At 36.3% G+C, this 71,431-nt stretch overlaps 7 protein-coding genes across 15 annotated transcripts; all 7 read right to left on the bottom strand.

Moving 5' to 3' along the window:
- Positions 1-2,347: 2,347 nt before the first annotated feature.
- Positions 2,348-5,004, bottom strand: LOC142525304 (growth-regulating factor 7-like). 5 transcript variants are annotated; one of them, XM_075629556.1, is made up of 5 exons: positions 4,883-5,004; positions 4,209-4,458; positions 3,948-4,124; positions 3,540-3,858; positions 2,348-3,264 (listed from the first exon to the last, which is right to left on the bottom strand). In XM_075629556.1, exons 1-5 carry the CDS (start codon positions 4,937-4,939, stop codon positions 2,634-2,636), a joined length of 1,434 nt encoding a protein of 477 aa, XP_075485671.1. In that variant the 5' UTR covers positions 4,940-5,004; the 3' UTR covers positions 2,348-2,633. The 5 variants fall into 5 exon arrangements, with proteins under 5 accessions (XP_075485671.1, XP_075485672.1, XP_075485673.1 ...); XM_075629557.1 differs by having other exon boundaries at positions 4,910-4,930; XM_075629558.1 differs by having other exon boundaries at positions 4,763-4,889.
- Positions 5,005-12,480: 7,476 nt separating this feature from the next.
- LOC142524473 (uncharacterized) lies at positions 12,481-16,853 on the bottom strand. Of its 5 annotated transcripts, XM_075628481.1 has the most exons (9): positions 16,662-16,848; positions 15,119-16,261; positions 14,906-14,996; positions 14,651-14,808; positions 14,346-14,397; positions 14,111-14,190; positions 13,928-14,021; positions 13,459-13,854; positions 12,481-13,371 (listed from the first exon to the last, which is right to left on the bottom strand). In XM_075628481.1, exons 2-9 carry the CDS (start codon positions 16,157-16,159, stop codon positions 13,316-13,318), a joined length of 1,968 nt encoding a protein of 655 aa, XP_075484596.1. In that variant the 5' UTR covers positions 16,160-16,261; positions 16,662-16,848; the 3' UTR covers positions 12,481-13,315. The 5 variants fall into 5 exon arrangements, with proteins under 5 accessions (XP_075484596.1, XP_075484595.1, XP_075484597.1 ...); XM_075628480.1 differs by having other exon boundaries at positions 12,481-13,854; positions 16,720-16,853; XM_075628482.1 differs by lacking the exon at positions 14,651-14,808 and adding an exon at positions 14,575-14,650 and having other exon boundaries at positions 12,481-13,854; positions 14,111-14,176; positions 16,662-16,847.
- Positions 16,854-32,643: 15,790 nt separating this feature from the next.
- LOC142524990 (uncharacterized) lies at positions 32,644-33,883 on the bottom strand. The gene has a single exon (XM_075629154.1). The coding sequence runs from the start codon at positions 33,724-33,726 to the stop codon at positions 32,800-32,802; it is 927 nt and encodes a 308-aa protein (XP_075485269.1). The 5' UTR covers positions 33,727-33,883; the 3' UTR covers positions 32,644-32,799.
- On the bottom strand, positions 33,799-35,485 carry LOC142524989 (protein TRANSPARENT TESTA GLABRA 1-like). Its single transcript, XM_075629153.1, has one exon. The coding sequence runs from the start codon at positions 35,261-35,263 to the stop codon at positions 34,265-34,267; it is 999 nt and encodes a 332-aa protein (XP_075485268.1). The 5' UTR covers positions 35,264-35,485; the 3' UTR covers positions 33,799-34,264.
- A 2,064-nt stretch (positions 35,486-37,549) lies between these two features.
- LOC142524493 (NAC domain-containing protein 91-like) lies at positions 37,550-40,943 on the bottom strand. The gene is made up of 6 exons (XM_075628510.1): positions 40,570-40,943; positions 40,134-40,414; positions 39,476-39,799; positions 39,036-39,365; positions 38,208-38,540; positions 37,550-38,119 (listed from the first exon to the last, which is right to left on the bottom strand). Exons 1-6 carry the CDS (start codon positions 40,733-40,735, stop codon positions 37,853-37,855), a joined length of 1,701 nt encoding a protein of 566 aa, XP_075484625.1. The 5' UTR covers positions 40,736-40,943; the 3' UTR covers positions 37,550-37,852.
- Positions 40,944-56,685: 15,742 nt separating this feature from the next.
- LOC142525134 (putative calcium-binding protein At1g02270) lies at positions 56,686-60,104 on the bottom strand. The gene is made up of 10 exons (XM_075629306.1): positions 59,765-60,104; positions 59,496-59,600; positions 59,294-59,399; positions 58,655-58,875; positions 58,499-58,575; positions 58,285-58,393; positions 58,070-58,195; positions 57,751-57,861; positions 57,535-57,642; positions 56,686-57,450 (listed from the first exon to the last, which is right to left on the bottom strand). The coding sequence occupies exons 1-10, from the start codon at positions 59,909-59,911 to the stop codon at positions 57,223-57,225; spliced, it is 1,338 nt and encodes a 445-aa protein (XP_075485421.1). The 5' UTR covers positions 59,912-60,104; the 3' UTR covers positions 56,686-57,222.
- Positions 60,105-64,175: 4,071 nt separating this feature from the next.
- Positions 64,176-66,631, bottom strand: LOC142525252 (uncharacterized). The gene is made up of 4 exons (XM_075629482.1): positions 66,343-66,631; positions 65,097-65,618; positions 64,656-64,793; positions 64,176-64,496 (listed from the first exon to the last, which is right to left on the bottom strand). The coding sequence occupies exons 1-4, from the start codon at positions 66,421-66,423 to the stop codon at positions 64,404-64,406; spliced, it is 834 nt and encodes a 277-aa protein (XP_075485597.1). The 5' UTR covers positions 66,424-66,631; the 3' UTR covers positions 64,176-64,403.
- Positions 66,632-71,431: the final 4,800 nt, after the last annotated feature.

Here is a 71,431-nt window from a genome sequence, read left to right on the forward strand (position 1 = left end):
GAACATAAACTATTTTGTGATAGAAGAAACACATTGGAGTCCAATTTCACTTTGTACGGGTAGTAATAGAAGAAGGAAGTGTGGATATGCAGAAGATCCATACTAAAGATAACATATCTGATTTTTTGACCAAGCCAATGAACATTGAAAAATTTGAGTGGTGTAAATCCTCAAATGGCCTAGCGAAAACGTAAACAGCGGATAATGGCGAGATTGAAAAGATGTGTGGAAATGTGTTTGATTCTCAATCAAATATCCAAGTTGGAGAAATGTCGGCAGAACAAGTTGGCAAACACAATTAATGAAAGTTGATGATTGGTTGGGGAAAACCGTTGGAAACACATTTAATTAATGCAAAACGCGTGAAAGAACTCTATAAATAGAGCTCCCTCCCCTCATTCCGAAATCATCTCTTCTTCGAATTTTCTCACATCCTATAACATTTGAGTGTTTATTTCTATAATATTTGTGAGGTGTTTTGTTCTCATATATTAAACGAGAGTTTTATTTTTGGAAACACATTGAGTGAGTCGTACACCATAAAATATTCTAACGAAAATCTTTTCATATTGCTCATGGTTTTACCTTAATAATTTTTAGAAGTTTTTCCACATAAATCTCGGGTGTCCAATTTATTCTTTATTTTCATATTTATTATTTCAAATTACCGTACGTGGGACCAACACTAACTGATGTACGTAGATCTAGCGTGGACTCAGAGAGGTAAGATACATAGAAAAAGGGTTTATCTCATGTTGAATGTCGCCACCGTGTACTCAGGCAAGGAGAGCATTCTTTGCATTGAAGGGGGACACAACATACGGAAACGAGCAAAGATGACTCTATGGTGCATCGAATCTATAGTACGAGTACAAGCTGTAGTATGCGAAGAACGCAGGAGGTTATCATTTGAAGGAACAAGTCCAGGATCCATGTTCTACCTGGCCAAGAGTATCCACGCATTTGTAAGTACTAAAACCGTAGCCGCAAAAGCGAATATGAATCGAACTTACATATGATGGCGAAACGATCATTCCCATGAACGTGCTTTCCTATTTTAGTTCTCTTACCGGGCTTTGGAAATCTTGAATGTCTACAAGTGATTCGCATAGTCATCCATGGACACAGGAGGAAATCCAGGCTCTGATTCGGCGAGGTAAAATGTGTCAACTCAAACAGGTAAACAACCTTTCTTTGCTTGCTCATGCATTTCTTTTGTTCATCCAAATATTCTTCCACATCCTTCTTTGTTGGCTCTAATCTCAGCATCTGCACTGCTTCACAGATACTACAGTTGGATGATGAACAATTCTCCGAAGGAGAATCTGCATCTTCAAGCAAGAAAATAGTCTATCAAAGAGATTAAACCAAGATTACAGTTGAAATCGACACTTCTTACAACTCCTCACCACATCAACATAAGAAACAAAGTCTCGGATCATCTCATATCCCACAAGCCCGACACCGAGCACACCCAACTTTCTTACCTCATAGTCCATCCTCGTCAAAATTCTTATAACTTCAGCTACCCAGCCCTCGTTGTCAAAGAGAGGATGAGAGCTATCGATCTTATGAGAAGCCCGCTTTGAGTTCAAATCACGTCCACGGAATGTTAGCGCAAGTACCGAAAACTCGGTCCTTGTTCCTCGGACCAAACTTCATGGCTGCCAATGCGTCTGCCATGGGACGCATTGGTTTGAGTGAGATCACATAGCGTGCCAAAGCTGAGGTCCTTGAGGAGCGAAATTATTCGGTAAAGAAACGACTGCCTTTTTTAGGAGGAGACAAAGTAGATCATCTTGAACGGCACCAACAACGACAACGTTCCATCATTGGTACCCAATTATCGTTAGATCAAGTTAAAGCTGTGCATGGTTTTATGTTACTACCTCCAATTCCTCTTCCACTCTCAATCTTATAGGTTTCCTTTCTTTGGATCGGTAAGTTTTTATTTCACACATGGTCGTCGAATTTGCATCATTTAGAAAACATGCACCGACTAAAAAAAGAAAAAACCAAAGTATCTCTTGTACACGAGTTTTAATCAATATTCCAATCACAAGCACGCCAAGCATTTCTATTCTTGATTGAGAAAACTTGAGCAAAATGAATATGTTGAGGACCTCAATATCATCAGGAGCTGCTTAGCAACTATCATCTTACGGGACGAATCAAGGGACTGAGCTGCGATGCTCTTACACGAGGCGAGCTAATGAGCTCTCATGCATAAGCTAGGGCCAAGCTGAGCAAAGCTGAGAAGGTGCAGTCGTAAGTTGCTAGCTGAAGAGCTCAACATCACTCACAGCTCTCTAAATGAATTTGTGAATAAATTCTTTGAAAATACAAGTGTTGTTTGAATGTCATGTTATATAATACTAGGTCACCAGTAGATTAAAAATATTGTGTCCGCCCACTCGTCAATTACAAAAAACTTCGCCATTAGAGGTAATACGAAGTTTCACGAAGCACATCAAGCAAGTGGATCAAACCCTTCATCAATGCAATGAACAACAAAGAAAAGAATCCCAAAATAACACCAATTAATGAGTAAATAACTTCAAAAAGAACCACAAAAATATAGAAACCGATTTCAAGAACTGGGAGAAACGGTATTTTCTTAGCTTCTCACGACTCTAACTGAACCATTGGAATGCATATTCCAAGGAAGGCGCATTACCTGCTGGGCTATTGCAAACACTATTCTCCGATTGTGAGAACAATGTCCGATGAAGAACCCCCGATGGGGATGAAACTGTAGTAGCTGTGGTGTGAACAGAATCATAGGGAGAAGCTGGATTCGAGCCCTCGACCCCAGTCACTACTGGCTGCAAAGCTTCTCCAAGTGGCCCTCCACGAGAAAATGGTAACCACCGTGTGTCGGCGACATAACAATCATCAGAATATTTAAGACCATGTTCGATTTCAAACTTGCTAGTTTCTCCATCCAACAGATTTCCAGAAGCCACGGCCATGGATAAATTAAGTGAAGGGGACAAATTCCCCTGATGGAGGGGCACAGGGCAGGATGTGGCATTGCAATTTTTACTGGTTTCGTAATCCATTGACCAAGCATTAACGACTCCAGTCCGTGCCTGGAAATTTGAGTAAGAGAATGGATTTGAAGTCTCGACACAATCTTGATGAAAAATGGGACTGGGGCTGCAAGTGGAGAACTCATTTGTCAATAAATCCAGATTTGCTTTCGTCATCAAGTGTCGCCAATTATTCTCAGTCGATTTGTATTCCATCATCGAGCCAGCATCCCTTTAATGCACAAGTGAAATCAATGAGTACACAGACAAACACACATGCAAACACGGGCGAGCCTCAATTTCCCGTGTGATCTGAATAATCATTTGATAAAATGCAAGTTCTGTCATCTCATACGAACGAATATTCAAACAAGGCAGGCAAGGGGGTTCAACTAGGTTAATAATTAGTTTTAAAATGTAAGTTTCGTGATTCAAAAATATTAACGTCATCCATTGACTTCAAGATTCTCCAAAAGCTATGTACCAATTTTCAAATACTAAACAAACCTGTCAGATTCTAAAGGATTGAACAACTGATTGGGTTCATTTTTAGTCGAAATCTGGTGGGTTGCAGCGCTATAGGCTTGAAGTGTGCGAAGAGGGCCTTGTTCAAGCCGCGATTTCTCGCGAATTTCGCCATTGTTTCGAACTTCCACAGGCTTTCTTGAACGCAAACGACCCTTGTGCAGGTGACGCTCACAGTACTTCTGCAGCGGCGCCACGTCTTTTGAACACCTCCATTTCTTGCCATCTGTTCGCTTACACCTCCCTGGCTCCGGATCTCTATTCTTTAAACATCTGGCATTATATAGTTCTCCGCCACTCACTGCCGTCAAAAATCACGAAAAGATTTAAATTGAAGAAAACCCACATCAAATCAGACATACAAACAGGAGAAACACACAAAAAAAATACAGTTAATGGTAGGGTCTGAAGCTGGAGCAGGAAAATTTAGTGAAAGCGGATACAGAAGATCACGAGGCAGAGGCAGAGGCAGAGAGGCCGTCAAGTATTTAAATATCATAGCTTGTCTTTCAAGCTCTTTCCGTTGAGCAGATGTAAAAGCTAGTCCCATACTCGAAGCCATTACTCCTGCATCAAAAGTTCGTTCATAATTTTATAAAGATTCGATTAAAAAATTTCCAGGACAAAATAAGATAAATAAAGTTATTTTACCCGAAGAACCGGATGCTGCTGTGGAATTCAAAGAAGGAAAAAGGTCAAATATCTGCAAATTAGTCAATTTATAACCTGCTGCAGAGCTACCAACACATGAAGCTGAGGCACCATTACTGTATATATTGTCCAACACCTCTTTCGAACCGTCGCCGCCATCGTCATTACCCCCACCAACTGGGCGGCGGTTCAGATTTTCCAGATTACGACGAACCATCATGCAAATCTTGGAAGGGAACGATTCTATATTCTGCAAATTCTTCAAACAAAAAGCATCACTATCGGGTGATGATCTCTTGTGCGTTTTGTACGAACACCACATTCTCCAAACAAGAAAGAACATTATTTTTCTAATATATCATTAAAAAAACCCGTATTAATTAAAAAACAAACACAAAATCAATCAAACAACGAAGAACAACAAATAAGCCTTACTCACCTTCTGAATTTTACCCACAAGCGCAGGAAAAAACAGATTATTCACATATCACAGAATCACTAACCCGATTCAAACAAATAAACAACACACCAACAAGAAGAAATAAAGAATCCACCTTGAATGATAAAGTCGTCAATATTCTACTGGGATTTCAAGGTACAAATGCAAACCACTGAAATCTAATGTGCGTGTGTCAAAAAGCACTAGAAAATAGGTTTAATTTGTGGGGTTTGACCTTGGAATTTAATAGTAATTGTTTTACCGCCATTCTCGCCCTTCGGTGTACCTCCATGCTTCCAACATTCGCACCGCATCGGGACAAGACAAGACAAGACACGACACCACATGCAATGCACAATATATAATAAATATAAATTTTTATATATTATTATTATTATTATTAATAAATAAAAAACCATTATCTTTCTCTTGTAATTGCCTTATCCATAGTTTTTATGGGCAGATAGAGGCAGGAGACCATAATATATTCGGGAAATAATTTTTTACAAGTTTCGGAATAAATTTGGCTTGTTCATTTTATTTTATTTTTCCGAAAAATTTTCCGCAGACAAAAAATAAAAAAAAGGTATATTTGATTATTTGCAAAAACTTGTACTGAGACTGTCTCACAGATAGTATTTAGTGAGACGGATCTCTTATTTGAGTCATCTATGAAAATTTATTACTTTTTATGCTAAGAGTGTTACTTTTTATTGTGAATATCGGTATGGTTGACTCAGTCTCACAAATAAAGATTCATGAGATCGTCTCACAAGAGAGAGACTTACTCTTGATTAATTTTTTTTAGTACTTTGAAATTTTACTTTTCTAATTACTTATGTGCTTATGTTTTATAACAAGACAACTTTTATTGTGATATCATACCATTTTAATATTTTGTTTGATTGTTTAAAATTTTCAGTAAATATTTTAAATTTTGATAATAGAATTAATTTTAAATATACATCTTAAAAAAATTTATAAGATGAATTTCAAAATTAAAACTTCATACATATTCATAAAATCATATTCACCAAAACAAGTGTATGTATGTATATTATATATATATAAAAGTATATAATTTTTTTTTACTAAAACTATTTTATTAAATAATGCGGTTGCTTTCAACTTGAGAATAAATAGTTTGGCCCTTCCAACACTGTTTTCAGTGCTGTCTTTTCAATCTCGATATGCATTATTGGTTTCTTCCATTTTTCTTTATATTATCATATTCTACAATTCTACGAAATTAATCAAATTAATTTATTGCCAACCAATAGAATTCAAATGCACTTCCCAAATATATATAAAAATTATATTTAAGAAAAAACTCTAGCACGTCTCGTTCACATGGTGCAAATATTTAATGAAATTTTAATCATTCAATCATTAATATATAATATCAACTTTCGTTAACATTTATTGGGATAAGAATTTAATTACTCTAGATTTTGAGAACACTGACTCGTCCGGGAATACGATGAGATATCAAGGACATCTCTGACTCCAACATCTTCACGCTATTTTGATGTTGGGATTTCCTCCAACGGAGCTGCCTATTTTGCAAAATAGCACAGTCTCATTTTTCTCTGCGCCAAATTTGGTGTAGAAGAGTTTTCTTTTTTTTTTGGAAAAAAATAAAAAAAATTGAAAAAAAAAGTGGGTCGAGCTCTTCACTCTTCTTAGAATAAAAAATGAGTGGGTCGAGCTCTTGTGAAGAGATGACCCACTCACTTTAAAATTTAAAAATAAAATAAAATAAAGACAATAGCTGGACATTCATCCCGACCCACATTAGTCGTAATTATTAATAAAATATAATATTAATTATATCAAATATAAAATAATAATTATAATTATATCACTAAGTTTATAAAATATACATTTGAAACTAATCCGAAAAAAAATTAAATAAATCAAATAAAAAAATACTTCGAGAATATTTTTTTAGAGTAAGATTTGAAGTAGATAGATTGGAGATGAATATTGTATTTGAGACATAAATTACACTATTTTAAAATAGAGTTTTGATTTGATTTGAGGATGACTTAAATAATTTAGGTATACTTTATTTATTATGATATGATTAATAAAGACATTGAATGTGATGTTGACAAGTCATGGATCGAAATTCGACACATAATACGTATGTTGAGTGAATAAATCGTAATAAGCCATTCAATTATTATACATTGAATTGATAAAAATATTATTTATATAGATAACATGAATAAAATCGGGAAAGAATAATAAAAAAAACATTTCCTAATACTCAGCATTTTTTTAGGTCAAACTCACACCCTACACTCTACCGCAGATTATAGATACGCAAAATGCTGATGTGATGGATCAGGCGAGGAATTTTCTTCTCGTGTCCTCCTTTCCTTGAAATATAATAAATAAATTGATCATGTTATAAATGAATATTAATTATATTATAAATTAATATTCATAAATATAAAAAAATACTAATAAGTATAATAAATAATTACCAAAAATTATTATGTCAAATAAGAATAATTGTCAAATAAGTCATTCAATAAATATTAAAAATATTGTCAATTAATATTGATGAATATTTTATAAATCATTAATCCAAAAATCGATACATATACTTAAAATGCAAACTTCAAGCTCATTTACGAACTATGTTCATAATGCATATCTCAATTAGTCCATGATGAATAATGAACCATGTTTATTTATTTAAATGACATGAATAATATCCTAATGAATTTTTCATGGAAATATTGCATATTCGAATATCCAGTATTTTAATGCATATTGTGAGTATCTCATTTACGAAATCAAGTATTTGCAAACTCAAATTAGATATTTCTCAAGCAAAACTAAGTACTTTAAAATTTTCATGCTTATTTGAGAATTTATTTTTTACCAAAAAATATTAAATAAGATGAATATGTAATCCAAATGCATCTTTCATGGAAAGACCAATATTTGATGAACTTACGTTGCATATTCGAATATGAAGTAGTCTATTTACATATTATAAGTTTCTCGTGTACCAAATCAAGTATTTGCAATATGAAATTAAGGTATTTCTCAAGTAAAATTAAGTACTTTTAAATATCCATGCTTATTTGAGAATTTATTTTTTTTACAAAAAAATATTAAATGAGATGAATATGTCATCCAAATGCATATTCCATAGAAAGACCAACACTTTGTGAACTTACGTTTCTTATTCGAATATCCAGTATTCTATTACATATTATGAGTATCTCATGTACCAAATCAAGTATTTGCAATATGAAATTATGTACTTCTCAAGTAAAACTAAGTACTTTAAAATTTTCATGCTTATTTGAGAATATTTTTTTTTTACAAAAAAATATTAAATGAGATAAATATGTCATCCTAACGAATCTTCCGTGGAAAGCAAACACTTGGTGAATTTTTAGTTGGATATTCGAATATCCAGTATCTATTACATATTATGAGTATCTTATGTACCAAATCGAGTATTTACAAACTCAAATTAGGTACTTTTCATCCAAATGCATATTCCATGAAAATACCAACACTTGGAAAATTTACACTGCCTATTCGAATATCCAGTATTTTATTACATATTGTGAATATCTCATTTACGAAATCAAGTATTTGCCAACTCAAATTAGGTATTTCTCAAGTAAAACTAAGTACTTTAAAATGTTCATGCTTATTTTAGAATTTTTTTATTACAAAAAATATATTAAATGAGATGAATATGTCATCCAAATCTTCCATGAAAAGTTAACACTTGGTGAACTTACATTGCATATTTGAATATCCAGTATTCTATGACATATTATGAGTATCTCCTATATCAAATCAAGTATTTACAAACTCAAATTAGGTACTTCTCATCCAAATATATATTCCATGGAAATACCAACATTTGAAGAACTTACGTTGTCTATTCAAATATATAATATTTTAATACATATTTTGAGTATCTTATTTACGAAATCAAGTATTTGTCAACTCAAATTAGGTACTTCTCAAGTAAAACTAAGTACTTTAAAATTTTCATGCTTATTTGAGACTTTGTTTTTTTTACAAAAAAATTATATTAAATGACATGAATATGTTATCCAAATGCATTTTCTATTGAAATACCAATACTTGGTGAATTTACGTTGTCTATTCGAATATCCAGTATTTTAGTACATATTGTGAGTATCTCATTTACGAAATCAAGTATTTGCAAACTCAAAATAGGTATTTCTCAAGTAAAACTAAGTATTTTAAAATTAAATGCTTAGTTGTGAATTTAATTTTTTTTACAAAAAAATATTAAATGAGATGAATATATCATCCAAATACATCTTTCATGAAAAGACAAACAATGACTGAATTTATGGTGATCTTCGTATTTTCTTACACATTCGGAATATTTAAAGAGTCAAATCAAGTATCTGGAACTTCAAAATAGATACTTTATATGTCAAAATAAGTACTTAATCTTATTTCATGATGAGTGAACAACTATATTTTTAAAAAAATAAAATGACATGAATAAGTTATCATAATGCATTTTTAATGAAAAACCAACAATGACTGAATTTATTGTTATTGTTCGAAAATATAGTATTTTTTTTACACATTTGGAGTATTCAAATATCAAAATCAAATATCTGAAACCCCATAATAGGTACTAATATTTTGGTATATGGAAAACACACAATTAATTTGGTGGATAAAATTATATATTTATATAAATAATAAAAAGACAAAAATGTAAATTTATCTTTGTATGGAGCTAAATCTAAGTTTGTAGAGTTGTCAGGTATTGATTTGTAAACAAAAACATCTAGGTGCTGAATTTTAAACCAAAGATGTACATTGGTATTTTTTTGAAATTTGCCCTTAATATAATTCCCCAAGTTTTACTTGGCATCGATCGTTATTTGCTAAACATGTTCAGGTTAATAAGTTCATCATCCATTGCCGACCACTCCAATATTAACAATACTATCACATGCTACATGTCTGAAAATCTTTAGAGCTAGCGCACGAGTTTTTTGAAGAATTTAATCACCAATCCAAGAGTTCATATGTTATCCAAGGCGATACCGATCTCGACTAAAAAAAATGTTTATGTAAAGCTAGAACAAGTATGTCTCACACACCAACGATAGTCGAACTTGGTGAAAAGAGAAAATAATCGTGCATTTTCTGTACAATGGCCATATTCGATCAGCAGCTTGTTCTAGCAATGTACGTCGGAGTAATTGTGGACTACTTATGGTTTGTTTGTCTGGTCCATAAACGAAGAAGCAAACAGCACTCACCGCTCTTCATTGCGAAAACATTTCGAAAGTCCAGGTGTGACTGATGAGGAAAATATAGATACTGGACTATATATTTTTGGTTTTTTGCCGGGACTGGATTTTAAACAAATAGGGTTGAATTCGTATCTTAATGAAACATGACTTTATTACTCATGAAATCAGAAATTTGCACATATTTTGTAGCCTTAGCATGTGGCCTGGGCTAGTCTTATTATCATTTCTACGAAATTTTAGCTGTGTATGCACATAATATTTTTGGACGAGTTTGGAATAAATCTCCGTTGAGCGATTATATGTTATGACATATCTCGTTTGAATACAACGATTCATTGTAATTTTTTAAATAAAAAAACATCTTTATTTTAAAAAAATGTATTATAGAAAACTTGTTTTTAGTAAATATATATTTTATATAATCATTTTATCAAAAATTCTAAAACTAATTTTAAATGATTATATCACTCATAATATTATAAATTTAAAACTATTATAATTAATTAATCATTTCAAAAAAAGTTTTAGATCTTATTATTATAATATCTAGATCTTTTACGTAAAAATGATTTATACCCAAAAACTTCAGTATATATGCACACTATGGCATTCAGTACTTATTCCTAGCGTTGGTTACGTAACTCGCATTTTATTTATTTTAAATCGATGAAACTTTTAATTTTAGAGAAGCGATGTATGATGAATGTAAGGACTTCTCGTTCAGCTATACGTCTATATGTTGTCGATTACGTCTCTTGTGAGATGGTCTCACGGATCTTTAATCGTGAAACGATGTAACTCTGTCCATATTTACAATAAAAAATAATATTTTTAATAAGTGACCCAAATAAAAATAATAAAGTGTCGTATAATACATGCTTGATTATGTTCGAATAAAGTATCATATAATTGTGCTTATTGGGCTGAAGTCCCTGAGATCCACTTAGGCTGTTCAATTGCTGGTTCATTTCGGCTTTCCAATTTTTTAATCTGAAATCAAACCACTTAATTTCAGTTTGTTTCCGTTTTTTTTCATTACGGTCTGAGAAATAGAGTAGGTATCTCATGAGACGATCTCAAAGATTTTATTTGGAGACAAGTCAACCTTATCGATATTCACAATAAAAAGTAATACTTTTAGTATAAAAACTAATACTTTTAGTATAAAAACTAATACTCTTTCATAAATGACTCAAATAAGATATCTGTCTCACAAATGTGACCCGTGAGACCGTCTCACACAAGTTTTTGCATAAAAAATAAATTTATTTAATCCACAATCAAACATATCAAGCTTGTGATTTATCTCACAAAACATCCATTTTCGATCGAGTTCACCTCATCTCGTGAACGTTTCGAGTAGACATCTTCAAACATACCACCAAAAATGAGAAAAAACCAAAAACATCATAACTCATAGAACTAACTAAAAAGATAAATTATCACATGATAAACACTCGAAATAAGAAAAAGAAAACATGAGTTTGAATAGCTTATGATGAAAATAACAAATAACCTTGAGACGAGGGGATTGGAGGCGTGAAAAGATTTAAAAAAATAAAGGAAAAAAACACAAATAAAAATTATTTTTTTGACTATTTTATTAATTATCTATACTATATCTATACTTCTATACTATATTATTAAGCAAGAGACCTTTAGAGTAACTAACTTTTGGTGTCATAGTCTGTTTTAATAATTATATATATTAATAAAGTGTTAAAAATTTATGCAAGTCACATGTAGTTTAGCGGATAAAGCTAAATCATAAAAAAATATCAAAATTACAGTGTAGCTACTCACTATTTCATACAAATATATTTTGATCTTCATTTAAATATAAACAAAATAAATCATAAAAAATATCGTACAAGCACGCAACGCATGCGTCGGTGCACTAGTTATATATAAAACGTTTGGTTCGTTTACAATTTTCTAATTTTGAAAAACGAACCATGAAATTGAAATTGTCAAAAACGAAAACCAAAACTGATCAAAAAATCATTTAAACTAAACATACAACGCAAATTTACAATCAAGCCAATTTTTTTGAATTTAACCAGAACGCCTCTATATCTCTAATAGATGTGCATAGTTGAATCCATTTGGTAAGAATCTAAAATTTATGTTGTTGGCTTTCTATTTAGAAACGAAAACAAAATTATTTCTCATCATTTATCCAAAGATTAAAACTGCTTCTGTTTTCTTTAATAAAAATTATACTTATATAAGTTCTTTAAAAAAAACTACTGCTGTATCCAAATTTGTCTTTGAAGCCGGCTTTTTGTAAATTCGGCGCTCAAGATTCACCATCATAGAAAATTCAAATTACTTGTCCGGCAATCAGTTCGTTATTTTTCCAGTTTGCAGCATTCTGTTTCTTTTAAACTCGGCCTTTCACTTTCCAAATCAGAACCACCCAAAAAAATGTCCGGAGGAGGACAGACTACACAACACAGGCTTATTTTGAGGGAGGGGGCTGAAAACTATACACCAAGAATCGATTAAACCATTTACATGCATAACATATACATGTCACTAGTGACCAAAAACGTTCTGATTAAGCTAATCAAATCTGAACTCGCGGCCGAGCCAATGATCAGCCACTAACAAGTCACGCAGACCGGAGAATGGTCACCTGGGAGCAACTTAGGCCAGGATAAAAAAAATGTTGCGGACAAATATCTCAATGATTCAGACCAATCAAATAAACCATAAAAGATTGCATTCCCCACTCGTTCGTTCAAAACCAAACCCGCCACCAGCTTTGCCCTGCCGAGTCCCCACGTCTCATATTTTGAATAAATAGCCAAGGTCCCACCACCATTTCCACACATATACATATCCTTTCTGCGCCAGAACCAAATGCAAATATCACAATAAACAAATGAAAGATCGCCTCAGCTATTTCTGATTGGCTTTTTGTGTTTTTGACTCTTCCTACCTGTCGTCGCCCATTCAAACTTCCATTGACGTGTGCAGAAGAATATGAATACCCCACTCCCACTGTATGGCAATAAATAGGATTGGTATACTCAATGCTTTCAATAATGCCAAAACTAACTCTATGTGACAGTTAGAGGCAACCATCGTGGTCGACCAGCAAGGCAGTTCATTCTCTCCCAAAAGATCTTTCGGTTGAAACAAGATACCAAATTATCTGTGGCGATTTTTGTGCAGATCCCGATTGTCGCCCCATGAGACGACCAACTTCCTCTAGCATGCAATGCATTAATAGTGGAGATATGGTTTAAGTCTTCCCCTTAAGGCTGTTATCACCCTACACGAGTGAGGCGAAGGGATGTCGTTCTCTCGATCACTGAGAGCTTTAGTTTCATCTAGTGCCATCAGTTCTAAATCAACATGAGACCTTGTGTTTAACAGGGAACTGGTAACCCGTAATTACGAAAAGATCTGATTTTTCCATCCCAACCTGCAGTAACAAGGACTAGACCCCATGCATGAGAACTGGATGAAGTACTCTGGCAACAAGCCTTGAGAAGTTTGTACTGAGACTTACACATTGAAGACGTCATATCGCGGGGATAAGACACTGGTAGCTTTTCCTCGGGCCAAGTCGTGGATCCCTTTGGGTTGGAATCTAGGAAAAATTCTTGGTCTCCAGAAGAGAAATAAGCAGATAAAGAAAAGGGTAATGAATTTCTAGAAATCTCATATTTTCTTGATTTTAACTCATTTTCTGAGTTCCCTATTTTCAAGCCAGGCCAGGGTATGACAATTGAGGCATCCGAGGAGAAACACTCAAATGATCCTATGGATTTTGGTTGTGACAAAGAATTTGAAACGGGATCAGTGTAGTTCCACATATAAACATTTGAATCCTTAGAAGCCGAGACAATGTGTTTCCCATCTGATGTAAATGAAGCAGAAATCTGGTTCCCACCATTTCGAATACCTTGTTACAGAGAAACTGAGTTCATTTTTGAGACATGGAGTAAAGAAGAACCTATAGAGGAATCAAAATGCACCTTTGTACTTCCTGATCACATCCATACCATCAAGTACTCTAACCTGTGAATTTGCACAAGTTACCAGCACTTTGCTCGGGTCGTGTGGTAAAAACTGTATCCACAGAACAACAAAATTAGAAAGAATGACTCGAAAATTTCTCAAAAATGGGTAAATATTCTACTGAATGCATCAACGATAACCTGGAAGCCGGTTACCCTTTTGCAGGGTGACTTTTTCTTTCTGGCTAAGCACATCTGACTTTCAAACTGCAAGCGATTATCTGATATATTTAACACAAATTCAAAAAAAAATGGTGATTCTGTGACACCATATCACCCTTCTTCCCGTGGGAATACAAATAAAAAACAAGAAAAGAGAGGATTGAAACTGGAATTGCAAAAAAGGGAAACATTTCATGAATTCATTTTAAAGCACCTGATATGTTGAAAAACTGACAGGTTCCTGTAACGAAGCCAATAACACCACCCTGCATAAGAATTAAAGAAATGCTTAGTTGATGTACTCTACGATTACAAACTGCAAAGTAGCACTAATATATACCAAGAGCAGAATGACAAACAGGGTCAGTTGCCTACCTCCCTTCTAAAATTTTCCATGTGTTTCATTTCACGTTATTATATAAAAGAGAAAAATATATTTGCACCCTCTATTCTGCTGGTTTGGATCTGGTGCTGTGTACAGTAGAGGATCCAAACTCCCTATTCTACCAAGGAACAGACCTGTCCATCAGGGCGATAAGAAATGGCGGTTATTATCTCCTTCGTTTCAGTCCAATCAACAACTTGACAGCCATTTATTATCCAAATCCGAACTTTTCCATCGATTGAACCACTAATGAAGTAATCATCGTTCAAAGGGTTAAACTGAATGCAAGTCACTGCATAGTATTCAATTTGATTTTTGCAAAAGATATCAGTTCAAATCTAAATTCAAGTTTTTGTGATTCCCCAAACGAAGTATTTATCAGCACGTACCGTAATTATTATGCGAGAAGACTTTGAGGCAATGATCGACTCCTACTCGCCATAACCGAACAGTTTTGTCAATTGATGCAGAGAGGAGACACTGCAAGCAAAAAAAAAGACATTAATTGAATGCAACTAGTATAAAATATATCAATTTTTTTTTTAAAAAAAAACTACTATCAAATATATCACAATAAATTTGCACAATTTAAGTATATATACATCATTCTTTGACCAAGAAAGATCCAAGATCTCCCCTTCGTGTCCTTGGAACAAATGCAAGGGCTTCTCAAGAATTCGAAAAACCTTAGGAGGAAAGACGATACAAGCTGAATCCTGTGTTCTCCTCAAACACTTGGATTCATGAATATTATATTTTTGCAAAGGTCCCAATTCAGATTCATTGTTAACCACGAAGTATACACATGACGGGTCTGCATCTGGAATATCAATTAAATCTGATTTATCATCTTCCACGACTAGCCAGACTCGCACAAACTTGTCTTCTCCTGCACTGGCCAGGAACTTTCCATTGTGACTAAATTTCATAGCTAGTATCGGACCCTCATGGGCTGGTATGTCTTGTCCTGTGAAAAGAGCTGAGAGTTTCTTCGTCCTCCTTCGAGAATATCGAACCTTCACCCTCCGAATCTTAGTTTCTTCGACTCGGCTATCATCATTCGATCGCATATTATCATCGTTCACAGCACTACACGTCATACAAGAAATGGACCACAATCTATTCAATAACCTATCTTTCAACTTATCCGTCCCATTAACAACCAGCTCTTTCTCCACCAACTGCTGAAGGGACAGAGACGATTGCGACTCGTTTTTCCCATTTTCCACAAATCCAGTTACATTACATGCGCTATCACTACCATTGTCACTTCTAGCATCAAATAAATCCACCTTCATAGACGAGTCCAAATCATTGTGAGAACACATTGAAGCAGAAGAATGGCAAGAAGAAAGCCGGTTTTCGGTGCTCGGTTGTGTCTGCTGGACAGCTCCACTATTCTCCATGATTCTAACAGTATCTTCTTTAAAGAAATCGTCTCCTTCTAATCCATCTGAGCTCAATCCCATCCATCTAATGAATTTCCTACGGCGTTCCGTCACACTCTGAGGACTATTAACCCACACATCATATTCCCAATTCTTAAAACTATGGCAATCATCAAGAAAACCAGATGCCAACGAAACGTTCTCCATGGCGTCAAAAAATTGCGATTCTTCCGCATGACGGCTCAAGTAGTCCATATTTCCTTGAGTTCAAAACCCATTAATCAACTAAAATCCAACTAAAGAATCAAGCTTTCGTTCCTAGGAACTCAGCGTGCTTCCACCTTTCCAAGACCAAACCTTGAATAGCAAAGAAAGCACAATAAATGCCGAGAAAACAACTGAGTTCGGGAAAAAAAAAAAATCAACTATCAGCACTATTATCAGTGTTTAAGGAAATAAAAATTCCAATCCTGAATGAATATATATAAAAACAAATTTTTCTGATAAAAGAAATGTATCCAAAATGGATCGCAATCCTCGCCCATTGAACTGGTCTACCACATGAGTACCCAGTTACCTTCCCACTATAAAAAAAAAATGGTTTTTTTTCTTACCCATAAACCCACATTTTCCTGATTAAAAATCCAAACAAAAACCCATATAAATCCATCAAGTCAAAAAAATTCAAGCTGAGAATTGATCCCATTTTAATAAAACTGACATAAAAGAAATATTCTAGGCAAAAAGCCAAATTGACCTTCATGTACGTATAAAAAAGAGGATTAAACAAATCTCCTATTGTAAGATTTTCTCACATGGGCGTGATCAGTTTTGTGCCATTATAGCACAGAGATCGAGGGATTGGCTTGGGGGCTCTATAAAGAAGAAGCTAAGAGAAGAGTGAAAACTTAAAAAATTGGAACACAAAGGAAATGGTCATAAATGGAAAGCAGATACCGATATAGCCATATTCTTGAAAATATCATGCTCTGTTATTCAGTCACGAGTCCATTATACATGTAGTGAAATCGGGTGACACAAAATCGTCATTTTACTCCAATCATTTCACCGTAATTATAACCAAATCAATCCATTTTATGACAATGTTATGTGGGATAAAACGCTTGATTTTGTGTCTCACGTATCATTCTTGGATACAAAAGTCGGATTTTTTTTCTCCCATTCTTATAAAGAATTCGGCATTTCATTACTAGATTTGTAATAAATTAAACACATTATAATTTTTAAACATACTGAAATCTTCCATGGGATTAACAGCGATGATAATAATAATTTTTATTATTGTTGTTGACATTATTATTATTAATGATGGTGAATGAAAGTGTACTTTAAGAAAGCGGCGTACAAAAACAATGATTTTGTTAGTTACTTGCATAAATTTGCTCGGTCACATGGGGTGTTCATTAGAATTAGTAGGATCGTTCACTTGTTCCAATTAATCAAAAGTTTTTCATATATTTATTCATTCCTATTATAATCTTAAACGACTTTATCAAAATTATTTTGCATAGTTGACTATTTGCGAACTTGATTTTTTATGTTGTCAAATTTTAATAATAATTTGTTGTTGTTTTTTTTCAACTGTAATCTTATTTCCGACATGACATTGATGTGAAACAAATGCGATGTTAATATGCGTGCACATACCATCATTTCTGATGAAAAATAATTAAAATTGTCAAAAATTGAAATGTACATGACTAAAATTGCAATTTCATAACACATCGCAAAAAACAAATATACCATATCAAAATTACAATTTTTCGTTTTTAAATTAAATGGTTATAGGAGTAATCTATTCTATTTTATTAAAATTGAGGACATGATAGTAACCACCTAGGGAAGACACCAATTTTTTCTTCCAACTTTACCCTTATATGATACTAATATTACACTTTTGTTTTTTGTTTTTTATTTCAACACAATTTTATTTTTTTTATTTCAACAATTCAAATATCAATTTAGTCCCTAAATAATTTGTCAAATTTCACTTTAATTGATCAATAATGATAAAAAAGATTGTACACACGCATCGCGTGTGCAGAGTAACTAGTATAGATAATTAAACAGCTGCTGATTAAAATTATTTATGTACAAATAATTATGATTAGTTTTGATACTCAAATTAATAAAACAAAATTAAAATTGCTTATGAATAGATAGATACGGGACCAATCATGATAATATATAAAATAAATAAATGACCAAAGTTACGATTTCCGTGCATGTTTAGAACAAAAAATACAATTTCGACAATACATATAAAAAGTCAAAAACAAATGAATGTCCAACGGTTTGAATTTTTTTATATAAAAAACAAAAACAACAAATTAGCTTAAGATAATAAATATTTACAAAAACTCACGTGGGTTATTTACGTGAGATGATTCAATTTTGTGAAACAAATTTTAAATTTGATCTGATTCATGAAAATATTATGTATATTAAGGCTTAGTTTGGTACACATGATATAATAAGTATGAGATAAATGTAATTTCTCTTGTATATGTTTTTAAAAAAATCTCAAATTGGAAATCCATAATTAGGGATGTAAATGAATCAAACTGTTTGCGAGCTATTCGAAGCTCGGCTCGATAAAATCTCGTTTGAGTTTTTTGTTAATCATATCAAGCCAAACTCAAACTCGATTTCAATCTCGGAAATTTAATCAAACCAAGCTCAAGTCTAAGGATATTCGGCTCGTGAGCTCGCAAACATGTTTGATAATTTGCTCGTGATCTCGAGCTCGAGCTCTGCTTGTAAAGGTGGCTCGTAAGCTCGAGCTCGATTCGTTTAGGTGGTTTGTAAGCCCGAATTTGGCTCATTTGTTGAGTTGACAAATAAAAATATTAGTACGAATTTGGCTCATTTGTTGAGTTGACAAATAAAAATATTAGTACTAATGTCAATTGGAGGAACTGAACACAAAACATAGTTGAAAAAAAGATGAATTTACACCACATAGCCACAATTATATTTGTTTTATCTTACTTGCATATCATTATGCTAAAATGTTTTTTAAAACATAATAAATTAACAGAAATACATCAACTTATTCTTTTTTCCCCAAAAAATGTACATCACCAACTCATATATATGTTGAGTAACTTTACAAATTAATATCCTAAAATATTATATTAAATTGAATATAATAAATTTATATTGATTAAAAAATAAAATTTATTTGGAACACAACGAATGAAGTATTAAATGAGTGAAATTATTGCAATGTTATTTATATGGTGATATCAATGTATGACGAATATTTGTTATCTGGATGCTGGATATATTATTTTGGGATGTTCAATAATATAATGAGTTTATGTTTTTTTAGTTGTTATTTTTGTCGTTTTTGTTATTTATGAATGAATTTATATTTTTATGTCCGATTTAAAATAAGTTCATGGATAGATTTAATTTTTAACAAGCTCAAACTCGAGCTCAATTTCATAATTTACGAGCTCGAAAACGAGCCGAGCTCAAGCCAGACTTGTTAAACATGATAAACGAGCTATTAATGTGTGGGGCCCTTAGCTCCTAATCGTTATTACAATGCACTTTGAATAGGGTTAACTAATTACAGCGGAAAATGAGTTTAAAATTTCCTTTACAATGAGCCCGAAATATTTCTTCTATAATTTAAATACTAAGATAGTATTTCATCTCATATCATAAACATGCCCACACGCACTCAAAACCAATTATATACAAACAACTCATATCCTCGGGATATGCCCCGATATATAAATACATATACATATATACTGGGAACAAAACATAAACCTCAACTCAAACTGTGACTCCCTCCAGAAGTACCCTCTCCGGTCTCCTGATAACCTGGAGTACCTGTCATTGTCCACACACAAAGATAACAACAGCCCCCCTTGGGGTGAGCAAAGCTCCGTATGGAACAACCAATCATATATACCACAGATATCTAAACAATGATATATGGTATGCAATGCATGCATGTCGTGGAGGTATCAGGTCAAATGCCCATCCGCTGAGCACATGTCAGAATCAAACGAATCGCTATCAAATCAATGCTCGAGCTGGCACACCGGCCTCAATAAGGGATACTCGTATGATAGCGTCGACAAAGCGCCATCAAATCCCAAATCTTATATCCAATAATCGGGGCCACAAATGTCTATGTCTTTAAGGGTCATGTAATACCAAACATAGCATTGTGTTCACAAACCCCAGAATCCAATCAAATCGTATCAGGGTATACAAGGATCATAGCTCAACGTGCATGTCATGTATCGATGTATGCATCAAACGATGTGTGTTAACAAAACATTTATTTTATACATCGATATTCCAATCTCAATGTCATGTATGCCACATAAACTCAACAAATAAGACATATAGACACATATTCTCAATCCAATCAGTCAATTCAATCCAACATATATCATATAACACAGATACATATCGTATGTTACCCGATCGCAACATACCTCAATTCTTCGTTTCCAGTTGATGTAGTCTGAAGATATTGATATAACACTTTATCTACATCAATAACATACTCATTCCAATCAATAACATAATCCAAAATCATTAATATGAGTTTCAAATATCATTTGAAACTTCAAAAATTCATATCAAATACAAATCAGATCATAATTCAATTCCGACTTCGATTATGAGTTTCTTGTCGGTTATTCTACTACATATATGAAATTAAACTTCAAATACATGCTATTCCGGCACTTTGATATTTAGAGCTGCTGGAACCAGAAGAAAATTACCTCAGTCAGAAGCCCTCGACGCGAAGATTACAAATATATAATTTGTTTCGCGTTTAGACAGCGTTTCAAAGTCGATTTGGACGGAAGAGGATCGAGTTTCTTTCTTTTCTCTCGAACTTTCGGTAAATAAAATGAAGAAAGAAAGAAGGAAAAAGTTACTCTTATCCTCATCTCTCTCGCGCTCGGGCGGTATAATTCTCGCGCCCGAGCGCGAGGCATTCTGCCCCGAGTAAAAATTGCACCGCGCTCGGGCGGTCATTTTCTACCGCCCGGGCGCCACACTTTCTGTACAATTATTTGATTTTTGTACTTATTGGCGTCCGGCTTCCTCACTCGAGCTCTTACAACGTCAATTCATATTTAATACTTATTTTCTCAATTTCATCGTCATAATATACATCAAACCGTCTCAGAAAATACGATATTTGATACCGTCTCACACAAGCTTTTGCCAAATTATTATCACGAGACATTGTGGATTTGAAATGACGTTCATTTTGGTTGTATTTCAAATCCATCATAATCCTCATCGCATCTAAATAAATTAAGAAAGAGATGAATTTGAGATCCACCTAATATAAATTCATCTTAAGTAATTTCTCTACTCAAAAGTCCTTGACTATTGCTTTAGGTTTGGAATGCTTGGCGCTCGGGTTCCCCATTCCGAAGTGGTATTATCATAATATTTTAATAGTATGTTCATTAGAAGATCAATACGGTACAAACCTAATTTCCGAGGCTGTATTTGAATGAATGAATTTGATGTTAAATATTTCAAATTAATAACAATAATTTTATTAATTTGTTTTGGCAAATCCACTTGATCATGAATTTCAAATAAAAATAGTTATTTTTCGAGTAATTGTGTTTGATTTCAAATTCATTCCAATAAGCAATCATTTTAAATCATCTGCTCAAATATTCTCTCCAATCCAAATCTTTCAATCCAAACGCAATCTTAGAGAAATGACATGAGTGATTTAATTTGGGATGATTGAGAATAATGATATACATACCTAAATATCAGTCACTTATTGTATGAGATTTTATGGAAAAACAAGATAATTTCGAAATTTTAAATAATCCTATTTAATTAAGTTTGAATAGATTTCTTATGAGACGGTCTCATGAATCTTTATTTGTCAGACGGGTCTGTTGACAGTGAGAACAAATATAGGAACTCGTGTTTTACAAAATGCGTTTTTACTTCTTTAGTGTAGTATAAATACCTGTACACATTGGACTCAAGATTTTCTCTCTGAGTTTCTGATATAAAATTTCTTCTTTCTGGAAGTTCGGCTATGGATGCTTCTTCTTTCCGCGAAATCCTAGCTCACTTTAACATGGTATCAGAGCCATCGATTGAGCTTCTGCCACTCCAATTTTGAACTTGTTGTATCGCGATTCAGTGCAGGAAAGTGGATCTGTACGTGAGCAACTTCAATTGAACTACTGGAGTTTTTTTTTTTTTTTAGCAGGTATGGCGGTTAATATTGGATTCAATGATCCACTCTACATTCATCCATCTGATACTCCTGGTATGTGTCTTGTTACTGATCATCTATCTGGAATTGACAATTACGGAGTATGGAGTCGAGCAATGCTCATTGCATTGCGTGCGAAGAACAAAACTGGTTTCATTGATGGAACGTGCAAAAGACCTCCCCTGGATCAGCCTACTTTTCATCAATGGGAGCGTTGCAATGCATTGGTGCTCTCATGGATTATGAATTCAGTCTCGAAGGAAATTTTTGGGGGAATTGTCTATGCACTTGATGCGTCTGTTGTTTGGACTGATCTCAAAGATCAATTTGATAAAGTCAATGGTTCGAGAATTTTTGCTCTTCACCGAGACATTGGAAGATTAACACAAGCTAACAACACGGTGTCGAGTTATTATTGTAAGTTGAAGCAATTATGGGACGAGTATTCATCGCTGGTTGTATTGCCTTCATGTGCATGTGATACGGCAAGGCAATATATTGCACATGATCAGCAGCAGAAACTTCTACAATTCTTAATGGGGCTCAATGACAGTTATGCCCAAATTCGAAGCCAAATATTGATGATGAGTCCTCTGCCCTCAGTTGGTCAAGCCTTTTCCATTATATCTCAAGAAGAGACACATAGATCACTTTCTGTTGTGGAAATACCATCAAGAGCATTCTTCTCTACACAAGGCAAGTTTGGTAATCAAAAAAAGGATGTATTAACTTGCGATTATTTTCATTCGAATGGCCACAAAAAGGAATTTTGTTACAAACTTATTGGTTATCCTCTGGGTCACAAGCTATACAAAGTCAACAACAACAAGAAGGGAGGACAAAATGGCAGATTTTACAAGGACAAGGATTATTCAAAGAAACCATATGCTAACTTGACAGATACCACACAAGTTGAGATTTCCACTCTGCCATGCACAGAGGATTTTAATGCAGCCACTCCTTCAGTCTTCACACCTGCTCAATATGCCGAGATCTTGAAAATGCTGGGAACGCATAAGACTCTTTCTGTGGCAGAACCAGTGGTGAATATGGCAGGTATACCTGATAACACAGATCTCTCATCGCATTGGATAATTGACAGTGGTGCAAATGAACATATGGTTGGGAATTTAAAAATGTTGCTAGGCTCTAGATCTGTAGCAAATTCCCCTAGGTCCGTGAGGCTGCCAAATGGTGCCAAGGCTAATGTCAATAGAATAGGGTCTGTGTTGTTCACTAATTCCATTACTCTTGACCATGTATTACACATGCCAGACTTCAGCTTTAACCTACTTTCAATCTCTAAATTCACCAAAGATCACAATTGTTTTGTCACATTTTATCCCCATGTTTGCCTATTTTAGGACCTCAAGACTGGGAGATTAATGGGGATTGGTAAAGAATTCAATGGACTTTATCATCTTGACACAAGATCCTTCTCAAGCTCTAGCTCTAATCTAGTACCTTCTATTCCACTTCATAATTATGTCTGTAATAGCATTGTTGATAATGTCAGCTCATTGGTTACTGCATCTGTTGATCATTCTGTTTGGCACAAACGTTTAGGACACATGTCCGTATCTAGAATGCAAATGCTGCCTTTTCTGCCGAATTCTGTATGTCTTCCTCACTGTTCTGTTTGTCCAATGTCTAAACAAACAAGAATTCATTTTCCTTCCAAAAGCTTATCTAAATCATCTTGTTGTTCTTCCTTAATTCATGTTGATATTTGGGGACCTTTTCATACCCCCACATATAATGGTGAGAGATATTTTCTCACCATCGTGGATGACTTTTCCAAAGCGACATGGGTTTACCTAATGCATTTTAAGATTGATGTGTTACAGATTCTGAAAAATTTCTTCCAAATGGTGCGTACTCAATTTTCTGTAATTGTGAAGATTATTAGAACTGATAATGCGAGTGATTTCTTTAAAAGCACTTGCACTTTGCTGTTTAACTCTTTAGGAATCATACATCAAAGTTCTTGTCCTTATACTCCACAACAAAATGGAGTGGTTGAACGCAAACATAGACACATACTAGACATAGCTAGAGCTCTCCGTTTTCAATCCTCATTGCCATTAAAATTCTGGGGAGATTGTGTCTTAACTTCATGTTATCTCATTAATCGTACCCCTAGTCCCTTAATCAAAAGCAAAACACCATATGAAATGTTGTTCCATAAATCTCCAACTTTTGATCATCTTCGTGTATTCGGGTGCTTGTGCTATGCCACCTCCCTAACCCTTAAGGACAAGTTCTCTGCTCGAGCAATTCCTTGTGTATTTTTGGGTTATTCCAGCACACAAAAAGGATATAGGGTCATGAGTTTGGGTGATAAAAGGTTTTCGGTGTCAAGAGATGTGGTTTTCTATGAAAATCTCTTTCCCTTTGCCACATCTGATCCGCTTTTACCCATTTTCCCTTCTCGTAATGCTGACAATTCTCCTTCATTTCAGTCAGATTTTGTTGAAGATATGGCTCATGATCCTTTGGAATTTGTCCATCCTCCAACCGAACCTCCTGTTGTTCATGAGGTCCCATTGGTTTCTCAGCCTCAGAAAAGATCTTCACTTGTTTCTGTGCCTCCTGTTTGGACCAAAGACTATTCTTGTCCTACATTGTCTCATAGCCACTTAGCTACTTCCAAATATCCCATCACCCGGTATCTAAATTATGCCAAGTTTTCTAGACCTTATCTGTCTTTCTTGGCCCGAATTTCTGTTGACAAAGAGCCTACATCTTATCAGGAGGCTGTCTTGGACCCTAGATGGAAGGCCGCTATGGATCTAGAATTGGTAGCATTGGAATCTAATCATACGTGGGATTTGGTACAACTGCCTACTGGCAAACGAACCATTGGTTGTCGATGGGTTTATAAGATTAAACGTCACCCCGATGGTACGGTCGATCGTTTTAAGGCTCGTCTTGTAGCAAAAGGCTATACACAACAAGAAGGGGTGGATTATCATGACACCTTTTCTCCTACCGCTAAGATTGTTACCATCAGATGTTTGATAAGTGTTGCGGCTGCGAAACATTGGCCTCTTTACCAAATGGATGTGACCAATGCTTTCGTCCAGGGTGACTTGGATGAAGAAGTGTTTATGCAGGTACTACCTGGACATTCTCTTCAAGGGGAGCAGCGTGTTTGTCGACTTCTTAAGTCTCTCTATGGCCTCAAACAGGCTTCACGCCAATGGAATGCTAAATTTGCTAATGTCATGCGATTGGCAGGCTTTGTCCAATCACCCCATGACCATTCTCTTTTTACTAAATGTGACGATCTGCATATCACTCTATTGTTAGTCTATGTGGATGACATTGTGATCACTGGCAGTAATGAGCAGGCTATTTCAGATCTCAAAGTGTTTTTACATTCTCATATTCATATTAAGGACCTTGGGTACTTGCGTTTTTTTCTTGGCATTGAAGTGGCACGGTCCAGGGAGGGGATTTATCTGAATCAACGGAAGTATGTGTTAGATTTATTAGCAGACTCTGGGTTGACAGGTGCTAAGCCATGTGATACACCTGTTGTGCAACATCAGAAGTTCACCAGTCATGCAATGGATGAGTTTATTCGGCAGAGTTCTGCTCATGATCTTGATGATAGCTTACTGACCGATTCTTCTGCTTATAAAAGATTGGTTGGGAGACTCATTTACCTTACTATCACAAGACCTGACATTTGTTATGCCGTGCAAGTTCTTAGTCAATTCATGCATGCGCCAAAGAAATCACATATGGATGCTGCTTTATGTGTGCTTCGCTACCTGAAATCTGCACCAGGTTTAGGCATCATGTTGTCAGCGACTAATAATTTCACGTTGCATGCTTACTGTGATTCTGATTGGGCAGCGTGTCCGATGACACGTCGATCAGTTACGGGTTATTGCATCAAGTTAGGAAACTCTTTGATCTCCTGGAAATCTAAAAAGCAAAGCACAGTGTCACGTTCGTCGGCAGAAGCGGAATATCGAGCAATGGCGAGCACTACATGTGAAATAACTTGGATCCTCGGGTTATTAACAGATATGGGAGTGACATTATGCACAACACCAACCTTGTATTGTGATAACCAGGCGGCTTTACACATTGCGGCTAATCCGTTATACCATGAGCGCACCAAACATATAGAAATCGATTGCCATTTGATTAGGGAGAAGATCAAGAATGGTGTAATCAAAACGGAACACGTTTCTACTACCGAGCAACTTGCTGATATCCTTACAAAGGGTTTGAACCGAGAGCAACATTCTTATTTGTTGTCCAAGATTGGTGTCTTGAACCTACACCAATCTTGAAGGGGAGTGTTGACAGTGAGAACAAATATAGGAACTCGTGTTTTACAAAATGCGTTTTTACTTCTTTAGTGTAGTATAAATACCTGTACACATTGGACTCAAGATTTTTTCTCTGAGTTTCTGATATAAAATTTCTTCTTTCTGGAAGTTCGGCTATGGATGCTTCTTCTTTCCGCGAAATCCTAGCTCACTTTAACAGGGTCAACCCTATCGATATTCACAATAAAAAATAATACTCTTAGCATAAAATGTAATATTTTTTTATGGATGACCCAAATAAAATATCAGTATCACAAAATAGCATCTGTGAGACCGTCTCACACAAGTTTTGCCATTAAGTTTATAGCTAAAACACCACAATCTGACAAATATATTTATAACAGTATATACATTATACTTTTTATAGCATATTAAACATCCCAAATACATTTTAAACATATTTGGTGAAATCAAAGAAAAAAACATACATAATGTTTTACATTTAAAATACTTTAATTTCGATATAATTTTGTGATTAGTTGCTTAAATATGCCTACCGCAAATAACATATTTGATTTAATAATTAGGAGTTTTAGTTTGTTAATTAACTAATAATCCATGAAGGCTTCAGCTTTTTAATTTGAAATTATGGAGGATTTTTAGCAAAATTTGAAAACTAAAAGAAATTTTTTTGTAGTTTAATTTTCCAAAATTCACCTGATATGATTTACAGTGTGTTTGGTTCTTTCAAAAACGAGATTATATAAATTGATTGTCTTGATGTCTTCAATATTGAAATTTAGAATCACAAGGTTTCTTGAATTTTCCAAAAAAAAAAAAAAAAAAAACGAGAGAGAGGCCTGGTGATGGAGCAAAGAAGTATATTAACAAACACATCGAAAGTGCAGTGAAGCTTGCGTGAATCATGCTGACTTCCCCAAATCAATTTCATTTGGATAAAAAAATAATTGTATGTTTTTAAAATCCAAATTCCACCAAATCTTATCAAATTTGATGGGATTTGGATATGCTCATTGAAATCTCATGAAATCCCATGAAATTCTAAACAGATCCGAATTCTTTTTTTGAATCACCTTGCCAAACAGTAAAAATAGGATTTTGAAATCCAAATCCCATGAAATCTTCTCAAATCCTGGTTGCCAAACACACTGTTAATCGAATTAAATATATATAGCAAAAATAAAACATATTTACGTAATTAATAAAAAAAAAGGAATATACGACATTTTGAAGTGACACAAACCGTTGGAACCCAAGTACCATTTTTAAAATTAAATAATATTGGATTTAGCACTTGAACTTGGTCAAAATCTCGGAGGCATATTAACTCAAGCTTTCATCTCTAAAAAAATTACAATAATTTCTTACGACAAAAAAATCGATAAATAATTTAGATATTATTAAATCATGTCAATTTACGTTTTCACTATTTTGTTGGGAACTAAAAATATATATTAAAAAACTATTATTTTGTCATAAAGAATAAAAACAAAGTATTTTTAATAATAAAAAAATAGTCCTACCAACCAAGGTGGTGGAAGTGGGCCTTCAATGGTGGAAAGAGCGTTAATAACGATTGGTACCCACTAACCACTTCGTATGGGCTGGCTCACTTCTACATTTTGCTTTTCTTTTTGTACGTATATTGATATTCAATGCTTCAAGGACAACTAACTTTTTGTATGTATAATATAATGTGTATATATATTGAGTAGGTCTCTGTCTCGCGAATCTTTATCTGTAAGACTGGCCAACCCTACCCATATTCACAATAAAAAATAATACTCTTAGCATTAAAAGTAATATTTTTTTATGGATGAACCAAATAAGATATATGTTTCACAAATTACGATCCATGAGATCATCTCAGATAAGTTTTTGCCATATATATTTTGTTACTATCATTACATTTTTTCAAAAATATTTGCCATGATTATTCGAAATTTAGGTTTTTAACTTATGTCTTATTGCTGGAACATGTTTTTGAGTTCTGATTTGGTCGGATGTTGCACATTTACCTAATCTTCGATCACATTCTCAATGAAAAGCTAGCGTTGAGTAATTTTACTTCATTTGATCCAACCTCATGCACAAAGTTTTGTGCGATTCACATCTTTCTTCAAGTAAAGGTACTATTTCTTTACATTCTCGTGGTAAGCACAAATGCACAATCACATTGTTTACATTCCTCAAGCATACCTACTTAATTAAATAGTGAAATATATATTATCGAATTTCAGTCTTATATTTTTCTTTTCCCCTCTCAATTTTGGTTCATTTTCCGACATAACGTGGACTAGACGTTGACATGACATTCATATGTGCAGTGCCTCCACATCAGCACCCCGATTAAGGACAAAAATTGTGTTTAAAAAAACTAAAATACAAAACAAGAAATTATTTTTGACAAAACGGAAGACACAAATTACAAATTCAGAAACATATATATCATGGAAATTGTAATTTTCCCTAAATTTTACCTAGCTTCTACTTAGCTTAAATTGAATACAACCCACATTTTTCCATGAAAAACAATGAAACTCATTATTTTGTAACAATAATAAACCATAACAAAGTAAAAGAAAATGAGCAAACAATTGTAGTAAATGTTGGTTATTTGATGGCAATAAAAGTTAGGCCCAAAAATACAGGGACCAGTTCATTGGGATTCGAGTTATGATCAAAATATAACTTTCTTACATGTAAAATTGGACTCTTCTCAATCCACAACCAAAATATATATATTTTTAAATATCTTATTAAGTTAAAATTTGAAATTATTCACTTGAAAAATTTACAAACTTTTTTTTTAAAAGAATTATAGTTATATTTTTTAAAAATTAAAATTAGTATAGATATATCTTGCACGATATTAAGAATGGAACAAACTTGTATGTATCGACTAGAAAGGTATATTTGAATGAAATAAATGATTCAGATTAAAACTTCATGATCGATGATTGCCCTAATAAAGCGTGTGTATGCGTAAAAGAACTTTCAGGTAGGTTTATCAAAATTATGTCATATTTTGTACCAATTGGAACAAATAATTTTGTGATTTTATATATCGTGTCGAAATAAACTTTGTATTCTCATTGAAAGATTGCATAGAATTTATATTTCATAAAAATTTTATTGACATTTTTGTAATTGAAATTATATAAAACCAATCATATCGCGAGGAAAATGTTATATATATATATATATATATATATATATATATATATATATATATATATAATTTTGATATTCTGTTCAGTAATAGTCACTGAGGTCACACTCATCTATTGGACGTGATAAATCATATTAAAATCGTACATCTATTATGTGAGTGTCACATCAACTGTTGACACAGAATTAGATACACTTAGTGAATAATATAGCAAAATGAGTAGGTCTTTTGTGAGACGGTCTCACGAATCTTTATCTGTTAGACGTGTCAACCATACCGATATTCACAATAAAAAGTAATACTCTTAGCATAAAAAGTAATACATTTTCATGGATAACTCAAATAAGAGATCCGTCTCACAAAATACGACCCGTGAGACCGTCTCACACAAATTTTTCCTTATCAAAATTGTACATCTCACACAAATTTTTCCTTATCAAAATTGTACATCTACTTAGAAAAAATGCTTTGGAATAAAAGAACAAGGAGAGAGGTGATGAATGGGCTTAAAAAAGAGTGTGTATGTGAAAGAGAGAGAATTACAGGTAGGGATATGATTAGAGTAACATGTGCTAATTTGGACCACCCCATACTAATACTTGTGGGTTTACACTTTGCTTTAACGTGGTCCAACAAACGTATCATTTAGAAAATTCGAACATGACACAAGGGCGGGTTTCATCAGTACTTTGGTGTCGTCGTCATCGTCGTCGATAGGACGATGATTGATCGTTCAACTCACACTCAATCTATTCACCACATAAAAATATAATCAACGACAAAAAATAGATTATCGATATCTATCAGTCTTATTACATATATCTTTTCGTCCAAGTGCGTTTGATATCTTTGAATAACCATTGAGCAATCTTAAATTTGTGGTACAAGTCTCCAATTGGGCATTCTGTTATATTGTAACATGTACAAACGTAATTTTTACTCACTCCTTTTCTGGTGTTCTACTGTGGAAAAAAAATGTTTGTTATCCTTTTAGGCATAGTTTGGTACACATGATAGGATAAACATACGATATTTAATATAAGGATAAATTAACGATAAATAAGATGTCGGATATTATATTTAATGTTTGGTATGATTTTAATAAGAGTGATTAAATTTATATATTAGATTGTAATGACAAAATTAAACTTATCATAATAAATTTTATAATTTCAAAATTATTGCTTGATTTCATATTTCTTATCCGTTCATGCGCCGACAGTGCTTGCATGATTTATTTATTTTTACCTAATTTTATATATTACATAAATATGATAATTGAGTCTTTGATTTTGATAATTTTATTGAGATTATAAAAATAATTTATATAATTATTTCGAGTTCATTTATATAATTATCATAATATATAATATATAAAAGTAAATAAAAATATTTGATAGGGTTTAGGATTTTTATATATTGATAGCAATTAAGTCATTTGTGGTGTTTTTAATCATTAAATTAAAATTATAACATCTCATAAAAGAGATATTTTATCCTTGTATAAAATTATTTATCATCATGATATTATCATGGGCTTTCTAAAAAGATACCAAACGTGAGATAAAGAATATTATTTATCAATATCTCTTTATACTGCCAAACTATACCTTGTGGTACTGTGTATGTATAGATAGAATCTTAAAAAATAAGTGGTTTCAGATCAGGTGAAATTTGGGTTGGGCTTTGTTATAAAAACTAATCGACCAAGTCCAAAATATTATTGGACTTTTACTGTATCTTGTTCATTTTTTGAAGTTTATATACCACCAAACCAAAATTTAAGCTCGGGTTCGACTGGATCATATCCGTTATTCGAACAAGGTAGATCCATTATACTCGTCGGACAATTATATTTATAATATTTTTTGACATAATTACTCCACAAGCACCAAGGAACACCATATCACTAAAAATATTAACATATTATACATAACATATCAGTACTTGGAATCTATCATCCTTCTCAACTCATCCATTCGGTTACCCAAAAACAAACCTGAATGAATTCCAAACATACGCATCCTATGAGAGCTAGAAAATAACTCTTGATACTTCAATTTCTCCATTTCATTAAGGATCGTATATTCTAAAATAGCAAACAGCTTCCCGATCACCGGGAAAAGCAAAATGGTATCAAGCTACAGAATCTGGCCTTACGTTTCAAGATAACAAGAAAACTCAGATGGAAAGCGGAAGTCTCAGGGAAGTATAGTTCGCCTGCGGTTTGAAGAGCTAAAGTATAAAACTAAAATGGTTGGTTTTCAAATGATACACTTAGAAATTTGGTGTTACCATGTTAAATATACACATCTTTCACTAAGTTTTCTAAATGAATCAATAATCTATGATCAGGCGCATAAATGTATCTGACTGCCAAGAATTAAAGTTGAGGAGGCAAGAACCATCTAAAATATAAATAATCAAGTTCATCATGTAACTTTCAAGAGAATCACAGAATTTCAAACAAGTGTGCAGCTATATTCGTATTCCCTCATCAAAGTAATCAAGCAATGACCAAAAGAAAGTTCAAACAAGTTAACATAAACCAAAACCATTCTCTAAACTTGCACAGAAAATCTGGGAATAATCGATGGCTTCTCATAAAAAGCATGTAAGAAATAAAGAGTACCGCCACCCGTAGCTTAAAGAAAGGAATGAAGTGTGAAATGAGGAGAAAGCCTTGCAACTTTATAGATGAAAGACCCTATATACTTCCAATCGTTGTATAGTTCAAGACACAAAATATCCATGTGCATATTACATGAAGCTCATGTATTTTGTGGGTAATCCAATATTCAAACTTACACAAGGTATGCTTCATCTCGCATGGCTTCTCCAAACAAACTGATCAGAAAATTCGTTACCGATGTAATTTGAATCCCATCCACCACACATGATTCATCCTTGTGAAACAGAGATCACAAAAATTGAAACTTGAGTCGAACCTTTCTCTTATTCCACGTGACTAAAAAACATGAAATGATTGTTTATGGTTTTCAACTTACACAGATGTATATTCACAAAGCTCAAGAGAGTAACTCTAATAAAAAGAAACTGTTCCATTAACGCAGAATAACAATTACAATACTATGCGTATCAAAACTCAAATCCGCAAACGAGATTTTGAAAACCCAGCCAGGCCAAAAGCTCAGAGCGAATCAAAATCAACCCACTTCCAGTAGTGTTTTTTACAAGAAACAGCATCACTACTTGTCCCATTAGAATCTCCATACTCGTTCACTTCCTCGGTAGAAAACTCGCCTGCTGGCAAGCCAGCTACCTCGGCATCTACTGTATGCAATAGGTAACAAGCTGGAAGCCCAGGATACGAGGCCGAAACTCTCTCCTCCACCTTCTTCACGTATGATCCAGGCAAAATTTTTATGATACCACTAAAATTGTTAGAATCTTGATCATCAACAAGATTTCCCATATTAGAATTTCCAGAATCCGTGGACTTTATGATGGAGCCCAGCTCCTCTTTCACTGCACGAAAAACAGCGGCCTCAACAGATTCTCCAGGCTTCATTTTCTCAGATAAGGGGCGGGATCGGTACCTGACGGCGCCGTTCGAAAGCTCTTGATGAGATTCAACGAGCATTTTATCGTCACTTCGGATGATGCGGACAATCACAACCTCAACCGTCCGAACCGGCGGGGTGGAATCAGCTAAAGAAGTCTCCCCTTCAGCAATTTCGAGCCAGAGGTTATGAACATTCTTAGTCCCCGGCTTGACACCCCAGGAAGCGAATGAATCGGAGGGTAGCCGCGGCCTGAGCCACTCGGATAGAGACTGCGGCGTGGCGAACGGCGGCGTGGGGTGGCGACTAGGGTTGGGAGGGTTACGCAAAGGGATGGACATGTTGTGTAATTTCAGATACTTGCGGGGGTTAAACGGGAAAGCGAGCTTGTTATTAGGGACGGAAAAAATCGAGGTTGGTTTGGGGGAAGTGGAGAAAAGGATAAAGAGAGAGAATGCAGCGAAGATGACGTCAGGCAGTGACGTCTGATTCTTCAGGTGGTGATGCACCGGATAAATTGGTTCATGAGGCGGCGGAGACGGCGGAGGGAGCATCCTCAATTACGGGTGACGAAGGTCGCAGGGAGTCGCATGTCGTATGGATGTCACCAATTTTTGTTTTTGGAATTGGAATAATAAGAGGTGAGAATTGGAGGTTTGTTTCTGATCAGATATGGGAGGTCTTGGATATTTCGAGACTACTAAGTCATTTTAAAGCATATTTCGAGTTGGGATATTAAGTGATCGAACAAATTGAAGAAAAATGATATTTGAAGAGAATAACTTTCGTCATTATAAAAATGATTTTTGAGTATTTTCATATCATATACATTAGAATATGTGGTGACTAAATAATTTACAATAATGTTTTTGGCCCGTTTCACGATAAAATGACGAGTATGTCTCTTGTGAGACGGTCTCACGAATATTTAATCTGTGAGATGAGTCAACTCTACCGATATTCACAATAAAAAATAATATTCTTAGCATAAAATGTAATACTTTTTCATGAATAAACCAAATAAAAACATGTCTCACAAAACACGACTCGTGAGACCGTCGCATACAAGTTTTTTTTTACATAATCCACACCTCAAACCTTGAGCATCTGCATCTTATTTTCTAGGGCAACAGCAATCCAGTCAGGCTGCGCCGCCGACCAGTGAAGCTGATTGATCTCCGAGCCTGCCGAGTACATATACATGGGATCAATCCCGTTCGTCCCAGAAAGAATCGGCAACTCCCAAAGAAAAGCCTGCCCATCATCCCCACCAGAACTTATGTGCCTACAACTCAGCGGGGCCCAAGCAATTGCATTTACACACCCCTGGTGCCTTTCTAATTCAGCGGCAGCCACTGTAGGATACCTCGTATCCAGTATCAAAATCTTATTGCTATTCATCAAGAACGTCGCCATGTACCTCAAATCTTGCTTATTCCAAGCCAGCCTCGATAGCGGCGTTTCCGGCTTCGGGCTTTCATAAAGAATTGTGGAGCGCTCCTTATGCCTTAGATCGAAAAGCCTGACCGATCCGTCTCCTGAAACTGATCCAAAAACTCCTGCCTCGCGCCAGGCAATATCGTACACTTCTTTATCGTGGGAAATCAGTTGGGTTTCCACAACGCCCTTTTCCACATCCCATATGGTGCAGGTAGTGTCGATGCTTGATGTTCCGATTCGATGGGGCTCCACCTCATTCCAATCGAATGAAGTTAGAGGAGCACAGTAGTCGCTAGTTTTGCTGTTGTCGAGCGTAGATATGGGTTCGATTGAAGCATCCCGGATTTCCCAGAGGCGTAGGTAGTCTCCGGAGGAAGCAAGGAGGTTGCCAGTAGCTGGTGAGGGGTGAAACATGAGTTTAGTTGCGGGGTAGGGGTGAGGGACCGATAGTGCAGGTATAGGCTTGATGGAATAGCATTCATCGTCGAAGCAGAGAATGTCGACGCGGTTGTCGAATTCTTCAACGAAACTCCCGACGGCGATATGGCGGCGGTCGGCGGCGGAAAACGCCATGGCGTAGATGGGAAAGGGTGAGTCATACGTGACGCAAGTTTCGGATCTGAGGTGGGATTCTTGGGTGGAACTACCCATCGGAATGGCTTCAAAAAATGATGAAATTAATTATGGGATCGCTGGGGACGAAGAATCTATTAATTATAACTATTTCACGAAGATTATTCTTCCCATGGAATTTCAAGTCTTCATCACACCATGCTCTGCAGCGGAATTCACACTCATCGAAATTATTCAATGCCGCGTTTCACACTTCAAGAATTTGGCCAGACGAATTTCTCGCATGCACACCATGCGAATTGATTGGAGTCAAACCATAATTGCCACTAACTGAATTTTTTAATTCATTTAAATTTGACTTAAACGAGTTTGATTAACTTGACCTTTAATCGGATAAACCCCTGCCAATCTTTATATTAACTAGTATTGCATGTTTGTGATATAATTCATTTGCTTTATATTTAAACGTGGATCAAAATATAATTATAGAAATCCAGAACTTTAATTAGTGAGTCAGAGGCGACTTGATGTATGTTTTGGAGAGAGATTATATATTTTCAGAAAAAAAGGGTTCAAAATTTTCATTCGGATGAACCCTCACAGGTCAGCACACGTGCATTTCGTTAAAGAGTAAAAGCAGGAACCTGGATAAGATGGAGCATCTTCAACATGGGGCAAATCAAAATTGGTGCCCTTGAAAGGGAAAGGTGATATCTTCTAATGATTTTCTAGCCTAGTTTAAGCTCATATAAAATTTTATATCTTAGGCTTAATGGCATTATTTACCAACATGAGAGTTCTATCATATCATCCTGTGACAAGTTTTTCTTGGCAAAAGCCTGAGTGAGCTGGTCAAGGTTAAAGGATGGAGCGGGTATATCGAGAGTCTTTTCAGCTCTTGAAATACACCCATCTCGTCTCCCAGCTGGGACGTCCCACCCAAGCCCTTCTGGTTGTAGTAAAATAAGTCGATGCCACCGGATATAAATATTAAGTCATGTCATTCAATAGGAATTGAACCTAGCTAATACCTATATTTACTTCTGGCAAATAGATGAATTTTTTTGTCGGGTTTTAGAGGTTAAAGGTTCTAACATTGACAACAGAGTCCCTTGCTGCATATGCCAAAATATCAGCCCATGAAACCACCCCTCTTCATTCTAGTTCTAATCTGGCTTTAGCACTGTCAATCGCCTCAAAACCTCGAAGGGTACCCCCATTTGGAGGGCCATCCTCCTCTGCCTTTTTCCCCGGTGTCGTTTTTAAGGGGATGGATACATCACAGCCCTGATAATATAATCATAATTTATAAACAAATTAAGGAATAAAGTTTTAAGACACTGATGTTTTGCATAATTTGCATTACTATTACCCTAACAAAGCAGTCATGAAACTGCATTCTAAGTTCTAACTAGACCAGGAGCAATCCCTTCATCTCTGAAAAATGGCCCTTTAACTTCCTCCCATATAATTGATTCCGCATTTGGATACGTATTGTTATAGAAATCCACTCGAAGCTTAGCTTCAACTGGAAGCCACGCAGGGTATAACGATACCAAGATCAAAACTTTTGGTAACATTATATATAATTCTTTTTCTGGTTTTGTCTCCCAAAAAATCTCAAGCATGTATTTATAAGAAAAACATAATCTCGATGAAGCTTGAAACTGTCTATTTATATGGTTAAATGTTATGGCCTAGCACAAGTTGCAGTACTGAGGAAACCGATTTCTCCTCAAGACCTGCAGAAAAACTTGCAGAACATTATACCGTGCTAGGAATCTAAGAGATGAAATATTTTTAATGATACTATGGTCATATTTTTCAAAGAAATCCCAACTGAAAAGAAAGTTCGTTAAATTACAATAAAGAATAGTGCAGGTGAATTTAATTTTTTCCAAGTTATGGCCTAAATTTCAACCTCCAATGCCTGATGATCATTAGAGTTGTTTCAAAACTCGCTGACTCTTGATTTTATACCTACGTGCGTGGTCATGGCCGGAATGCTTGTGAGCGTAGATACAGGTATGAATCAAACGCAAATTCATTCAGGATATGCATATGCTTCAACTAATCCAGCTATTTTTAATATACAATAACATGACAATAATTAATTCCCGCATTATTCCCAAAGCACGCGCTTAGCTAGTCTTTCGTGTATATACGATGCTTTATTGAAATAAGGCAAAAATGAAATTCAGTTTGAAAGAAGTAAAAGTACATCATTTTTATTGTTGGTTTCACAGAGAATGAGAAGGTAATAGAATGACTCATCCCAACTTGATTACAAGTTTATGAATGGTAGTTCAAAAACAATGATAATAATGAAATTAAATAATTTTTAATGACCGTAAAGCAAATGAAAAACCATAATGTCAGTCTAAATAATAACCATCAAAGAAAAATATATACAAACCAACTGCCGCAGAAGTCTCTGCAAGTATGCAAATATCACACACTATGTTACAGTAATCACAAAGAAAAGATCCTGATATGCAATATACACCGATATGTTATTATTTTTATTTTTTTGAAATGGTGTATACGCCAATATATTCTAATATCACACATAAAGATATTATCTTTAAAAATATAAATAATGTTGTGCGGAAAGCTATCATGATGTCAACGCTCGATATCCTCTACGTGAAAAGTAGCTCAAGATCTCTAGTAAGTTGCCATCTGAAATTGGAAATATCCGAATATTCCAAGCAGTAGCGCAATAAGACTGAAGGCCACAAGCACCTTTTGCATGTAAAGAGAATATATAACTGAAGGTGTGGTCGTGTATTTAGAAGTGGAAGATGCAGTGTCTACAAAGATGTTTTTAGGTAAATTGATGGCACTCGTATGATGGGATAGCGAGCTGTTATTTGACTCGTCGCATGTGGACTCCTCCTCAACTAGTGTTTGTGCATTCGTAGCTGTGTCACCCTGGAAGTTCAAACCTCGGAAATTTAGAATCTTTGAGAGGCTCCTATCTTATATTATGCAAAAATCTTTTCAGGCAAAAATAACTCACCTTGGGCAATTGTGGACTCCCTTCATGAATGTCATCCTCATTTAAAATCTTGGGAAGATTACACTGAACTGATCCAACTCCACATTTAATCTGCAAACGAATTCTCTTAGGGGCGGTTCCATGTGCTTCATAGTGCTGGGTACTAAGTTGATATAATGGTTGGCGAGTCCTCATCTTGATTCCTGTTCCAATGGTTTCATTGCCCACTGCAGGGCTAACATACGAACGGGACACATCAACAGCTGCAACTTCAGAAGTAACTTCACTCTGGAAAGGAGATTCTTGTTTGTCATCATCCTCAAATAATTCACCTTCTGGAACACTTGGATATTTCTAGATTAAGATGAATAAGATCGGGTCAGTTCAATTGTAAATAAACAAGTAAATATATGCCGTACAAAGATATACTGCTCGAGCATAGAGTTGGGTAGCGACAACATTGTATTGTTAGGCTACCCAAGTGACATGGATAAAAAATTGGTATTTCGACTATTGTACAGGTTAAAAGATTTTCAGGTGTCTTGATGCTACTAAATAGAACTATTGGTTCAACCGGGAGGGGAGACTCTGATGCATTAGATAGGGTCGTTCAACTGTAAATAAACAAGTAAATATATGCCGCTCGAGCAGAGAGTTGGGCGGCGAGAATATTGTATTGTTTGGCTATCCAAGTGACACGGAGAAAAATTGGTATTTGGACTATTGTACAGCTTAAAGGATTTTCAGGTGTCTTGTTACTACTAACTAGAGCTATTGTTTCAGCAGGGAGACTCGATCCTACGCCAGGTTCACTAATAGATCTCTGAAAGTGATGTAAACTCCATGTACCTGGCAAAGGGACATCTCAGCCTCCGATTCACTACTTGAGATGCAATCTTTATCTAATTTCAGCATGTTTACGTACTTAGTACTTTCAAGAGATGATACTTCATACAGACCACCAGATATCGAATTCAAGAAATCCTCCATCATTTCATCAGCAGTTGTCCCATATTGAAAAGGGGTATTACTTTGGACGTTGATGTCGTTATTGTAACCACTATAACAGTATGGATTCCCAAGCTCTGCTTGCACCTGTGAATGTAATGGAGAGAAAAGCGCCCCTTGCAGTGGGGAGGAATATAAATTTTCAATCAACTTTTCCAGTTCTGGGTCATGCTGCAATGAAAAGGAAAACAAAAACAAAATGCTGACAAATAAATATAAACATAGAGAAAGAAATTAAAATTTCGGAAAATGGCACAATGAGTTCAATTCTTTCATCTCACAGGAGGAGACACTGTTCCTGAAATATCATGTTCCAATTTGTCAGCAATGAGACCACATTCCTGCTGATAATTAGGCACAGGATTTTCCACCATATCTTTGTAGGAATTCAAAGTCGGAAAGCTTTCAACACTTGACTGTTGTATTTTTGAAGTTCCATTGTGCACCGGAGTAGGCGTTTCAAATAGGTCATCTTCAACAGAAGGGGGGTTAACGACAGTGGGAGATGATACAATCCCTTCAACTTCGTCAGAATTTGAACTCTCGGTGATTCCATCTTGTTTCAAATCAGTCTTCTTGAATAGACGGGAGAGAACAAAAGCAGTCTGGTTAAAAAAAAAACCATCACAACATTGTCAAAAAGGAACACAATGAACTTCCAAAATTTGTACAACTCTCTGCGGATGAAAATAATTCAGTAAATAACCAATTTGCTACTTCTATACGGTCTCTAGATCATGTAAATTAAAGCCACTATATTAAAATTAACTCGTCATCAATAAGAACAAGCATTCACATAAATACATAAATGAGGTAACTTTTGCCCAATCAATTCAAGTCTTACGGTTTCCAAAAAACAATAAATCAAACAATCCAACAAAAACCAACAAAACAAAATTACACAAAGATTGCGAAAATATTAGTTACAGAGATCCCAACCTGACCGGGATGGGTGCCATCCAGCGATTTATCAGTTGCACGATACTCATGGATGACCCAGTTAGTTCTCTTGCCATCCGGTGCACGGCCAGTGTAAAAAACTAAGGTTTTTTTCATCCCAATTTTCACACCCTTCCTCGAAGTAATATTTCGATCTTTACCAGTAGCTTTCCAGTAACCTCTCTGTGTTGCACGGTTCAATCTCTGGCCATTTTGATACTTCCGATCCTTGGGGCAGAAGAAGAACCATTCGTTGTCAGTCGATTCTACCGCTGACAAATCTGCGAAAAAGGGAAAAAAAAATACAACATTCAACACCCTTCACTTCAAAATCAATACATATTTCCCTAAAAATCGACTCTTTTTGGTGGGAAATATCAAAGGGAAACTCGATTTCAGATCATCGACAATAAATCAACTGAACGCAATCAATTACCAGGTAAATCCCAGGGCTCCCATTTACAAACATCGATTTCACGTATGACACTGACTTCTTTATCTTGTCTGTTGATCTTGTGTCTCAAATAGTGATCGATCAGCTCCTCATCTGTGGGGCGAAATCTATAACCCACCGGTAACGCGTTCACGGGGATCACAGCCATGGGAACAGTTTTCTTTAATTTATGAAAACAGAAAGGTAGGAAGAAAATTATGAATATAACAGAGAGCAACGGATAATGCAAAAGGGGGGTGCTAAAGTGCTGTATAAACCCTAGAGTGAAGATTCATGGAAATTCAGGTGGGGCTTGAGTTATGTTGGAAACTTCTTAGAATCTCTCTTTGCCACTTGCCGGGAAAACCACGGATGGTGGTGGTGGTACTATCCATTTAACTATGGGTAAATTAATTTATTTTAAATTTCACGAAAAAACTAAAATTCGTATTATTTGTGCATCCCAAAGAAAAATATATTTTGCATTTCCTAATCTTATATAACTTTTTCGGAAAAAAATCGACACGCAATATTAAAAATATAGTATTAATATATGATATTTGAGTGCCAACTATTTCATATCTGAAACATATATTAATAACATAACTAAAACAACTGGTATTCAAATATCATATATTAATACATATTTTAGTATTACGTACTCATATTCATTCATGAAAAGACATCTGAGTTCAAGAAGTTCAAATACATTTTTTCTAACACTGTTACATAAAGCAAATTTTTTTTTTATTTTTACGGATTTCTGAGCAATTTAACGTTAAAACAATATATAATTAATATATATCTTATGAGACAGTTTTGTTTCGTGAGTCTATATATGTGAGACGACTCATTCCGATCCGATCTATAATTTTAATGAAAAATAATATTTTTGGGTAATTTTATTTATCTACATTATTTTTGTATTTAAGTTTTTTGTTTTGTGGAAAAGAAATTGTAACAGTTGTCATATAATTGCAAAATTTATAGTTTTGGTTTTCCTGGTACTGACGCCGGATAACCTCTCAACTTCTTCTTTCCCTTGAGCTATGGGACCATCGAGAGTGTACGAGCTTTAATAATTGCAACAACTCATTTTAATATTTGCAGTTGTTCTTTACCAAAAAAATTATGTATATTTGTTTTAAATATAAATATTATATTATTTTCATTTGCCTCAAATATATATTCTAATATCTATATTTAATATTATTTTATTTACTATTTACCAATTTATCTCTTTTCAATAATAATTTTAATTAATTTCATTATTTTTTATATCATATTAAATATTAAAACATTCACTAAAAAGAGAAATATTTTCAATAAAACTTATATTTTAATAATTTTCTTAAGACAAAAACTTGTGTGAGACGGTCTCGCGTGTCGTATTTTGTGAGACAGATATCTTATTTGGGTCATTCATTATTGAAAAATAAGAGTACTAGTTTTTATTGTGAATAACGATAGAGTTAATATGTATCAGAGATAAAGATTCGTGATACCATCTCACAAGAAACCTACTTTTTTCTTAATACGCGTGAAATTTCAAAAAGTCTAAACATATGAGACAAATGAGATAGTTATTAATAATAGTACCAATTTTTATTCGGTAAATGAAAATATTTCATGTTTGAAAGTGTTTCGAATTATCTGTATTAACTGATATATCATACTCGGCTATGGCACATAATGAATGAGCCATACTGACACTGGATTTATTCCTCCCAACTTCCAAATATGTTTATGATGATGCTCTGGATTGCCCCGGGTCAGGGATAGGCCCTGGGACTTCCCGGGCCATGGAGCATATCCATAGTTGGTGCCCGGGCCAGGATGGGATGCTCTCAGGCCAATAGCATGACAAAATGGATTAATGTCCCGATCCATTGGACCACCTGGGACATGATTTCTCCAAGATGTGGAATACCCGAGCTCTTCTGTAATTAACCTGAGAGGCATTCTGCTCGGTCACCTCGATATGAGTGAAATATTTAATGCCGCCGATAAACAGTGTGTATAGCCGACCTATCTCCGACACTAATGCAAGTGGTCAATGAATCAAGTAGTCTGGATGTGACAAGTGTGCGATTTGACACGTCAGAACAATAGGGTATAATCAGCCACCCTATTATAATTAATGCTCACACACAAAAAACGAGGTCATCATTGCATCCTCTACTATAAATACCAGGTTCTTTACGTGCATTTACTCTGAATTCAGAAATTGAATACAAATTAAATACTCTCATTTATTGTTCCACACCAATTTCACAGCCATCACTTGGCTACATTGGTTTTATTGCTTGAGTACCCTGCTGACTTAAGCATCGGAGTGGTCACGCCGGACACCCCTCCGGCGCCCATTCACGTGGTCACTTTCTGTTTGCAAATCTCACAAATCAGACCGAGGAGTTGCGAGATTCAAGCCAGGCGTCCAACTCATATTTCCTTTGATATTTTGATAGTTTACCCGGCAGAGTTCCCGACCCGACTTGTCCATTTCGCCCGGGTTGCATCATTGGCGCCGTCTGTGGGAAATTCTGAGTTCTAAGGCGTTGATATGGCCCCTACTAGAAGAGCAAACCAAGACACTTCTCGAGTCCAGGAGGAGAACAATACTCGTCTTTCTGGTGCAGGTGGCCCTCTCCCTAATGGTCCTCAACCCACCATTCATTTAACTCCCAAGGTGTCAAAAAAGATTATAACTGATGCTGTTAAGATGGCTACGGCAAAGAAGGCCACCACTCGTCATTCCAGTCATCCTGAGCAGCAACGTGAGTAGCCGCAAGAATAAGAGAGAAGGGAGGAAGAGAGGGAATCAAGCGCGGGTTCTAAGTCCCCCACCGTTGCGGAAGAATTAGGGGAATTGAGGAAGAAAGTCAAGATATTGGAGGGACAAGTTGGTTCTAAGGGCAGTGCTCCAGTTGTAAAAGGTTGCCCGTTCTCAGATATCATTGTCCGGGAACCACTACCCGGGCATTTCAAGTCAGCCAAAATCAAGGACTATGATGGGAGTTCCGATCCCGAGGAGCACCTCGCTCGTTTCGAAAACATGGCCATGTTGCATTGCTATGGATACCAAATTAAATGTAAAGTGTTCCTCACCACCTTAGTGGACTCCGCACAAAGACGGTTTGAAGGGTTGACGCCACAAAGCATCAATTGCTTTGAAGATTTCCAAAAGGTATTCTTGCATCAATTTAGCAGCAGCAAGAAGTACAAGAAGACTGCTTTCAGTTTATTTGAGGTAAAGCAAAGGCAAGATGAAAACCTAAGGGCGTATCTCAAAAGATTCAACCGAGTGGCCCTGGATGTGCCGACCTGTGCACCCGAGATGAAGACTACAGCGTTCATGCAAGGGCTGTGGGAAGGGGATTTTTTCCGATCCTTAACTAAGAAATTGCCCGGGAACTTCGAAGATCTCTTATCCCGAGCAGAAAAATACATTAATATGGAAGAAGCGCAAAATCAGAAAAGAGAGGCCTTGAAGAGATCAAGAGGAGACCGGACTGTCAAACCCGAAGAAAGAGCTCCCAAGAAAAATGGCCCGGGACATTTCTCTCATGTACCTCTGAGAATTGCCCGGGACCGAGAGGTTCAAGAATGCAGCTCGGATGTAGCCCCGCTTCCCAGTCCTGTGACGAGAGCGTCAAGGCCAGAGCAGAAAGGGTACTGCACCCTCCATAAAGATTGTTCCCATAACACCAATGAATGCCGGATCCTGAGGAAGAAATCCAGTATGCACCCTATACCAGCATTCCATCCTCCTCGAGATAAGTCTAGACAGCCACCTTGGTTGTCTAGACGTCCCGGACCGAATGTTCCTCCAAAGTCAACAAACATCCCAAGCGAAAGTAGAAGGGGAGAAGTAAGTTCTCGGGAAGAAAGGGGCCGACCAGTAGAGAGGAAGGACCCTTCCCCAAGCCGAGGAGTAATAAAAATGATCTCGGGAGGGTCCACAGATGGTGATTCCAATCGAGCCCGGAAAGCAAGGAGTAGGAGGGAGTGTTTGGTGGTCGATGGAGGGAGGAAAGACGAGCCAGTCATAAGCTTTGGACCAGAGGACCTCAGAGGAGTTAGTCTACCTCACAATGACGCTCTTGTCACTCAGGCCCGAGTGGCTAACTATGATGTGTTGAGAGTATTTGTTGACAATGGCAGCTCGATCAATGTCATCTTTAAGGAGGCGCTGGTCCAAATGGATTTACAAGAATATCAATTAGAGGCGGTTGAGACTGCCTTGTTTGGTTTCGCTGGACATGCTGTGTACCCTGAGGGGGAAATCACTCTACCCCTGACCCTGGGCACAGGAGACCTGAGGAAGACAGTGATGAATGTTTTTACAGTGGTGGATGCCCCATCCTCGTACAATATCATATTGGGAAGGCCGGCCATGAATGAGATGAGAGCCGTGGCCTCCACTTATCACCAGAAAATCAAGTTCCCAGTGCGAGGACAGGTTGGAGAAGTTAAGAGAGATCAGCCCTCTTCTCGGAGGTGTTATGAGAAGACAGTCCGGGTAGATCAAAAGAAGGCAAAGAGGGAAGGGAAGGAGAAAGAATGTCAAGAGGGGGCCAAGGAGAGAGAAGTGCACTTTGTCGCTGAGGAAGAACAAGAAGTGGTGGAAATCGAGCCAGGAAAGCACGTCCGGGTGTCTCGAGACATCCACCCGGGTAAGTCTCTTACAATGTTTGAAAACTAACATCAGTGTTTTTGCCTGGTCTCAACAGGAATTGGCCGGGATCTCGCCCCAAGTGGCCGAACATAAATTAAATATCCTCCCGGGATCCCGGCCCGTGAAGCAAAAGAAGAGGCATTTTGGCCCTGAAAAAGATAAAGTAATTGAAGAGCAAGTAGGAGAGTTGTTAAGGGCCGGGCATATCAGGGAAGTCCAATTCCCTAACTGGCTATCAAATGTGGTTCTCGTCCCAAAATCTACTAGGAAATGGAGAATGTGTGTGGATTTCAGGGACTTGAATAAAGCATGCCCAAAAGATTGTTATCCACTCCCCCGAATTGATCAGCTGGTAGATTCCACTTTTGGATGCGAGTTATTAAGCTTTTTGGATGCATATCAGGGATATCACCAAATCCCCTTAGCTCTGGAAGACCAGGATAAAGCCAGTTTTATTACCTCCGGGGGCACCTTTTGCTATGTCGTTATGCCTTTTGGATTAAAAAATGCGGGGGCTACGAACCAACGCTTGATGAATCTTGTCTTCCAAAAGCAAATAGGTCGGAATATTGAGGTGTATGTGAACGACATTCTAATCAAAACCCGGGAAGTCTCCCACTTCATTGATGATTTAGCTGAAACTTTCACCACTTTAAAACAATATGGAATAAAGCTCAGCCCGGGCAAGTGTGTGTTCGGAGTCAGGAGTGGTAAATTTTTGGGTTTCTTGGTAACTGACAGGGGAATCGAAGTTAACCCTGTGAAAATCAGAGCAATAATGGACATGCCTTCTCCTCAGTCTGTCCGAGATGTGCAGAAATTAACCGGGAGGATTGCTGCCCTGTCGCGCTTCATTTCCCGATCTGCCCATCGGAGTTATCCATTCTTCCAAGTCCTAAGGAAAGCGCAGAAATTTGGCTGGGACAACAAATGTGAACAAGATTTTTAGGACTTGAAGAAGCATCTGGCCGATTTGCCTATTTTAGCCAAGCCCGAGCCCGGGGAAAAATTATGGGTCTATCTCTCCGCCACTGAATTTGCTGTTAGTTCTGTGCTCATCAAAGAAGAAGGAGCCGATCAGAAACCAATATATTATGTCAGTCATGCCCTTCGAGGGGCAGAATTAAAATACAGTGAATTGGAGAAGGTAGCATTAGCCCTGGTCATGACTGCTCGAAAGTTGAGGCCATATTTTCTCTCATATCCCATTGTGGTCCTCACCAATTCTCCCCTTCGAAGGATCATGACTCATGCCGAAGTCTCCGGAAGAATGGTCAAATAGACTGTGGAACTCGGGGAGTATGACATTGAATACAAACCCCGAGCTGCTATAAAAGCCCAGGCATTAACGGACTTCTTAACAGAAATGATTCAACCAGTCGAAGAAGAGGTATGGAGGGTGTTTGTTGATGGCGCATCAAACCTATCAGGGTGTGGAGTGGGGGTTGTCCTAATTGTCCCATCAGAAGAGAAAATCAAGTTGGCTCTGAGGATTGATTCTAGGGTCACAAATAACGAAGCAGAGTACGAAGCTGTTTTGGCAGGGTTACAGGCTGCCCGGGAAGTTGGGGACTTCCCGAGTCATTGTTTATTCCGACTCTCAGTTGGTCACACAGCAGGTCAAGGGAAGATATGAGGCCAAGAACGAAAAAATGCTTAAATATTTAGGGCTCATCACGGCCCAGGAAGCGTATCTGACCGACTGGGGTATCGAACAAATTCCCCGGGAGGGAGGAGAATGCAGAGGCCGATACCTTAGCCAAATTGGCTGCTTCCATGACCGATATAGCTACCCGAGAGATTCTCTGCTTTACCCGGTTGGTGCTTTCTATTGATGAAGAAATACCCCTGGTCCAGAAAAGTTCATGGATGACTCCTATCGTGGAATACATAGTACATGAAAAGCTCCCAGAGGACCGAGCCCAGGCTGCGAAAATCAAAAAACAAGCGCCCATGTTCGTCTTTTTGAATAATATTTTGTACAGGCGATTCTATCAGGGCCCATTACTCAAGTGCTTGACAGAAGATGAGATAGAGTATGTCCTCCGGGAAATACATGAAGGATGTTGTGGTGAACACCTCGGTGGAACAGCTCTGTCTCGGAAAACTATATTGGCCGGGTTCTGGTGGCCTCAGATGAATCAAGATGCTGCCCGACTTGTCCAAAAATTTCAGGGTTGCCAACACCATTCTAATTTTCACCATCGCCCAGCTGCAAGTAATGCAACCAATCTCCGCATCATGCCCTTTTGACCAGTGGGGTTTGGATATTGTGGGTCTTTTTCCCATAGCCCGAGCACAGAAAAAGTTCCTTATGGTGGCTGTTGATTATTTCTCCAAGTGGGTAGAGGCCGAGCCATTAGCCAAGATCACCGAGGATGAAGTCATGAAATTTCTTTGGAAGAACATTGTTTGCAGATATGGCATCCCGAGGAAACTAATTTCAGATAATGGAAGGCAATTCCAGGGAAAGAAGATCACCTCCTGGTGTCAAAAAATGAAGATTATTCAATCCTTCACCTCAGTAGCTTATCCTCAGGCTAATGGCCAGACTGAAGTGAATAACAGGATCATTGTGCAAGCATTGAAAGCCGGGCTCCATGGGAAAGGAAAAGATTGGGTGGAAGAATTACCGAGTGTCTTATGGGCATACCGAACTACGACTCGATCATCTACTCGGGAAACACCCTACAACCTTGTCTATGGTTCAGAAGCAGTCCTGCCGGTGGAAATTGGGCAATCTTCTACTCGGGTAGAATCTTAACCGAGCAACAATGATCAGTCTCGGGCCATTGAACTTGATTTGGTTGAAGAAAGGAGAGACATAGCTGCCATTCGAATGGAAGCTTATCGCAGCCGGGTAATGAAATCTTATAATAAGCATGTTCGGGCACGAGACTTTCAGATAGGGGACTTGGTCATTAAAAAGGTCAAACCAGTGGGTGATGTAGGGAAATTAGAAGCCCGGTGGTAAGGACCCTTCAAAATAATTCGAAGAATCAGCTCAGGTGCAGCTTACTGTCTTGAAGATTCTCAGGGACACTCTCTCAAGAGGCCATGGAATGGTTTTCATTTAAAGAAATATTATGTTTAAAAGCACGTGTATCTATTATTTCTTCATCAAATAAAGAAATGGTTCAGGGAAATGTTTACAAAGTCCAGGGACCCGTACCCTGGCCCAGGGACCCGCACCCTGGTTATCTGCTAAGTCCAGGGACCCGTACCCTGGCCCAGGGACCCGTACCCTGGTTATCTACTAAGTCCAGGGACCCGTACCCTGGCCCAAGGACCCGAACCCTGGCTATCTACCAAGTCCGGGGACCCGTACCTTGGTCGTCTATCAATCCTAGGAAACCAGTCCAGTAACTAACACCTTGATTGCCCATCAAGATTAATTTCGTATCGGGCCCTCAGGTCTTTGCCTTGAAAATATATATTGGTTAATGATTGATAAAATTCAGAGTTAATACAGAGTTCAAGATAATCTACAATTCTGAAAATATTGGGAAGCAATTATCAAATGCGAGAAAAGAAGATCTCATTTAAAGGGAAGATATTTACAAGGTGCCCGGAAACCCGGGAATAAAAAAAAATCATAGTCTACTCGGGGTTCTTGCTCTTTGTCCTGCTTCTCCTCCTCATCTGGGAGAGAGGCGGCTGCCTTTTTCAGGTCTGGAAAGTCTTCCCGATCGGCCGGAACTAAGCATGCCTCCTCAAATTGCTCCAGGCACTTGTTGAAGCCCTGTTCAAAATATGGAAAGGCCTTCTCAGCCACCATCTTCTTAAACTCAGGAGACTTCAAAAATTTGGCCATTTGCTCCTCCTGAGCAGTCTTAATGAGGGTTACAGCAGCTTGAAAGTCCTCGGCTCGGACTTGGGAGGACTCAGCTTCTTTCTTTGCCGCCTGTGTCTCTGCTCGGGCCTCGACAAGTTCTGCCTGGATCCGACTCATTTGCTGCTCCCAAACAGCCCTCTCTCGAGCCAACACATGCTCATGAAGCTCATTCAAACGACCCACCTCCTCTTGGAGTTTGGCATGCATCCCCCGGGCCGAGGTAGCCTGAGCATTGGCCCCCTTGGCTACTTGAGTCACTCGCTCGTAGGAATGTATGAGCATCTGCAAGCCCTGAAAACATAAAAAGGTCAGAAAAGGCAATGTAAAAGAGTGCAATTTTATGGACTTACAGAGTAGGTCCGGGACACTCCTTCGCAAAGCAGCATATTGGGATGAACTCCCTGAACGTGTGCCACCTTGTCAGGGCGCAGAAGGCCCCGAATCATTTTGACAAGATCCGAGCTGATATCATCCCCAAAGATGTTGGGGAGGATCCAGGGCCTTCCCCCGGAGGGACCGGAAGAAGAACCAGTCATAGGAGGAGACCGGGCGATCTCCTTGACCTCATCCTCTACCACCACCACCGCTTCCGCGATCGGCTCCTGGGTGGCCTTCCTCTTTCGCTGATTTAGAGGAGCCGGGTCTTCTTCGGTAGCCGGGACGGTGGATTCTTCCCGGGGAGAGGTGGTTTCCTCCTGGGCCTTAGCCTCCGCCTCAACTCGGCGTTCTTCAATTTCCCGGGCTTCAGCCGCCGCCCGGGCTTGGCGTTCTTCCTCCTCTTGAATTTCCCGCGCCCTCTTCTCAGCCCGGATATTTTTCTGCTCGGCTTTTCTCTTGGCAACAGCCTCCTGAAGACTTGCCCTGATCATATCTTCTTCAGCTGCATCGAAAATCGACATATTAGAATTAAAGCATACAAGAGATGAGTAGACCAAGGAAAGTAATTTACCAGCCTGCGACCCGGGTTGATCAAATTCATCAATAATCCGATCCACTGGGTCCTTGGGCCGGGACCCGATCCCATAATGAACCAGATTGCTCCCCCCCCGATCAGCACCGAGGACAGGTAAGATTGTTTCCCTAAAGTATCCCAGGCGTGGTAAAGAGGGGGAGGAGTTTGTAGTCCCGGGGAAGCTCAGGCTGTGTGGGCATAGAAGATAGAAAACCCAAAACACAAGTGGGGAGAGTCGGGAATTGAAGAAAGAAAAATTTTGTCTTCCACCCCTTCAAAGAGGAAGGAATGTCAGTTAAAAATCGGTACTGCATTCGAGCCATGAAAGAAAAGACCCCGTCATTAAACCGGCAAGAATAAAAATAATGAAAAATCGAAGAGTTGATAAGAATAAGTTTCATGTGAAACGGAACAAAAGTGGCAGCCATAATGCGAAAAGCATTAGGATGGAGATGATTAAGGGGAAGGTTAAAAAATCGGGCCACCCCTTCGAAGAAGTGGTGTACCAGGAAGCGAAGACCACTTTTAAGTTGTTCAAGAAAGAAAGCATGGTAGCCGGGAGGAAGGGTGTCTGGGTGATCGTTCGGCCCAGGAATTTTGATGTCGTAGTTGGAAGGGATGGAACCTAGAGATCTCAGCTCCTCTATACTACCCGGGCGAAGGGTAGAAGTCATAGTAGAAAACCACAAGGGCCCTGTGGCCTTTTCTTTTCCTTTGCCCTGGGTACCAGAAGGCCGGGAAGAAGAAGCTTTGGATTTTTGGAAGGGTCGGGAACGGGAGATGAGAATACCTATGGGAATATGAGCAGATTGCTCGGAAGGAGTCAGGGGAATTATCTTCTGATCGACCCTTGGCATTTTGGCCAGAAGTAGAGGAAGTAGAGTTTGACATGGCTAAGTAAAGAAGGGAGAAAAGACTTACTAGGAAGAAACGAAGATGATGACTGGTAGTCGATGAACGGAAAGATCGCCGGAATAAGATCTGCGCGACGGAAAAGCTCGAGAAAGGAATTTGGCAGAGCTTCGCTACAAGTTGAATTTGCAAATGATTTTTGGGAAAACCGGTCATCTACTATATATAAGGGAAGAAGGATGTCTACACCGTTGATCTAAAGCAAATCAAACGGACCAGATCAGCCTCGGAAATTGAGCGGCATAATTAGGCGGGATATTTGAAAAGACGTGTGCACAAATCGAGGAGTCGTGATCATTTATCTGTTCGGAATAGGAACAGTTCCTGACAGCTTGTCAGAAGGGGACGCATCATTCTTACATCGCATTAATTGCTCGGGGAAACCAAACGACAAAATACTATAAGCCCGGGAGACACGAGGCCCCGGCACTTTATTTATAAGCCCGGGAGACACGAGGCCCCGACACTATCTATAAGCCCGGGAGATATGAGGCCCCGACACCTTATTTTATGCTCATAAGGCGTTAAGTCTTAGCATTTCAATTTCACTTTTCAGTTATATGCTATTCAATTTATATTGATTTGTTCATGGAAGAGACAGTACGATAATTAAAATTTTATTGCAAGAACAGTCGGCGGACTGTTATATTATCCATTATCGAAGATACAGAGTCTTGCCACTCAGTTATCCAATTAGTCAATTCATGAATCCGAAGATTGATGAAGGACTCGGAAGTTGCGATCTTGTTCAGCTGATGCCATTCCTTCCACAGCATCGCATGCAGCAGAACTTGGTCGGTGGCTAGATCTGTAACCCGGTCTACTTCGAACTCTTGCTTATACTTCCTCGCTCTTGCTCTTTGTGCGCGACTAGGAGCCAAACCATTCTGGTATGTGTTATTGAGATCTTGAATCTTATACCAGGTAGACATGACCTTTACCCAGATATACTCTTCAATGATCCTCTTCAGATCCTCCAGATGAGGATGCCTTTCGCTTGTTACCTGCACGTGCGTACTACTGCATGCAGTGGAATCACTTGAACTCGACATATTGAATTGATGACCATCTTTCATCTCTACCATCTTATTTATAAGCATGTGGCATTTAATATTGAAGAAGTTGGAAGGTCTTAAACCAATCAAAACGTTTTCCCATTTATTCCGGAGGAGAGTTAATCACAACCGTTGAGTGAATACATGAACGATCCGGACGAGTCTTGGAAATAGAGCTGAGCAGACGAAAAGACGGGCACGAATATCAGTGTCTTATAATTATCAGATCATCGAAATATGAAACGATTTTCGGCGGTATCAATATTAAGAGCCCGGCATTTTATTTTGAGCCCGGAAATATGAGGTCCCGGCACCTTATTCTAAAACCGAGATATGTAAGGTCCCGACATTTCGGTTTGTCAATTATCCGTTATTTATCTTCGACTAAGGTCGCTCAGTTTTGTCGGTTACTCTATACATGATATATATATATATATATGTGTGTGTATATATATATATCAACTGATGACAATCAAAGATGCTAGGAAAATAACACAGATATAAAAAAAAAATAGTTTTTATTTATCTGACGTAATTCTTGCGGATTACATCACAATATTCCTCCTCTACAAAAGTCATCCACAGGGTCATCCAGCCCTTTATTTCTCCAGTGGACGTCTTGAGGAAGCTATCGGAGTTGGCGATGTCCGTCAGAATCTTCCTTTCCTTGGAGAGCATTAGCTCGTAGACATAATCATCCTCGAAGAGATCCGCTGTCTCGGAAACGTGCAGGCGTTCCCGGTACTTCTTCAGCTTTACCACCAGTCTAGAAGCATTAGCTTCCCCAGTCTCGTACAGAAACTTCAATCTCTGAAGCTCTTCCCAGTAGTGGATAATTTTGTGGAAAACTTCAACTTCTATAGCAGCCTTTCGAGTTTCCAAGACAGACTTCTTGTGGCGCCCCAAACCTCGCCACGTAATCATGCAACATGTGACGTCATATGCATAAATTTTTTTCTTTTCGACGACGTAATAATATAATGCATATACGACAAAATAGTGCAATCACCACACTATCTACGTCAGTGTAGCAGAAACAGTATAATAAATACACACATACAACTCAAATAAGACAATAAGTTATACTGTCTCTATCTACTATCAACTACAAGACTGTTTGACTAGACACACCTAGTCCTTCACCACTATCCTGTCTCACGCATAGTTCTGTAACCTGCCCAACAGAAACAGCCCTCAAAGGGTGAGCATATACAACAATCATCATCGCAATACATAACAGTTATATTAACAACAACATAAGATATAACTGAAATGATAACAGAAATATCCTCTTTGCCGTTTTTGGACAATCAACCATCAACAACCTCAACAACATCACACTGCAACAATAACATCGACGATACGTCGCACCCAAACTCTGGCGACAGCAATATCGTCGAACGAACAACAACATCGACGATACGTCGCACCCCAACACCGGCGACAGCAATATCGTCGAACGAATAACATCAACGATACGTCGCACCCCAACTCCGGCGACAGCAATATCGTCGAACGAACAACATCAACGTGACAACATCAACGAGACGTCTCCCAACAACGATAGTCAACAATATCAACAATAATAAACAACAACAAATATAATACCAAACCACCCAATTCCGGTGATTTATCATCGTTCAACGCAGTAGTATTCATCAATACTAAACAATAACAACATATGCTCGTACGTCAACACGTACCTGATAATCGAGTATATATACAATCTGGCTATTTCTTTGATCCCGAGGCTTGTGATGTATCTAAATAATTCAACAATAATTATCAGATCATTGTCACCGTATCAACACAGTTATAACAGCCTCAATATATAACATCAAATAGCCCAACAACAATTAATTCAACAAAATATAAAACTCGATTATAAATTCGTATTGTTCAACAATTTAATAATCTGGTGTATTTAATTCACAATACTATCATCAAATACACCCTAATTAATTAACTTCAAATAATAGGCTATTTTACAACATCCGTCATATTACGAAAACTTTATATCAACGTGTAGCCTATACTTCGTAGACTCCGAATATATAATCAGAATTAATAACAACTGACAAACAACTCTCCAATCTCGATCCAATAATTAAAAATACCTAATTATAATAAATTAGGAATAATTCAAAACAACAACACAATAATCTTCTCTACTTCGTTAAAATCATACACTACTCAACAATCTTCAATTTCAGTATGATTTAACAATTTATTGGATTTATTCCAGAAAAATCGACGAATTTCAAACATCACCAAAAATATAAAATTTATACCTCAAATCAAAGATCTCGTGTCAGCGATTACAGAACTGAAGTCGGTTCGTCGATTGGATAAACCGATAAGTCGCACGATCGAAAAAAATATTTCAAAACCTTATTTCTACGTATTCTCTCCTCTTGTAACTTACTGAAACAAAATGAATCATTCTCGTTGAAAATTTTCAAATTTATCCTTTTATTTTTTTATTTTTTTTAAATATTATATTATTTTATTAATATAATATAATATATAATATTTAACATTTTAACACCGGTATATCCATTTGGACCAGTCAAACGATAAAATTTTCCAAAACTCAAAACATTAAACTTCTATATCTTTGAGTTTTCTACGTTATATCCAAATTTCAAATCATTTGGACTTCATATGACCAAAATATGTCATATTTCATTCTTTAAAAATCATTAATTATTTAGTAATCTCATATTACTAAATCAACAACTTGTGATATTACTTCAGGCATTACACTTCTTGAAAGCTACAGCCATATCCGGGGACTTTGAGCCGCTTGCACCTGCCATTGTATTCCCTGAATAATAAGTTTGCTGATGTCGTTGAACAAAAGGTGGGTTACTATATATAGGAGAGGGAACCAATCCACACCATTGATCCATAATGAATTAAACGGCTCAGATTTACATAGGAAATTGCGCAAAGATATTTGAAAAGACAGGTCCAGGAATCAATGCGTCATAATGATTTATTTTCTTGGGAAACAAAGAGTCTCTGAAAAATCTTATGGCCTACGTCAGCAATACCCACGTGTCAACACGCTACAACTATCCAGAAAAAGACCAAGTGGCAAGGCATTTTCCTGCCCGGGCACCCAAGACCAATCGGGACAGCGAGTGAACTCTAGCCCGACTAATTAAGGAGTGAGTGATGATGCCCTGGAGTGCCCCGGGTCAGGGATAGGCCCTGGGACTTCCCGGGCCATGGAGCATATCCATGGTTGGTGCCCGGGCCAGGATGGGATGTTCTCAGGCCAATAGCATGACAAAATGGATTAATGTACCGAGCCATTGGACCACCCGGGACATGATTTTTCCAAGATGTGGAATACCCGAGCTCTTCTGTAATTAACCTGAGAGGCATTCTGCTCAGTCACCTCGATATGAGTGAAGTATTTAATGCCGCCGATAAACAGTGTGTATAGCCGACCTATCTCCGACACTAATGCAAGTGGTCAATGAATCAAGTAGTCTGGATGTGACAAGTGTGCGATTTGACATGTCAGAACAATAAGGTATAATCAGCAACCCTATTATAATTAATGCTCAGACACAAAAAACGAGGTCATCATTGCATCCTCTACTATAAATATCAGGTTCTTACTTGCATTTACTCTGAATTCAGAAATTGAATACAAATTAAATACTCTCATTTATTGTTCCACACCAATTTCACAGCCATCACTTGGCTACATTGGTTTTATTGCTTGATTATCCCGCTGACTTAAGCATCGGAGTGGTCACGCCGGACACCCCTCCGGCGCCCATTCACGTGGTCACTTTCTGTTTGCAGATCTCACAAATCGGACCGAGGAGTTGCGAGATTCAAGCCAAGCGTCCAACTCATATTTCCTTTGATATTTTGATAGTTTACCCGGCAAAGTTCCCGACCCGACTCGTCTATTTCGCCCGGGTTGCATCAGTTTATTATATTTTTTCTGTATTTTTTTGGTAAAAAGTGATTTTGTTCCAAAGATTATACATATTTTTTTTGCAATTTCCGGTTCGTTGATGGAATGTAGCTGACATGCCCATCATATCTAGAAATTTTTGCATACAGATATATTATTAATGTTTTGGGGTAGATCTTTATGAGACGATTTCACGAATCATTATATGTGAGACGGGTCAATTCTATCGATATTCACAATAAAAAGTAATACTCTTAGCATAAAAAGTAATATTTTTTCATGAATTACCCAAATAAGAGATATGTCTCACAAAATACGACTCGTGAGACCGTTTCACACAAATTTTTGTCATATTTTTAAATGACAACGACCGCGAGTTTTAAAAAAAAAATCATTTCATTTTTACCCAACAGATAAGCAAAAGACCACTTCCGCTGGGAGCAAAATAAAATTATTAAAAAAGAAATGAAAAAAAAAATCCCTATGCTCGAATAAAAAGCAAAAACTTGTGTGAGACGGTCTCACGGGTCGTATTTTATGAGACAGATCTCTTATTTGGGTCATCCATGAAAAAATATTACTTTTTATGCTAATAGTATTACTTTTTATTATGAATATCGGTAAAGTTTCGTAAAACCGTCTCACAAGAGAGCTACTCCGAATAAAAATCACTTTTATCCTAAGAATTTGAGTAAGTTTAATGAACACGGGCAGACAAAGTTAAAAATACACACTGACTGAACAATGTACAATAAAGCTCGTTCATCATTTCCATCAAAATCAATCAAGAATCTGAAATTTACAAACTCAATCTTAGTTGACGCCATAGTTTTAAAACGTTCAATTCTAAATTTTCTGCAGTGACGAACCAACCGGTAAGGGCCTCCGGGATTCATCGGCGCTTACAAAATTCTAAATCCTAATTCTATTATTCCACAAGCGCGAAAAAGAAGCTTTAAGCTGCAATAAAATACAGCACTCGGGTCACTTGTTGCCCCACATTCACACATCCAATCATAACTTCTATTGAGGAGATTCTCATCCTCGCTTTTATAAACAAAATATGCGATGTAGCAAGCGCCATTGATGTATAATTCCCCTTTCATTGACGGCTTTCGCATGAGTGAGAGGGTACTACCATAGAAATTCCATCACCCAGGACCTTCTTCGGCACGAATACCTCTAGTGATCCAAGATTTGGCGGCTTGAGCACGTATAAATCGACATCCTCGGCCCTTCATATTTTTTTTGAACAATATTATGTTCAGCTCGTGCCTACTAGTGTCATGATGTCAGTCGAGAGCATGGCATTCTCATAGGTGAGAATACAACAGTGAGTCTAGCATGATCCGAAAGAGAGTAATCTTCAGGCCACGTGCCTTTCTCTACTTCTGTGGGGAAGAGAACTGCATTCTTGATACTGAAGCCGGTAGTCTGCTCAGTGCCATTGACAACATCATCCCAGAACTCATCGTCTCTTTGCGTCGAATACGAGGAGTTCCAAATTCGGCGCTGGAAAAGAATTCCATGTTAAGCAGGATGAAAGAGAAAAGACAAGTGAAAATGCATAATTATAGTGAAAGTCGTATATATTGCCTTAAATTCATTATAGTCGAGAACGCCATTTCCATCAATATCTGCCCGAATCCACAATTCTTTTAACTCTTCGGCACTTAATCCATTACAATGGCCAATCAAATTAAGCTGCGGGAGAGCCAAAGAACGAAACAGTCAAACTGGTTTTCTGAAATAATAGCGTGTGTAAAAAGCTATAACTATGAAGAAATTTCTCACAACCCAAATGTTAAATACCTGCCGTAATGCTTCACAGAAGCCCGAGTAGGTAATGTAATCACCATGGCTATCGGCTTTTAGAAACGCAAATGCATCGTCCTCTGTCAGTGAAGCTCGTCTAAGTTGATACTGTAAAGACAAATACACCAAGGTTGAGAATTAAGCAAAATGAAAATCAAGTAGTTATTCTAGATTTGAACGCCTCGACGGTGGAGCAACTTAGAGCACCACATTTCGATCCTTGTAGCATATAGCCAGTCACACAAGATAGCATGGCGCAAATATTGCTCTCCAACAGTTGTATATTAAAACGTTTGAAGTCGACATAACATCTCACCTTGAACATTCCAAACAAGGCTTCACTCCAACTTGTTTTGAGTAATATCCGATATCCATTAGGATTAAGAAGCCATATGAAATCTACACCGCAGATGTTCCCACGATGATTACGGTGGCTCACCCACTGCATGCAAGGTATCTATGTCACACTATAGAAATGATTTCTATAAAGAAACAAAGAAGAAGAGAAGTCGAGATATTGAGGTAAACAACCTTATGCGCATCTGCATCCGTATACTGGTGAGCAGCATCATATGACGAAACAAATCCCTGAGATCGAAGAAACTTGTAAACGTGGCCTCTCTTGCTTCCATTCCAGTCGCTGCATTGAAAGAAAAACCCGGCAAAATATGTAAGATTCAGCTTATATTGATTGATCTTCAATCATCTGAAACTTAATGCTTAAAAACAAGAATCTTGAACTTACCCACATAGTAGAATAGGCAAGGGATTGAGTTTGTTTTCCTTTTGATACGATTCCACATATTGCAATATCTTATAGACCTGTAAATGAAAATAAGCCACAGTAAGTTGCCGACCAAATAATATCAGGGCATGACTAAAAAATAGCATTTTTACATACCTGACGCAATCTCTCTAAGCATAAACTTGAATCGTGTGGAAATAATAAATGGGTATTCACAATCAGAATTTCTTGACGGACATTATTGTTTCGACATGGATAAATAGGGGCAACCAACTCGACATGCAGTAGCTGAGCTACACGATCACCAAAATCATTGAAAAGTAACTCCCGGTGGTTGATGATCCTGAAGTAATCCTTGTGCACAGCGGTTAAAAGACCTGAAAAATTTAAAGAAACAACTTCGCATTTTAAATGAAAACAAAGTCCTGAATCCTGATACCTTAACATGTATAAAGAAGCAATACAAACAATTCGAAGAATGGATGCACTGATTTTTTTCCCCACAATGGAAACTTTACCCACTTTTGGTTCGGACCAAATCAACTTACTTTTTTAACAATAACTACTCATAACCCCTTGTTTGGTCCCAGTTCCCCTACCCAAACTTCACAACACATCTGTGATATATGGAAGTTGTGCAAAGGTAAAAGTGTTTTCTTGTGAAAACAAGAAATCACCTTTATATAGCACGAATAATTCCATCACATAAATCATAATACAGTGCCAAATTTGAAGTAATGGCAATCAATAGTTTCTCATCCGAACATCAGAAACAGAAAGAGCTGAAATACACACCATCTCCACGATTATTTGTTCGTGCAAGCTTGAAATTGATGTAACCAGCATCCCCAAGCCTCTTATCATAAACACTGACGAGTTCTTCATTCCCAGTCCAGAATTCCTGCAGCAGTTCCCGGATAAAGAGGGTAAAATACCATAAAAAGTCATATTTGTACATGAATATTATTTCACAACGTCAAAGGAAAGAAATAAAAACCTGGAGACAAATGATGGAAGATCTTTCATACAACAACCAATCCAAAATCTTTTGGTTTCTGTTCAACCAATAATCTTTAACATCACTTTCCCTGTAGCTTGGATCCTGCTCTCACCCCAAATGCACATTACAAAAAGTACACATTACAAAAAGTACCATAAAAAAACCAACAATTTTCAAATAGCGAATCCACAAATACACAAAAAAGACATCACACGCACAACCATCACAAAGCATATCCAGGATAAACGAAGAATTAAAATCCTTACATCTTGATCGAGTCTTTTGTAAATCGGGGCAAGAATATTAAAAGTTGTGCAAGAAACACAGGTGGGGTCCGTAATCGATGAAGCTATTGCGTAGCTCCCAATTCTTGATACCCTCCCCCTGCCAATCCTCTTGCTCTTTCTCCCCATCCCTTTTCGTATCCTAAAAAATCGTAGACAAGTACGTGTGATGCTCTAAAAACAGAAAGGCAGCAAATCTTGATAGATGAACGAACAACAGTGGAAAACAGAAGAAAATATCGGATGATTGTTATGGTGGTGATTTGTTCGGGGCAAAAAGAAAGAATGGCTAATAAGAGAGCAAACGACTATGATTAGTATTGTATGCTTATATATGAATATAATGAAATAAAATACTTAGAGTTGAGGAGGGACGAGAGAGATTCGTCCCGTGTTTTCGAACGTGTTAAATTGAAACAATTAATTTTCTAGAAAATTACATTGCAATTGGGTTTTATATATATATATATATATAGGACGTCTTTGATACAAATGACGAGATAAATAAATGATTGAGTATGTTAAAGATAACAAGATTGATATATTATTAATCAAAGATTATGTGATACTATTAAGATTGTTTGGTTCAACATTTTGAATATGTGATTAGCTTTTAAATATTAATAAATTTACTATTATATCCTTGCCAAGTTTACTTATTTGTTGTATACCTATGGAAGTAATACATAATATTGGATAATAATGATAATGTTAATAATAAAGATATTAATAATCTTTGAATTAAAAAGTATATATATCATAAAATTAAATATAATAAAAATATTATTTATAAGCATAACCAATATTAAATTTTAGTTTTTATTATTTTATCAAAATATATATAAATAAATTATTTTTTCAAAATAAAAATATATATTTATATTTTTTAAAGTTTAAGTCAAATTAAATAACAATGATATATATTAAATATCATGATCGACATCTAACGTACAACACTCTAAAATAAACTTTTTATTCAATAAATAACTTTAACACTTTAAGAAATAAGCGGAAAAAAAATATAATTTATTGAGTTTTGATAGTTTATCCCATTTGATTTGTTAGATTAATAATCAAATAGTTATCCACAAAATTGGATCTTAAACCAAGTAAAAATGATTATTAAAACCAAGGTTCTAAAAAACGTGAAGCGCTCCGAAGCGCGAATGTCGAGCTCCAAGCTTTTCAAGCTTAAGTGAGATTAGCACATGTTTAAGCATGAAAAAGCGTTTTTTATTTTATTTTTAGTGTAATTGTAATTATCTCAAAATAATAAATATATAAAATAATACATAAATATGATAAATTAAGTTTGATGCATTAATTCTCATATTTGTAAAAGCATAAAAATCTCAAAATTGCAATATTTATTTGTTTTTGCAACTAAATCACATTAAAAATATTAAATATTTGTCAAATCATTATCAGACATGTTTAATCATAATTAAAATTAAAAAATAAACATCTAAATTATAAGCCTAATTTATTATTTTAAAATAAAAAAACGTACATTCAAAATAAAAAAGTTAAAAATAAATAGATATGATTAATTGTGCTTAAACACACTTAATTAAACGCCTTGATTATGCTTAATTCGGTCAAACTACAATTTAACTGTTTTTTTTTTCACTTTTCTCCAAAGCGGGAAGTTTTTGTCGAGCTTCAAGTTTAAGCGCGCTTAAGAGGAGCTTAAACGGGCTTTTTAGAACACTGATTAAAACATCTTAAAATTTTAACCAAACATTGGATAAGTATTTGACTATTAATCTATCCTTGTTTAATCTACTCAACCAAACACATCCTAAATAGAGATAGATATGATATTCATATGTTGGATCTATTGGATATGATAAAAGTTTAGGAATGATCAAATTTTTTTTATTAATTGTTCGAACCGTCCGAACCGAATTGCACCACACTATTTTTCCTAATATTTTATAAAAACTACGATTAAAAATAGTAATCATAAAACGTAATCGTTCAAAATCGTAAGACTAATTCTACATGTAAAACCACGATTATTTTTTTAAAATACTAACGACGGCATATGTTAATTCGATTTGAATTTTTTAAGACAAAAACTTGTGTGAGACGGTATCACGGGTCGTATTTTGTGAGACATATATCTTATTTGGGTCATCCATGAAAAAATATTATTTTTTATGTTAAGATTATTAATTTTTATTGTGAATATCGGTAGGGTTGAACCGTCTCACAGATAAAGATTCGTGAGAACGTTTCACAAGAGAACTACTCTTTTTTTAAAAAGCTGCAAAACCACACTATGATCGCCCCCTAGATAAAACATAAAAAACTATACATCTTATAAGTGAGCATCACGATACTACATAAATATACACCATCCTTTACGAGGTATGAAAACTGCATATATATATATAACATATTATTAATGCGGATAGCGGTTGTCAATATCCCACTAATTTCGACCTTTTGCAATCTCCAAATATGGATTATACACTTGATGCATGTTTGCACGCGGTCATGTTGGGTGCTTATGCTTAGAATAATTATATACTTTTAATTTTTGTTATTTTTTGGGAGTGATAAAAGCATCTTAAGATTTAAATATCTAGATAAGATAATTAGGAATCTAAAATTATTAATTTAAAAATAGAATCGAAGATTTAACAAAATACTATTCGAAGAAAGAAAAAGCTTCATCGTGATATAATAAAAGATATAATTATAATTTCAAATTTTAAAAAAGTTTTATTGCATCAATTAAAAGTTAGTTAGTATAGAATCATTTACATGAACATGTTGTCATGTCTAATTGTTAATTCACAGAAACTCTTGTGAGACAATATCACGGATCAATTTCGTAGGTCGAATATTTTATTTGAGTCATCCATGAAAAAATATTACTTTTTATATTAAGAATATTACTTTTTATTGTGAATATCGGTAGGGTTGATCCGTCTCACATATAAAGATTCGTGAAACCGTCTCTTTTATCACATGACCTTTGTCAATTTTGACAATATATGAATGCAAATATTATTTTGTTACACTACAAATTACAAAACTACTTGTGATCTACGTACTGATTACAAAATTTGAAGAAACTAAAATAAAAATAAAAAAAAACAATTGAATTATATGATGTTAGTGTATATATATTTGGGGTGGGATATTTATAACTTGAAACCCAAAATGTGAGAAATCGTCACAACAAAAGATGGTGATGTCACTGGGGCAAATAGGCAAAATTGATTACGTTTTGGTGCAAAATTGTAAAATATAAGGAAAATATGGCATACGACATCGTAGCATCAAGATATTATTATGCTAAGATTTATTCTTACAGAAGAGTACATGTTTTTAAACTAAGAAAATACGAGAAGGAAAATGTATGCGGCTCACGCATGTTTTCATAGGATCAATTTTGGGTACTACGCATCGGACAGAAGTCGGAAATACCTTTTCATCGATGAACGTAATGGAAAATTCAGAAATCGGAGCACCGACCGTTCTTTTCCCAATCCCCGTACCGAGTTGGCTCCGGACCTGTAGGCCCTCCGATCTCGCCGGTGTCTCTGTTTACCCATTCCTCAGCCTCATCTTCCTCGGAATTTAAATTATGTTTCTCTTCATCCTCCATCTGCATCTGTTTTTTCTCTTTGGTTTCTGGATCTAGTTCTTCCCTTTTCTCTAATTTCTGAGCCGTTGAACACATGAAGCGGCGAATCATGGAGTTGGAGAACTCGGATCTGACGACCGCTGGTGAGAAAACACGGCTTAGATTTCTGGCCATTTTGCGATCAAACTCTTTGATTTTTCCAGCTTCGAGAAACGTACCAGCAGGGCGGCGTGTAGAATTGATTAAATGGAGCAGGCGGCTCCACCAGCTAGGGGCGGTGGGGAGCTATCTAAATTATTTGGCTTGAAATTGTTCGTCCGAGGTGGAACGAAGAATAATTGGCACTTAACTACACTGGCCCAAAAATCCTCTAAACCCGATTAATGGCCGACTTTGGATATATAAAGTTAGTTTATAAAAAGTCATTTTTTAACTGATTTTATTATAAAATAGATGCTATTTGACGTGTAGATAAATGTTTGAATTTTTTTAAAAAATTATAATTTCTAACTATCATTTTTCCTTAATTTTTTGGCAAAAACTCGTGTGAAATAAAGTAGCAATTTTTTTTACAAGGAAATTTGTAATGTTATTCATGATGGAAAAAGCCCTTGATTACAAGTTTTACTAACCAAAAGTGACATTTTAAGTATTGCGACGATTGTTGAGAAAATATAAAGAGGAAAAATGAAGAATTTTAAACTCATGATTTTAAATCTGTTTTACTTGTTTAGGTATTTGTTATTTCAAACTTTTGCATCCATAATGATAATGGGTTCTGCTCAAATATCCAATATTGGTGAGATTTCCAATCCAAAAATTCGTAATTTCCCTTCAAAATCCTCTTGTACTTCAATTGAAACAATCGAACATATGTTATTAATGTCACAACAAAACAATCTATAATCTAAACATCATATTATTTCTTTGAACAACCAAACTAAGCCGTTCAGTTCATCGAGTGGATCCTGCCTAAAGCTTTAATCAACGAACAAATTCTCAACCTCAAAGAGTTAACAGTCAGTGCTTCTTTAAACTCACGATCTCTTCAGGTTTAGCAAACCTTCCACGAATTCTGGGTTGGCCGTCAGCCAGTGCTTTCCTGCAGGCATACTGATATCAAACATTTCGTTAGTCCAAATGTGCGAAAAAACGGTTCACTGTCGTCGCATGTTTAAAAGGGAAAAAGATAGTTTGATTATAAATTCTTACACCCAAAGACACACAATACCAGTCAATATTCGTTTCAGAAGGACACATTTAAATACTAACCTTGATCTTTCGGCCAAAATTTCTCTTGGCCTTCTTATTCCAGTACCTGGACAGCTGTTCCTTGCGAACTTCAGAAACACGAGTTTTCAGAAACCCCAGTGTGGAGTGCAGAAAGGTTATGTTATCATTGCCAATCGTCTGTCATAAAAACTCAGTATCAATGACCCTGCCCCTATCCTGTCGAAGAGGCCAGAAACATCTATACAGGATTCAGTTCATGTAGGTTTTCGTGGAACCAATAGATGCAAGTGGCTGGATCAGTTAACATGGAGCACGGTAAAAGTTATACCATAATACAGTAAAAGCGACCGTGACATACAGGTCCTCGTTTCTTACCAATGTAGTAATAACATGAGCAAAACAAAATTATTTTAATCAAAGTATCAAATAGCATCATTGGCACAACACAAGAATGGAACTGAAGATGGTAAAAAAAAGTACCATGACATCTCCTTCACTAAAAGTTCTCCGGATCCCACAAGCAGCATCAAAGTCAATTACTGGAGAATTAAGAAAATTCAGCCTCGGTGGAGCCTCATGAACGGACTCCATCGACCTTAGGCAACTCGAAATATCATTCTCCTGTAACAGGTTCCCAGCAATCAACTCTTCATTAGCAGTCACCTTTGCTTCGCTCTCAATGACAGGAATATTAAAGATACTGGGGACTTCAGACAAGGGTGCTTCAATTGCTTCTTTTGCCAAAAGATCCCTTTCACATTCATAGAAAACTTTGTCGAGCAGTTGCCCATTCTTGACTGATGATTCGGAATCAGAAACCACAAAAGGTTGAGGGGAAATGGAATCATCCAGAGCAGAAATCATTGGAATGCCCACATTCATTGGATCAAGGCTCATCGATGGTACTTCAATTACTGGTTCAGGAGCTTTGAAGAGATCTCCTGCTCCCCCAAGGTAGTAATCTGATATAGTGGGTGTTTGGATGAGGCTACACGGCATTCCCTTTGTAAAGATTCAGGAAGAAAAAGTTTGCAGCGTCAAGAGAAATCAAGTCTGGTAATATATTTACAGAAAATTTTTGGCTGGAGAAAACATATTGCCCAGCAAACGACAAATTGAGAATAAATGTGGCTCAAAAAGCTTGGGTTTAACCAAAGAATTAATAAATAAATAGAGCTAGAATATGATATCACTACATGGAAGTTCAAGAATTCACATACTTCTAAGTGTATCATAAGAATTTGAACAAAAGAATTCCATATTCAAAACAAACTCCTCAATCCAAAAGCAACTAAGGTGTTCGTCTCACAAAAGATCTACGCTTGTTTTAATCAACATATTCAAAAGTAACATTACACATAAAAAAATTCATTCCATCACAAAATAAAACCAAATCCGTCACTCAAATCACTTTTTCCAGAAAACACAGAGAACAAAGCCCTTGTTTCTTCCATGTTGCCAATAATTGCTTAGAAAATCATAACAATAATTCATTCACCTAATTCTAGAAAAGGCCGATATTTCTTTTCCCAAAATGAAGTCAAAAACAAATAAAAACCCACAAAAGATTAACTCCAAAAACGAACAATTCCAGAAAATCAGAAAGACCCAATTCAAGAAAGCTAACAAAATCCTAAACCATCAACAAAAAGCCCTAAATCTTCGCTCAAGGATACTGACCCAAAAAATGTCGATTGAGCAATGAGAAAAACAAATGGATTATTACCCATGAAGCATTTGGTCTGTGAGAGCACACGAACTCATCAAACTGCATTGATGGAAACATTAGGCCAGTTTCAGCATACATTTGCTGCACTACACTCTCCTTTCTCGCTCCGCTGTGTAAACACACTCAAGAATCGAGACAGATGGAAATAAACACACCGCACTTGGTCTGATTTTTTTAGTTTAAATATATATATTGAAGTAGAAATTATGGAACGAATCGAAGGTCCTTTTTATAGGTGTAGTAAAAAGAGGGGAAACAGCAACAGCCGTGTGAAAAAGAAAAGGTTCAAGATAAGAGAATTCTATAAGGGAATCTTTGCGTTATTCTGAAATTTATCATATCGTCGATAAAAATAATATTTTTAATATAAATTATCTAAATAAAATATATATCTCACAAATTCTATCGTAAGACCATCTCGTCAGAGACGGATGCATTCTAGGGCTGTACTGGGCTGTAGGCCAGACCATTTTTTAATAATTTAGCGGCGGTTTTAATCCGGATCGGCGACGGTTTTAATTGCACCGTCGCTACTAGTGACGGTTTATTCAAACAGTCGCTAATAACAGTCGCTATTAGCGACTGTTTTTTGATAAAGCGACGGTTGTTTCAAAAACCGTCGTACATCAATGTCTTAGTCCAATCAAGTCCCGTCCATTTACAAGGATGAGACCAAATTTATCCTCTGATCCGCCCCACCTCAATTCTACAAAATTTCTCTCCCAAGTCCCAAGCCCTTTAGCGACAGAATAGAATTGCGGACTCCCGAAGAAATCGAATTGCTCATCGGCAAGGCAACAATCCAGGTAAGAATCGGCTATACATTTTTTATTTTGTTTTTTATAGCTTCTCTGTGTGTGATTTGTGGTTTCTTGATTGTTTGTTGTTGAGTGACTATTACTTGTTTATTTGGTTAATAATTATTTTATTCTTGTTTAGGATTATAAATTGAACTATTTCATAATGGAATATCAATCTGCTGCAAAGAAAGGAAAAACATTGATATCCTCTTTCTTTAAGAAGAGAGATCGTCAAGCTAGTGAAGATACTTCAATTTCTACGGTTCTTATAATGCAACATCAATCCAGTGAAAGTCTTCTATTTCCCAATATCCAAATTCCTTCATGTTCCTCTCCTAGAGACGATCATCAGTCTTCGTCTACTTTTATTGAACGAGATCCAGGAAAAAGAAAACAGATATGTGAATATCATGTTAATGTACGAGATGACATAAGACGTTCATATCTAAATATGGGGCCTTATCAACCAGATATGTTGGAGTATCCAGGTACAAAATTTGGAAGCCAGAATCGTCGTTTTCAGAAAAAATGGTTTCAGAAATTTTATTGGTTGGAGTATTCGCCTTCAACAAATAAGGCATATTGTTTCTATTGTTTTCTTTTCCTGAATGATGTTAATTCATCTAATATCTCGGCATTGGTCAATGAAGGATTTGATAATTGGAAAAGGGTAAACCAAGGAGAAACATGTGCTTTTCTTGCCCATATTGGTTCTGCAGCTTCTTCACCTCATACTATGTGTGAGAGAAGGACTGAAAATTTGATGAGGCCCTCACAACATATTGATAAAGTGATGCATGCACAATCTAAAGAGGAAAAAGAGAAAAATCGTCTGTGTTTGAGCACCTCAATTGTAGCTGTTCGTTGGCTAGCACTTCAAGGTTGTGCTTTTAGAGGTAACGATGAATCTCTATCTTCATCTAATCGTGGAAATTTTCTTGAATTGGTGAAGGCTTTTGCAAAAATGAATATAGAAATTGATGAAGTTGTGCTTGAGAATGCTCCAAAAAATGCCCAATATATCGCTCCAGAAATTCAGAAAGAGATTTTACATATTATGGCCAATAGAGTACGACAGATGGTTCGTGAAGAAGTTGGAGATAAATACTTCTGTATTCTTGTTGATGAAGCCCGAGATATATCTAAACGAGAGCAAATGGCCATTATATTGAGGTTTGTGAACAATCATGGGATTTTGACAGAAAGATTTTTTGCCATCAAAAGTGTTAGTGACACTACCTCAATGAATTTGAAAAATGAGATATCAAATGTTCTTGTTCATCATGATCTCCATGTTAAGAAAATCAGAGGCCAAGGATATGATGGTGCTAGCAATATGCGTGGAGCGTGGAATGGACTTCAAGCATTATTTCTCAAAGATTGTCCCTATGCATACTATGTCCACTGTTTTGCACATCGTTTACAACTGACATTGGTTTCTGCAGCTAAGGATGTTAGTGTTATTTGGGAATTCTTTTCTCATTTGGACAATATTGTTAATATTGTCACTTCTTCTACTAAGCGCATTGCTGAATTACATACTGCACAGAGAAATGAAATTGAGTATATGTTGTCAATTGGAGAACGTGATTCTGGAAGTGGTGCAAACCAGATTGGTAATTTGCAACGAGCAGGAGCTACTCGTTGGAGTTCTCACTATGATTCGGTAAAAAAGCTTGATAGGTATGTACACTGCAACTTGCAAAGTTTTTGAAGTTCTCAGTGATTATTCTCCAAATGGAAGAGTTAAGGCTGAAGTTCGGGGGATTTACAGAAACATGGCAAGCTTTGAATTTGTGTTTATTTTGCACTTAATGCATAAAATTATGAGAACAACAGATACTCTTTGTCAAATTCTTCAAAGAAAATCTCAAGACATTTTGACTGCTATCACATTTGTCACTACTACCAAAACTTGCCTTCAAGAATTTAGAGAATGTGGGTGGAATGAATTTCTTCAGGAAGTTAAAGTTTTTTGCTCAAGAAATGAAATTGATGTACCTGACCTTGATTGTCTATATAAGATTGGACGTTCCTGTCGGCAAACTACAATAGAACATCATTATCACTTTGATGTTTTTAATGCAGCAATAGATTTCATTTTGATGGAGTTAAATACTCGGTTCAATGAGTCATCGGTGGAACTTCTTTCTCTTAGTACAGCTTTAGATCCTAAAAATTCATTTGACTCATTTAACAGTGATGATATTTGCAAGCTTGCGAAGAAGTTTTATCCTGGAGATTTCACAGATCAAGAAATTGTTGCTTTGGAGTATGAATTGATACATTATAAACTTGATGTGATGCAGAATTTAAAGGTTTCTACTTGTTGAGTTGTGTCAGCAATTGACCGAGAGTGGACGGTCAAGTGTTTATGTTATGTTGACTAGATTGATTCATCTTGTTTTGACATTACCTGTGTCTACTGCCACTACTGAGCGGGCTTTTTCAGCAATGAAGCATGTGAAGACGGCACTTCGCAATAAAATGGAGGATGACTTTCTTGCCGATTGTTTGACACTCTATATTGAACGAGATTTAGCTAAACATATTGATGTAAATTCTATTATTGATGAATTTTATGTTTTAAAATCTCGTAGGGCACAACTTCGTTGAACGATATAATGTAAAAATTTTTTTAATAATATATAACTTATCATATTGACTTCAAGCTCCCCCAACTTTTATTCCTGGATCCGTCCCTGCATCTCGTATGAATTTTTTTATATTTTTTTATATTACAATAGATTTTTATGGATTTTTTAAAAAATTAATTTAAAAAATAAAGTCAATAGTAAAATTTTGCAAAAATAATACAAAACGCCAATATGAACGATGAAACAGAAGCCCTCGCGGCCAAAGGCAACACATGTTGCTATTTTTTTATTTTATTTTTTAAAAAATTGTAATTTTTTTATTTTATTATTATCATTTGTTTTCTACTAGGACTTTGACACATATCTTATTTAATAAAATAAAATTTGAGATCTCATATAAAAAATGCGAGTTAAAACTTATAGTAGGTCTCTTGTGAGACGGTCTCACGAATCTTTATCTGTGAGACGTGTCAATCTTACCGATATTTACAATAAAAAGTAATACCCTTAACATAAAAAGAAATATTTTTTTTATTGATGATCCAAATAAGAGATGCGTCTCACAAAATATGACTCCTGAGACCGTCTCACACAGATTTTTGTCAAACTTAAATTCAATAATTCAAAAAGATAGGTAACCTTTTAAGTATGGGGAAAGACATTTAATGAATTTTTTAGTCCAAGTTTTATTTATACTTGTACCCTTAACCTAAAATATATGGTAGTATTTGGCTTTATCTTCGATATTTTAAAAAAATATTTTATATACTTTGTTTTTTTCAGTACTTAATTCATTAATAAGGTAGCTACTTTATGCAAGATTGAATATATTGGATTTTAGACACAAATGAGATTTGACTTTTCAAGAAGATCAAAATGTAAAATCTCATTACATTCATTTAAAATCTCCTGTTTTTAAAAATCATATCCAAAACTTTTTACGGATGAGGTAAATGTGATCGAATTTTCACAACACAGAGATTAAGAAGTATGTTTTTTGTGAAACGGTCTCACGAATCTTTATCTGTGAGACTGGTCAACTTTACCTATATTGACAATAAAAAGTAATATTCTAAGCATAAAAAGTAATAATTTTGCATGGATGACCCAAATAAGAGATTTGTCCCACAAAATATGACCTGTAAGACCGTCTCATACAAGTTTTTGCCGAGTTTAAATGTACTTAATTTTTTTAAAACGAAAGATCTACTAGTCTATTAATATTTTTAAGAGGTTTTACGTAAACTTTTCGACAAAGGATCTAGGGCTAATAGCCCGCTAAACAATATGTGTCGAAAGAGCTCGCAACATCGATAAAATCTTAAATTCGAAATACGTATAAAACTCTATCCTAAATATATTTTAAAAAAACTATAATAATCATATGTCATTTTCGCGCCTACAATACAAATATGGAATATACGTTTTGTCAAATTCTCTAAAGTGGGAAAAAAAATATAATTTTATAATATGTTGTGCTTTCATATAGTGGACGGCGGATTCTGTGCTCACATCCTTCTTCCACGTTATTTACGTTCATGTTTGTTATGCTTGGGGATATCAATGGGTCCGGAAAACCCAGACCCATAATGGACATGCATGTATGGGGTGGGTTTGGACATATTAAATGGGTCATGAGGTGGGTCTCGGGTCCAATTTTTCAGACCCGTCCGGATATGGGACGGGTCA

The sequence above is a fragment of the Primulina tabacum genome, chromosome 14, assembly GCF_025594145.1.
Source record: "Primulina tabacum isolate GXHZ01 chromosome 14, ASM2559414v2, whole genome shotgun sequence".
Classification (NCBI taxonomy): domain Eukaryota; kingdom Viridiplantae; phylum Streptophyta; class Magnoliopsida; order Lamiales; family Gesneriaceae; genus Primulina; species Primulina tabacum.

Excerpts from the sequence above, each read along its gene's own strand:
- LOC142525134 (XM_075629306.1), bottom strand. The coding sequence starts at position 59,911 with ATGGGGAGAAAGAGCAAGAGGATTGGCAGGGGGAGGGTATCAAGAATT. Across the intron at positions 58,394-58,498 it reads TTGCCTATTCTACTATGTGG|CGACTGGAATGGAAGCAAGA; the intron begins GTAAGTTCAAGA and ends CTTTCAATGCAG. Across the intron at positions 57,643-57,750 it reads TCTGTGAAGCATTACGGCAG|CTTAATTTGATTGGCCATTG; the intron begins GTATTTAACATT and ends GCTCTCCCGCAG.
- LOC142525304 (XM_075629554.1), bottom strand. The coding sequence starts at position 4,551 with ATGTTCTTTCTTGTTTGGAGAATGTGGTGTTCGTACAAAACGCACAAG. Across the intron at positions 4,125-4,208 it reads AGCAGCATCCGGTTCTTCGG|GAGTAATGGCTTCGAGTATG; the intron begins GTAAAATAACTT and ends CTTTTGATGCAG. Across the intron at positions 3,859-3,947 it reads TTCAGACCCTACCATTAACT|TGAGTGGCGGAGAACTATAT; the intron begins GTATTTTTTTTG and ends TTTTGACGGCAG.
- LOC142524493 (XM_075628510.1), bottom strand. The coding sequence starts at position 40,735 with ATGGCTGTGATCCCCGTGAACGCGTTACCGGTGGGTTATAGATTTCGC. Across the intron at positions 39,800-40,133 it reads ATGGCACCCATCCCGGTCAG|ACTGCTTTTGTTCTCTCCCG; the intron begins GTTGGGATCTCT and ends TTTTTTAACCAG. Across the intron at positions 39,366-39,475 it reads CAGGAACAGTGTCTCCTCCT|CATGACCCAGAACTGGAAAA; the intron begins GTGAGATGAAAG and ends TTTTCATTGCAG.
- LOC142524989 (XM_075629153.1), bottom strand. The coding sequence starts at position 35,263 with ATGGGTAGTTCCACCCAAGAATCCCACCTCAGATCCGAAACTTGCGTC.
- LOC142525252 (XM_075629482.1), bottom strand. The coding sequence starts at position 66,423 with ATGTATGCTGAAACTGGCCTAATGTTTCCATCAATGCAGTTTGATGAG. Across the intron at positions 64,794-65,096 it reads TTAGTGAAGGAGATGTCATG|ACGATTGGCAATGATAACAT; the intron begins GTACTTTTTTTT and ends TTTTTATGACAG. Across the intron at positions 64,497-64,655 it reads ATTTTGGCCGAAAGATCAAG|TATGCCTGCAGGAAAGCACT; the intron begins GTTAGTATTTAA and ends GTTTGATATCAG.
- LOC142524990 (XM_075629154.1), bottom strand. The coding sequence starts at position 33,726 with ATGCTCCCTCCGCCGTCTCCGCCGCCTCATGAACCAATTTATCCGGTG.
- LOC142524473 (XM_075628480.1), bottom strand. The coding sequence starts at position 16,159 with ATGGACTACTTGAGCCGTCATGCGGAAGAATCGCAATTTTTTGACGCC. Across the intron at positions 14,191-14,345 it reads TCAGTTTTTCAACATATCAG|ATAATCGCTTGCAGTTTGAA; the intron begins GTGCTTTAAAAT and ends TAAATATATCAG. Across the intron at positions 14,022-14,110 it reads AAAGGGTAACCGGCTTCCAG|TTTTTACCACACGACCCGAG; the intron begins GTTATCGTTGAT and ends CTGTGGATACAG.